Source organism: Mesocricetus auratus, unplaced genomic scaffold (genome assembly GCF_017639785.1).
Source record: "Mesocricetus auratus isolate SY011 unplaced genomic scaffold, BCM_Maur_2.0 Super-Scaffold_100676, whole genome shotgun sequence".
NCBI lineage: Eukaryota > Metazoa > Chordata > Mammalia > Rodentia > Cricetidae > Mesocricetus > Mesocricetus auratus.
Genome location: NW_024429266.1, coordinates 58,255,371 through 58,327,459, shown reverse-complemented (window position 1 = coordinate 58,327,459; position 72,089 = coordinate 58,255,371). Strand labels below are relative to the sequence as shown.

General features: G+C 47.6%; 1 protein-coding gene across 1 annotated transcript; it reads right to left on the bottom strand.

Moving 5' to 3' along the window:
- Nucleotides 1-17,803: 17,803 nt before the first annotated feature.
- Mapkapk2 (MAPK activated protein kinase 2) lies at nucleotides 17,804-62,185 on the bottom strand. The gene is made up of 10 exons (XM_005079859.4): nucleotides 61,634-62,185; nucleotides 22,875-23,014; nucleotides 22,628-22,692; nucleotides 22,307-22,386; nucleotides 21,750-21,876; nucleotides 21,153-21,228; nucleotides 20,675-20,799; nucleotides 20,077-20,162; nucleotides 19,884-19,964; nucleotides 17,804-19,345 (listed from the first exon to the last, which is right to left on the bottom strand). The coding sequence occupies exons 1-10, from the start codon at nucleotides 61,868-61,870 to the stop codon at nucleotides 19,202-19,204; spliced, it is 1,161 nt and encodes a 386-aa protein (XP_005079916.1). The 5' UTR covers nucleotides 61,871-62,185; the 3' UTR covers nucleotides 17,804-19,201.
- Nucleotides 62,186-72,089: the final 9,904 nt, after the last annotated feature.

Here is a 72,089-nt window from a genome sequence, read left to right as displayed (position 1 = left end):
AGCTTTAATTCTGTGCCTATACTGAGCACACACAGCAGGCCCCTCCTATGGTATAACAATCGAGATCTGAGACAGCACCCGCGGGCTCGTGTGTTGAATGGTTGGTCCCCAGCTTTTGACATTTTGAATGCTGTGGCGCGTTTACCAGGTAGGCCTGGCTGGTGACGCAGGTCACTAGGGGTAGACCTTTAAAGACTGTTTCTTAACCCAGCTGTCTCTGCTTCCCAGTTACTGCGATTCGAGAAGCCCGTGTCACATGCTCCCACTGCCATGATGAGCAGCAACCTCTCTAACATCAGGAGCCGAATAAACCCCTTCTCCTCCGAGTTGTTTCTGTCGTATGTGTCTGTCACAGCAAAGAGTTACAAATGCACATGACGACTGCACTTCTCCTGCTCAGTCACTAGTTGGGGGAGGGGCTGTGCTACCACTTAGCCAGTGAGACAGAGCGTGATCTGCTTTTCTCTAGAAGTGAAAGCCTGCAAGAAAATATTAATTTCTTACTCTAGAACACTAGGCTGGAAGGGTGACACTGGCCTGGAGTCCCAGCACTTGGGAGGTAGAAGCGAAAGGATCAAGGTCACCCTCAGCTGTGTAACAAGTCTGATGCTAGTCTGCCTCAAAGAAAGCAAATAAGACATCCCGGTAAGCAAGTTCTGGACTCTAATTAAAGGAAGCAGGACTAGGGTTGCTGAGCCGTGGTGCCAGGCTACTCCACTAGCCGGTGGGCCTGCACTTGTGCTACACGCCAAGCTTCTCCCGTGAATGAACTGGGTATCTGCCTCCAAGACCAATGCCACTGCTGGTGCAATAACTGGAGTCACAGCTGCCACAGCCACCATGTAGATGAGCTTTGGTTACCCCTGTTAAGAAACTGCCAGAAGGAGCACCACCAGTGGATTTCTACCATAAAAGGGTCCCCAGCAACCACCAGCACCCACGCTGCCACTATGCCACCACAGCATGACTTCCAGCATTGCCACAGCGACCGTTCCTGTGAGCAGGCCCACACCCAACTCAGCCACCCCACGGCATTAGCGGCAGTTGTGGTACAAGGACTCTCAGAGAGAAAAGCCCAACTTGTGAAAAGAAAACATGGAGAGGAGACCAGAGCAAGACAATCATGAGGGCTCAAGAAGGTAAAGCGAGGCCTTGGACCCCTACACGTGACCACTGCCAAGTGGAGCTGCAAAGGAAGGGAGGACAGCACAGTACAATAGCACTTTGCTATACCCAAGGGTCTTCCACGGACCTTCAGAGTGGCCATCACAGACAGCCTGTCTGTGGAAAGTTTCATTCCCTAATTCAAAAGAGGCTTGAGGTTAGCAGGCATGTCCAGCCTTTCACCATTGTGATACAATAGTGTCATCTACAAAGTTCATACTTTGAGAACCACATAATGGAGTTACAAAAGCACAATCTCGGTGTTTTCCATTCCTTTACCACTTTGTGTTAGCTGCACTCGTGGCTATTCTGGGGCACATGTGGCTACAAGTCACAGGTTGGACACTCCAACTTGCTAGAGAAGAAAGAGGGACCCAGGCCAGGGAACTCTGTCAGAAAGGCAAAGCTAGGGCTTCTGGGAAATTAATAGGAGGTTCTACAGCCATGTGACACCTTGTTCGTGGCTTCCATTTGTTTGGTGGATTGGTTTCCATCCTTTGACCTTTGACATTCATTTTTTTATGTCTTTTGCTAGTAAACTGCATATTTTAAAAGGGAACATTTAATCAGGAAAATATAACAATTGAAAACATTCATGTACCCAATTAGGGCAATTCACCCAATTTTATAAAACAAACACTAAAGGTTTTAAAGGGTGCAGATCTTGACACAATGATAGTAAGAGACTTCTATAAGCCACTCTCATTTTCAGATATGTCTTCCAAACTAAGAATACCAGCAAGGAAATTTCATAGGGAAATGATAACACGGATCACCTTCATTTAACAGATATGGACAGCCACATTCTACCATCTATATCTACAGCCTATACCATCCATATCCTATCTGACAGGGAACACACACTCCTCAGAAGCATACAGAAAGACACTTGAGAAACCACACAAATACTTAGAGGCTGACAACTTTTGAATGACAATGGGTGGTTGAAGGTAGTAGGGAAGAAATATAGTTTTCTAGAAAGAAATGAAAATATTAACACCAACATAACAGATCCTCTAGAAGTTCTAAGAGGAAAGCTACAAGTGTTCACACTTAAAAATCAGACACGTCTCAAATAAATGACCTAATGACACAGCTCAAGGCTCTAGAAAAACAAGAAGTCAAATGAAAATGCAGCCAATGGCAAGAAATAATAAAGATCGGGACAGATGTCAATGAAATATAAAATAAAAAGGCAATTAATGAAATGAAACAAAGAATTGTTTGAAAAGACTGAAAACTTTGTAGCTAGAGTAACCTAAGGAGGGGAGGGTACAAAAGAGGAGGGGTACAGAGAAGAAGGGTAGGAAGGTCAATGACAACAACAAAACTGTTTGAAAAATGCCATGATGAAGCCTATTTGTATGCTAATTTAATATATTTTGAGATAGGGTCTCACCCTGTTAATCTGCTGGCTTAGAACTCTCTATATAGACCAGGTTGGCCTTGAATTGACTGAGACCCATCTGCCTTTGCCTCACACATGCTGGGCTTAAGGGAGTGTGCCACCCCATCGGGATATTTTAGTTCAGTTTTTCAAAAGCAAGGACACTGAGTTGGTTTGCTTGCTTGTTTCCTATATTTGGATGTTGAACATATTTGAAGCAAAACTCAGCGAAGACTTTGGGCAACTGGGAAAAAACTAAGCACGAGAATAAAAGAGCACAAAACAACAAACCAAAACTGTAGTTATGACTGTTGAACTCATGACTTCACCAATCCTAAATCAGAACCACGTCCCTATTTCCATTAGGTGTGAAGCAATGATTTTCCTCCTGATTGAGTCATTGTTAATTGGGTTTCTGGTTACTTGTAACCAGAAATATGTACAAAAGAGCTTTATGAACTCTTGGGTATCAACAGCACAGGACTTAATTCAGGGGCATCCCCTCTTCCCTTCCTCCTTCTCAGCAGCTGAGTCACCTCTTACTCACCCACAAGCCCCAAATACTTGAAGGAGTTTAGGAGACATGGAGTCCCTTTGCTTTTACCACAAGACATGGTGGAAACCAAACCTTAGTAAATTCTCAGGCCATCATCCCTCCTGCCATCCTCAGTGGTTTCAGCTAAAGGAAAAAAAAAAACCAACTACACAGATAACTGTAGACTTGGGGTGTGAGGGAAAGCTATGGTAAGCACCAGCTTGCGAGCCTGCCTTGCTGATGCTCTCATAGGCTCCCCTGCCAGCCTTCTTGACTAACTGCTGCCCACAAGGGCCCGACAGGTGGCCATCTGGTTTACACTTCAGTGTTTGCAATGAAACAGTCCTCCTCACTCGATGCACCACCTGCCTCATTTCCAGACAACTCTCATTATGCAACTTTCTTTCAGTTTTACTATCAGGCCCCAATCTGCTTCCTTACAGCTTGTCTGCTGTAGTTTTACTTACCTTCCCAAGACGAAATAGAAGACAAAGTGGTCCACACACCCCACGCGCTCACATGATAGCGCTCCACATCACATCAGCTATTACTGCAAAGCTTCTTTTCTCCAAGTTACTTTCTACTACATTGTTCATAAAGTGTGTAGCTTCTATATTTTCCATATTTTTTGCATCTCAATTAGCTATTTCCCTCTGTGCTGGGTAGTTCTTTGTCAGCTTGTCACAAACTAGGGTCATCTTAGAAGAGAGAACCTCAGTGGGGAAAAAAATGCACCTGCCAAATTGCCTATAGATAGTATGTGGGCTTTAATTATTGATTGATGTGGGAAGGCTCAGCCCACTGTGGGCCCAGGGCAGGTGGTTCTGTGTTGTATAAGAAAGCATGTTGAATTTGAAAAGCTATATGGAAACATACTACTGTAGAAGCATCCTATAATATATACAGATACGAAAGGAATCTAAATAGAGACACCAAATAATAGGGAGACAATGCCTCAAATAGACATCCGATGCTACTCAATAAAACCTCCAATGCCAAGAATGGGTTATATCTTGTTAAGCTGTTGACCAAAAGAAACCCATTGAAAAAATAAAACCCAAACATTATAGGCTGTTGCCAAGGCTATTAATTTATTGCTCTCCAATACCAGATGGCAAGGCTTTATTGCTGAAGACGTTTACTTATGTTTGTGGGATACAGAGAAGTTGAGCTGGTGTCTGACTAGAAGCTTCACCACTACTGACTAGCTAGCATTCGTGGTACTGGAAGATTCTCTGCACATACAGAAGGAGAAAGGTTATCATCGACATCACCCAGCTACAACCCTGAGGCCTACAACAGCAAGATATGCCAGCATAACAGTGACCCAAATGTATGGGAGTGACCAGCCACTTTTTGACTAGATTTAAGGCCTCACACCTGACAATGCTGAAGTGGCCAAGAACCTGAAACGAGATGGGTCATGGGGCAAGGGGAAAGCCTACTACTATTATTCTGCTAAAGGAACAGTAATAGGATGACTCGTAATGACATTTGCTGTACTTATAGATGAGTTCCTTACTCAGCCCTCATCAGAGAAGCTTCTTACAGGAGATGGGAATTAACACAGACACCCACAACTGGGCACTGCGCGGGGTGAGAGGCCTCAGAGCACTCAGCCCTACATGGAATGTCTTCATCTAGCCCCTCCCCTCAAGGCTCAGAGAGATATGAGGAAGAGGAGGTAGAAATATGAAGAGCCAGAGGGGATAGACGATGACGAGGAAACAGTGTCTCTCAGACACAACCGGAGTGACACACACATGAACTCACAGTGACTGACAGCACACTGTACCTGCAAAGGTTCAAGTCAGATGAGCATGAACATGAGGGGGAGAAGAGAAAAGGGAGGGTCACAGCACACCACAGACAAAAGGCTATCTGCAACCGATACCCACAGGCAAAGGGAAAAATGGTTTTCTCCAGTGGAGGGTCATTGGTATATTCACCACATTCCAGGGCAGGCCCCGTGTCCAGGAATAGTTCGCCAACACAAAACAAACAGTGGTGTTTCTGTGGACTTTTTGTTTCATTTTGCTTTGTTTTGGCTTTTGTGTGTGTGTGTGTGTGTGTGTGTGTGTGTGTGTGTGTGTGTGTTATTGGTCTTTTGTTTTTATTTTCATTTTTGTGGAGACTTCTTATTTTTGTTTTGTTTTAGAGAGAGGGAGAAGTGTGTGTGAGAGAGAGAGAGAGAACAGGGTTGGGGTAAGTAGGGAGGTAGGGAAGGGCTGGGAGAAGTTGGGGCAGGGAGAGGGAAAAACATGATCAAAAACATATTACATGAAAACAACTTAAGAGAGGAAGAGAAAGGAAGGAAGGACGGAGGGAGGGAGGGAGGGAGGGAGGGAGGGAGGGAGGGAGGGAGGGAGGGAGGGAGGGAGGGAGGGAGGGAGGGAGAGAGGGAGGGAGGGAGGGAGGATGCTGGGGAGAGAGGCTCCTTCTTGGCTTCTGCCTCTGTTCCTGCTTCCAGGTGGGGCTTAGGAAAATGATCACTAGGATGTGACCTCATTAATGAATCCATTGGTGTATTCAGATTTAAGAAGACCACCAGCAATGGGCAGGACTTGGAGGAACGTTAGTGGGGATGTACTTTTAAAGGTTACACCTTGTCTCTGGTTATCCCTCTCCCTGTCCGCCTCCCCCTTGCTGCCTTGAGGTAAGCAGCTCTGATCCACTATGTGCTTCTCTGTGATGTCCAGCCTCATCTTCCACCCAAATCGCTTTGGGTGAAACAACTACAGACTAAAACCCTTTCGAGTCTGGATGATTCCTCAGACGCACGACATGGAGCTGCAGGCCTTGGGTTTCCCTGCTGGCTTGTGGGCTTTGGTCTGATCTTTTCTAGTTATACTCTCATTCTTTCCTTTTTGAATAGGAATGTTCACTCCATGCCATTCTGGGCTGAGGCAGGACTAGACCTCTTGATTTGATAGGAACTCACAGCTAAAGGATTGCCTTGAGTCTCCAGAGAAGCTGGACTTTTGGAGTGTTGGGACTGTTGAAGTCTATGGGTACTTTGTTTAAAGTGATGTCACAACTTGACAGGCGCTAGAATAGAGCCTCGGGGCATGTCTGTGGAGCACGCAGGTTGGGTTAACTCACAGATATGGGCAGCACAATTAATGGGCCAAGGTTACGGAATGAACTTCCGAAAGCAAGCTGCAGTCTTTCATCTCTCTGCTTCATGAGAATGTTAGACAATAGACCAGTAGTTGCCTCACATTCTTGCTGCTGGACCTTCGCCCCCAGGATAGACTGTACCCTCCAGCTGAGGCACAATAAACCCTTCCTTAGGCGGGTATTTTCATAGCAATGAGGACACAGCTGCCAAGTTCCCATGTGGTCCTTTCAAGGCTCTGAAATTCATGGAGTATTAGCTTCCAGGTGGTGGTCTCTGGCTGTACTCTACCAGGAAGAATTCTAGAGAGAAACTTTCATGTCCACAGAGGAGCAATCAAAAAGGTGTGCTTTATGATATAGTCTGAGAACTTTTTCCTGGGAGGGAGTAAACCTTTGGATTGGCTACTTCAGCTATAGAGTTTACAGAAGTCCACACCATGACAGCAATTGCAACATGTTGGGAAAAAAAGCTACACATTGCTGTCTGTTCCTTAGTGGCAACAGATAAAAAACTTTACCTTTTGGCAAGCTCAACATCTAAAGAAATTGCATCCCCTTCATTTTGGCTCTAAAGGAGTCATCCAGAGGTGGGTGGGAGGACTTCTGTGAGTAAAAGGCCTGCAGAGGAGAAGCTTAACTGTTATTACCTATTGGCCGTGTGACTTCCTGAGATACCCCAGTAGTCTTTTGTGGGCCTCCAGCTCTAAGTCTAAGTGCCCAGCATGCCCACCTTCTGGAGCAGAGAGCAGTGCTTCGGTCTCTTTCTGTTCCAAAAGGCCCCCCTGAGTAAGAGCTTCTGGTACACACATGCCTCTCCTTACAGTCTCATTTGCATTTTCTTATTTCCTTGAGTCTCGCTATTCATGCTTGTAACATACAGAACGCAAGTCTGTAAGCTTCCACACAGGAGAAAGAGGAATACTGAAAACCAACGCACAGGAAAGCAGCCATACTTGTTCGATGACACCGCTGCCGTGTCTAGATGAGGCCAGGTGAGCTAACCCTCAGCTTGACTCATGCGCCCAGCCAGTCATGCAGGCAGGACTTCCTGGGTTTGTGCTAACTCCACTCTTGTGTGGGCCTCATTCAGGCTCCAGAGCCTGAGGGCCTTCTGTCTGCAGCAGCCACGCCTGGCAAACCAGGAGTGAACATAGGCTTGCAAAATGGGCAGATGGGTGCAGATGGATGGTGACATCACTGCCGTCACTGCCGCAGCACCCCCCCCCCAGGGCAAATCAAGAGGCTTTGAACAGCAGACAGAGACATTAGAATTTGACAGAAAAGCTTTCTCCTCAGGAAGGAGCTGTCTCAGGTTACAGAGGCACTAAAATAATCCTCCAGAGGATTGTGTTGACCTCTAGGGTCTGGGGACCTGCCGCTGGCTCTTAGCACGCCCTGCTGCCCCTACCACACAGCGGTACTTACTAACAGAGTGCCTTGTGTTCTCACACATCAGCATGCTCTGCAGACTGCCTGATGTCTTTATCAGAGAGTCTGCACTGCTGGGCACTGGGCACATGGGAATAAAGGTGGCACAAAGTCCTACCTGAGGAGCCAACACCCCAGCCTCACGTATTTTGAGAGTCACCAGGTCTACGGAGAGGGAGGGAGAGTTTAAGCAGGGTGATAGGGTAATCTGTTTTTTGTATCCATGTTGTAACTCATAAAAATAGCTTTTAAAATCGAGCCACAGAGGTATAGGGTGGGTGGCAGTGTGGAGCTAGGGAAGTATGTTGATTGCCTTTCTGATATTGTGATAAATAAGGGTTATTTTGAAGTTGCAGTTCACTGTCACTTGGATTCATTGCTTTGGTCCTGTGACAAGGCTGAATGTCACAGCAAGGAGGACACAGTATAGCAAGCTGTTACTTTCTAACAACCAGGAAACAAAAGAATCATGAGGTGCTGGGGTCCCAATATCCCCCTGCAAGGCCATGCCCAAGAATCTAATTTCTCTCTACTAGACCTCACCTCCTGAAGGTAGCACCATAGACTGGGGAAGAGTCTCTCAGCACACAGCCTTCAGGGATACTGCAGACCCTAACCTCAGCGGAAAGCAAGGGACGAGTCCAGTTTTAAATTAGACAAGAAGGGTGGAAAAGTGACACAGACAAGCAAAGCAAGCAAGTTGTTTCCTTCTCTGAAAGAACTTTCCATCTTAGGGACTAGGAGTGGACAACGTGGCTCACACCAGGGCCTTCAGTCCATGAACACTGTAAGCACCAAACTGGCTTCTCAGAGCTCTCAGCTGCCTCTTCTTCGTGTGCACAGTATTCCAAGCATGTTGCAAACCTCTCCCAGATCTCCAAGTCTGGTACTATGAAGGCTTCCTAGGTAAGAACCTGGCTAAACCGAGCCTCTGTTTACAAATCCACAGAGTAAATCCAAAAGGAAGTCTCTAAAACAAGCTTGCGGTCTATTCACTGGGTATGAAGTGTCTGGAATTGGGCCGAGGGTTGATGCCAGCAGGCTACTTTGTTCTCACACACCATAGCAAAATGTCCCCAGTTTTTAGAGGTTCCTGGCTCCGAGCTAACAAGTGGCAGAGTCTAAATGGGAGCCCAGGTTTGCCATGAACCCACCGCCTCATCCTGCATGCTTCTCTCCGCTCGGGGGCCACATCTCCTTTGATGTAATAATCTGAAAGAACCAGGTTCAGAAGCTCAAACCAGACACAGCTCCTCATACACACTCGCTCCAGATCTGTGCTAACGTCTATGCCCTCCTTTGCCAGGATATAGCCTAGATTTCTCTGTCAAATTCTTGTAAGAAAACAGTGAGTTCTTCCCAAGCCTGATTCATTTTGTCAACTGTGGGAGGGCTGGGAGGGACGATGCTGAGAACTGGGCTGTGGAGCTCAGTCAGCACATTCTAGAGACCACGGGATGGGAGTTCTGAGGGGAAACCACGTCACTCACCTTTAACCCCAGATCTATCATCCCCAAAGCCCACTCTTCCCAGTATTTGCCCTGGTCCCCCACCACCAACTCTCACTACTCCCCTGAGACTCCACAGTGACCACCTACCAAGCTGTCCCCCAGAAAGTTCACACATAAGCATGGCCAAGATTCCTCTCCACTGGGCTCAAGTCACAAGTCCCACAGCGGACCCCTGCACAGGATAAAGCCAGCCAGAATTCTGACACAGATGGGGTCAATGGTCTCCAGACCCCACCCCGTACTGGGGAGCTACCTGAAGCTGATAGTCTTTGGGGGAGGGAGAATCATTGTTTTTGGAGGATGTGACCACTCTCTGGTAAGAGTCCCATGCTTCAGGGTTTGGCCCCATGCCCATGCACATGTGGGCAGTATTAACTAGATTTAGTGGGTTATCAAAAGACATGAAATTGGAAGGAAGACATGTTAGATAGTTGGAGGGGGCACAGATAATATTTTTTTATCATATACCTAATATGAAATTCCTAATAAAGATTTTTTAAAGAAATAATAAAGACTGCTTCTACAGTGTATGGCCATAGAATAGCAAGTGTCATATGCCAGGCTGAATCATCTACATGGTATTCTAATGGTTTAACTATGCTAATAGGGCTTTCACAAAGCTTTTAAGCCTAGGAAGTAAGAAATGTTAGCCTGTATTTGCCAAGAAACAAATGCCAAATGCAAGGTTTTCAAAGTAAATGTATTTATTTATATAAGAAAATCAGGAGCCAAAGAGATGGCTTATCAGTGACGAGACTCTTAATGGGACCTCTTAACCCCATTCAATTCCCAGTACCCACATGACAGCTCACAACTGTCTATAACTCCAGTTCCAGGGGGTTCTAACATAGACATACATACATACAGGCAAAACACCAATGCACATAAAATAAAAATAAATTATATATATTTTAAAAAAAGAAAATCAGGAGTGTGGAGTGAAACTAGATAAGCCACCAGACCACATCTAACCCTCTGAGAGAAGAGCAGGATCCACGTGACCTGACTATTACATAGTCTAGAAGCCTCCACAAGCTTCAGGACTCTGACAGGTAATGCCAGCCTGTGGTGGAGTCAGGATTCCTCCAGGGAAGCATGCCTTGCTCAATGGCTGGGAGCAAGGTAGACGTTCTCCACACAGATGCAGCCACAGACCTAAGCACGCAAGGTACCCTGCGGACAGTTAAGTTCCCTGTACAAGTCTCATGGTTCCCTTAATTGTCTCCACTTCGTAGGCTGATAAATGGAAGCTCATGAAGGTCACATCGCCTACTCACAGCCCTGAGCTTTCTCCTGTATCTGAACTATTTACCTAATTACAATCCTGACTCCACACTAGTCAGAGGACCAGGGCATGATCAATGTCCTACCAGGGTTCCTCGTGGGCAAGGTGCCTGAACTCCTATGCCCCAAGTCTCCTAACACATAATGCTCTGAGCAAGGGCCAACTCCTCTACCGCATGCCTTTCCTCAATATCCCTAACCTGCCCCAAAGTCTCCCATAGCACTCCGGACATCCTTTACAATCCTCTCTGCGAACGCCTGCCTGGTAACTTCACACTTGCTACCTTCCTCCATGAATCATGGTCTGAGATGCAAGCCAGGTGGCCTAGTTGAGACGAATTCTAGTAGGAGCTGAACAAGACCAAAACTAAAACTTGGTCTGAGTATTCTGCCTGCATGCCCCAAATATATGCAAATGGCCACTATTGACCAAGCAAAAGCCTCTGGTGCAGGGAGATGCTCACGGAATCCCCTTGCCCTGATTTTTCCAGTCACCCACAACTGCCAAGGGTATGCATCTACGAATTTGGGGAAGTGCCTCAAATGTCCTCTTATTCTCAGATGACTTATTCTATGTCCAGATTGCTCCACTGCTGACAGTCCTTTCACAGCTCTCTGTCTCATAAAGCAACATGCAAACTATGTTCACCCCTGAACGGTCCATACTGCCTTTCTGGCAGTGCCTACCCATCCAAGTGTATACACCCTCACTTCTCCACTTTCAGGAATGGATTCTACAGAAATCTTACAGGTGTACTCAAAAACACTGCCCAAGACATTCAAAACAGCTATGATTATTAAAGCTGGGAGGGAGACTGGCTTGATGGCTCAGCGAGTGAAGGCACTTGCTCCCAAGTCTGATGACCTTAGTTCAATTCCTGATATCCACATGGTGGAAGGAGGGAAATGAGCCTGCCTCTTAAGAGGTTCTCTTACCTCCACACATGCACAAAATACACACGCTTGTGCAGGCACAAGCAAATAATAAAAATGCTAAAGGGGGTTGGCATGAAAACAAATGCACATTAACATGCAAGCTAAATAATTATGGACATCCACACTATGAAATTACAACTATGTTTGTCTGTTTGTTTAAAGATTTCAAAAAAGAGACTAGGAAGATGGCTCAGCGGATGAGGGACTAAAGTTCTGATCTCAGAGCCTACATAAAAGTCAAGTATGTATGGCAGCCTGCTGTCATGCCAGGACTCGGGAAGCAGAGGCAAAGAGGTTCCACAACAACCGGCTAGCTAGGCTACTCAGAATCCACAAGCTCCAGGTTCAAAGGCTCTTACTCAATAATTAGAGTGGTTGGGGAGGATACTCAGTATTAACTTCAAGCCTACATACACCTGCATGCTCACACACATGTAAACATGCATACACACACAAATGCATACTACACATTCACATGCAAAAATAAAAAGATTGAGAGTCAGGATATAGGCCAGTGGTAAAGCATTTACACTAAAAAATAAATGTATAATAGATAATAATAACTATGACAGAACTAAGAGTTTAACACAGAAATTCATAAGATATGCTAAGAAGTCAGTTGGGACTATAGCTTTAAAACTAAGTTGCATATTATTGAATGAGCAGGAGAAAGGTCTGAAGGCTGGTTATGTATACAGCACCAAAAATGAACTATTGAATAGCACATATAAAAATGGTGAGGATGAATGGGGTGTGGCCTTTGATTCCAGCTCCCCAGAGGCCCAGGAACCCAACTCCCTTAGGATGAGTGAGACTAAGACAAGTTTTTATTTGACCACATAGGGCCTCAGAGGTGCCAAAGGGGGAAATTAGTCTGCATATTTCTACCTCCCACAGGTAGGTCTCTGTGATTTGAAGGCCAGCCTGAGCTCCTAGCTAGCATAGGCTACATAGTAAGAAAACTGTCCCAAAAAAAAAAAAAAAAGTGAAGATGGAGCTGAAGAGATGTGTGTCTGAGTTGAGAGTGCTTGCTGTGGAACCCTGGGGACTAGTTCAGAGTCTAGCACAGACACAGCAAACTGGACACCCAGCAAACACCTGAAAATCCAGCTCCTAGTGGGTGCAGAAACAGGAGGATCCCTGGCGCTTGCTGGCTTCCAGTACAGCTGAGAAATTATGGCTCCCAGCTTCAAGGAGAGACCATGCCTGAAAGGACTAAAAGAGTGACAGTGAATGCCCAACACCCTCTTCTGGCCTCCATGTGAGCACACACATCTATTCATGCACACTGCATACACAAAGATACATACACATATAAATACATCCATCTTTTAAATTTCTGTGAATGGTGGAGATGCCAAGTTCTGTGTTGTCACAACTTTTAAAGGCAAATTGCAGAAACAATATGTCTCATGACACCCTGAAAGCAGTTTGCCCACTGTGTTTACAAGCTTATGGATAATAAACTCTTTGAATACAAACCAAAGTGTAAAACCAAGCTGGAGAAGGAACTGGTATGTCATGGGACAAAGGATCTGAGGGTCGCTGTCACTTCACTCTGCATGGACAAACAACCCCATATCGTCTGTGCCATGCTTCAGCTGCTGCTACTTGTGTTTGGCTTTGCTAGATGGGTATCTGTGCAACAGAAACCAACCACCCCTCTTTTTTGGAGCCTTGAATAAGCAGGTCAGACTGGCTTTCTCACCTACAGCCTCTTCCTTGCAGACTGAGGGCTCAGCCTATCCTGTTGTGGGTGGTAGGAGGTAGGGTTCCGGTCTCACTTTGAGGACTGTCTTTAGAACAGTTTATGACCAGAAAAGGAGGCAACTGAGTGCCAGAAACCCAGAGGCCCCCCTTATTGCAAAAGCAAGCACTCCGCACCACAGACTCTGGCTAACCAAAGTCTAGGCCTCAAGCCCAGAAGAGGTCATGGTTTCTTTGAAAAGTAAACCTTTGACTGGTGAAATCGGAACCACAGGTTTACAAATCAGAGGATGAGGCTACGAGAACTCATCTCCCTCTGAGACTTGAGGCCTGGTTCCCTCAAGAGATGTAAGCTATTTGAGGAACCAGAGACCCACAGCTGCAGGCTCTAAGCAACAAGCAAGATCACATTGCCCAGGGACCAGAGTGACCCGCCTTGGGCTTCGGCCACAGCCCTGCCAGGGCCTCTCTCTCACAACCTTAGTGGATACTCTGAAGCCCCAGGAACCCGACTCCCTTAGGATGAGTGAGACAAGTTTTTATTTGGCCACATAGGGCCTCAGGGGTGGCAAAGGGGAAAATTAGTTCAGATATTTCACTTGCAAATCCTAGCAGGGGTATGAGTTGAGAGCAAGAAACTCTACTGCCCCTGAGATCATGAAAGTCAGGCAAATGAAGGTATTTGCATGACAGCCCTGGTCTCTAACGCTAATTGACCATACACAGGTTCTACTGCCCTAGGACCCCATCTGAAACCCTACAGGTCAAAGGGTTGGGATGGTAACTTACCTTCATAGCAATAATTCTCCCCAGAGCATGTGTGAATGCCAAGGTAAGCTCAACTGTCAGACGATAGTATTAAAAATACAAAAGGTGGATGCTTGCACGCATTGATTTTACTGCTCATTCCAAGGAGGCTCCCAAATGCTTAGTATTTCCTGACAAGGGGATTCCCACATCAAGGGATGAGGAAAACTTCCTAGATCCACGGCAGTTAAGGCCCTCGGGACTGCTCTTCCCCATCTTCTAAAGTGGCTCAATCTCATGCAAAGCCAGCTTGTCTAATGATTCACAAAATGTCTGTCTAACTAAAGTGATCTCCGATGAAGGTGCCGCTAATGCAGCTCTTTACTATTAATGAATTGAAAAACTACTGGGGAAGTCCCCATCAGAGCATGTTCCCACACTAGAGAACGAAGAATACAGGCTGGAGGGGTAGGAAAGAAATGCGGAAGCCTCCCCACTGAAGGCGGCAAGCTCTTCCGTGGGCAGAGTCCACAGGGCCAGCCATCAGGCAAAAACGCTGAGTGAAAAGCAACTGAGAAAAAAAACAGGAGGGTTGTGCCTGCCCTTGAGGGGAAAAGGGAGGGCCTGGCTCAGGAGAGAGACAGGAGGCCAGTGAGAATTCGCCACCATCCCACCCCATTTCTACCCAGGCACCCTACGAAGGTCAACCCCCAGGGCCACAGGGAAGCCTTCTCTGAAGGCAGCATGGTTCTCCCTCTGCCTTGGTGACACCCGCCCACTCCTCAGAACCCACTGCCACAGGGGCAGGCCGTTCATCTGCATCTTTCGGCTGGGCTGACACACACGAGGTATTGGCAGCAAGGGGGGGCCCGAAGGTGGCATCTTCACTCCAGGGTGGCTGAAAAGTCTTCACCAGGCCACTGATCGGCCTGTGGCCTAAAGCAGGAGAAAGGGCACTAGGCTCCGCACGGAAGACCGTTCCCTATCCTCAAAGCTCTCCCTTAACTTCGCCAAAGCAGGGATACAAAGGCTTTCACCGGGGAATGGAGGGCCGGTGCGGCTTCCTTCCACTTGCTCAGCGCCCGTCTTAATGTCTCGGGCTCTGAGAGGCGGGGGGAAGCGGGGGGGGAAGCGGGGGGACACGGGGGACAGACGACACGGGACATGTAGAAGTGGACAGCACAGCCTCACCCACAGCAACGGTTTCCAAGTGTCCAGGCCCGTGAGAGCGGCACACACGCTTAGCGCTGCACGGCTCCCCCAGGGCAGAGTCTGGCTTCACCCTCCCTTCTCCCTTGGCACACTGAAGTACAGTGGTACAGTAGGGAACTTCTCCACGCCGGCCTGACTCTGCAGGGAGAGGGAGAGATGCCATGCCAACAATGCCCCCGCCCTTCCCCCAACCCTCCACCCCCCAACCCCGCGCTTAAGCCTGGTGCTCCCCGTAAAGAGCAGCTGTTCCTAAACTCAGCCAGGCTCGCACAAGGCAACCAGGGGCCTAAGTGTCGGCTTTCTGAGGCAGACTCAGGAAGGGGCTGAGGGAGGCTGCTCCCCAAAAGTCTGTGTTCACTCAACCCCACACATAACAGGATCCAGTGGTTTGTTTACACTCACAGAGGTGCGGCCACTTTCCCTAGCCTCCTCCCTGACTGAATCTTCACACCCTGCAAAGTCTCCACCTACGGCTAACCCACTCAGGCCCACACACCTGCTCTCATGTCATTCACAGCCCTCTGTCTTCCTGCCTCCAACCCAGCCAAAGGAAAAGCCTAGTTAACTAGCTAACTAAGTCTGGCATGGGTTTCCAAGCCAAACCCATGCCAGACTTAATCCTCAGCAGGGACCAGAGGAGCGGGCCACAGGCCCAACCTAGACCCCTGGCCCTGCTAAGCCCAGCAGTCCCTAGAAGGAGCAGCTGTGGCTGTGCGAAGCCACCCCGGAGGGGCACTACAGGAGACATTACATCTGTGGTTTCCTGAACCCCCTGAAACACCCCGGGGCTAGTGTTATCCTCAGGGGACAGGTTCCAGTCTGCTTCTCCCTCACAGCCAGAAGACTTACTTCCTGTGAATTTTGAAGATTTCCTGTGCATTTTGAAAGAGTCCTAACAGTAAAAGTAGAAAACCTGACCTAGTGTCACCCGATCAGCTGTGTGATCTTGGACAAGAGTCCATCTCTGAGCCTAAATCTCTTCACAGACAAAGGAAAACCCAATTGTTACCGTCAGAGGGCTTAACCCGGGGGTTAGTGAGGGCTAACCCAGCATCTACACTTCACTCAGTAAGCACCCAAGAATGCCAAGACTCCCCCTTGCTATCTTCAAGACGTATATCCAGCCCATTCACCCCCACAACCTCACACCCAGGAGAGCTAACATCTGTCCTTAAAGACAAGTTTCCAATGCCTTTTGACCCAGCTCATCGGGGTTAGCTCATCAGGGTAGCTGAGTTACAGAAAGGGGGTGCTACAGAGCGGGCACCGGGCCAAGAGCCGTCTCCTGCTATTCCAGAGGGCCACCTGAAGCGGCTCACAATCACCTGTCACTCCAGCTTCCAGGGGTCCCATGCCCTCCCTCCTCCAGCAATCATGGGCGTCTGGACATATGTGGTATACATTAACCAAGTCACACAGAAATATAAAAAAATGTTAATCTTTTCTTCCCCCAAATTAGTGATAGGGAATCTGAAGACCATGGCAGTGAGTTGGGGTAATAGTGGCATGGTCAGACCTCTAGTCTTTTTGTAATCATCTTTCTGGGAAGTCAGTAGTAAACCTTGTAGGCTGGACTGAGAGAAAAGAGTAAACCAGGGGCAAGTAGTACTGGCGCCCTGAGATGAGAAAACGTTTAAGATTCTTCTGGAGCACAGCAGTGGCCCCCAAAGAAACACACTCTATTCCTGGTTCCGTGGCTATAAAGAACTTTGCGGGTGGGAACAAGGCTAAGGTTTTAGGAGTGGGCTCCCCAGACTGCCCAATCTCATATACTGTCTTCAGGGAAATCCTTCAGGCGTTGTCAGAGATGGCAACACAAGGCCAGGAGAGATACAACATGGCTGGCTTTAAAGACAGAGCAAGGGGCCCCAAGCCGAGGAATGCAGAAGCCTCTGGGAAAGGGAAAATAAAATGTGATTCTACAGAGACCCTGCGAGCAGAGTGAGGCTCTACCAGGCTTCTCACTCACAGCCACCAAGTAACAGCCACATCCTGTGTGACTCCATTTATCCCAGCTACACGAGGCACCTTCTCAAGCCTGCAACGCATTCGGCAGGCTCCCTTCTGAAACCCTTGTTAAGTGCACACAAGGAGTTCTTTACAGCAAGAGGGCCTGTTGCATGATTCTCAACAGTGCTCGAGGGTGATGCGAGCCCTCTCAGGAGGGCGGAGGAGACGTGATCCCATTGACAGCTAGCGTAGCAGGCCAAGTGGGTGGGTAGAGCACAGAAACACTCCAGGCCCTGAGATCCTGAGGCTTTAGTTCTAGCTCAAACCAACAGATGCATGAGCAGCGAAACTCACAAAGTAGAGCCGGCCAACGACACTGCCACTGTCCTCCTCCCTGACTGGAACAGAGGTCGTGGAGTCAGCAGACAAACTTCTGCTCTAGGCTCTGCCAAGGACACTCAGTTCACCACAGGGTTTCAAAGGAGGCTGGGTCACACAAGGCCTAGCCTGTACTGCTCCCTCCTGGAACTCTAAGGTATTGCAACCCTGCTTCCCTGCTTTTAAGATCAGAACCCTTCATCTGTGGGACCCACCTCAGTGATTCCTGCCACCCACCTGCCCTGGCTCCAAAAAGAAATCAGCTCTGATTGTCACAGGCCCTCAACTAAGAGGGGTTATTCCCATGCTGATCCATCCAGGAGGCCCTCTTCTCCCTCCAGAGCACAGGGCTCTGCCACCCACCACAAAACGCCCTCTCCCCACGGACTGTAAGGGCAGCGGACAAGGGCCTGAGCCCCAGGAAGGAAGAGAAGGAAAACTTTCAACTATTAAATTTGTTTAGTAAAGACAATTTTGCTCATACAAAACAACAGTTTACAACAGTCTGAGTGCTGAACACACCTTCAAAGACGAGGAAGGAGCTGCAGACATCTGGGCCCTGCTCCCAGGCCCAGAGATGCCCAGGAGCCCCTCCTCCACCAACCCCTGAGGGAGCCACCCCTCCTCCAGCAAGAGGGGCATGGGGGACCATGGCACAAAGACTCTTCCCCACCTGCTCCTCCTCAATCCTGGGGAGCCCCCACCCAGGCTGAGTTGTTAGAGGGTAAGGTGGCTAGTGGGCAGAGACAGAGTCAAGACATCTTTGGTGCGAAGACTGTTCCGCCCACCAAGCCATATAGTGGAAATCCAGGAAGACCACACGTGGTCCTGCCCTTGCCAAAAAAGGGAGGTTGGCAGGTACCCCAGAGCTCGGGGGAGATGCATGAAATACAAACACCTTGTAGTATAACCTTCCCAGGCTCACCCATGGGAACAGAGAGACAGCCCATTGAGAAATGGCTAAAAATTTCAGAGAACTCAACAAGAGTGGGTTAATAATGGCAAGAAGGGCAAGCAGAGGCTACTCAGTAGTCAGTGCCTCAGGGACCTAGGGCCAGCACTACTTTTGGACAGGGCACCCGACAAGGGCCCAGTCCTCCTGATGGCTGCCAGTGCCCACTCGCCACTCACTGCCTCCCCTGCCAGCTAACACACAGGCCATGACTACCTGGCTCTGGATCTAGACAAGCTACCTAGGAATCTAGGCAGGCTCAGTTTAAGCAGGAGTCCCTGCAGCCCTGCCGTCCCTAACCCCTCCAATGCCCAGTCACTGGCACAGACCTGGGCATACACACGTGCACACACGTACTCCTGTTGTGCACACAGGTGATGTCTGAGGGCTTCGGCATGAGGCAGAGTGGCACCTACTGCTACTCCTTGCCCCTCTCCCTGGAGCTCCCAGATTCTAGAGCCAGTGGGGACCCCAGGTTACAGTAGGAGGCCAGGGAGGCCAGATGGGACAACCCAGGGACATGCCCTGTAACAACTTCCACAACACCCTTGGGTAAACCCCAGCCTTTGAAGATGGGAATGGACTTGTGGAAAGGACGAGGAGTGGGGGAAAGGACAATAAAAGAGGTTCCATAAAAATTCTACGTCAAATTACAGATAAAATGCAAAAGGAGCCGGGGCTCAAGAGCACCTCACCCCTCCTCACACATCCTCCAACACCCCCCTCTCCAGGGAGGCCAGAGCCAAGGGTAGAATCAGCCAGAGGCATATCTGGGCTCCACATAGCCCAGGAGGACAGGAGGCAGCAGTGGGCAACTTGTGTCTCTTTGTTTAAAAAATATATTCATGTAGAGTTATTGCTTGTCCTCCGGTGGGGTGGGAAACAGCCGCTCAGTGGGCAAGGGCCGCGGCCTCCACGGCACGAGCTTTCTTCCGCCTCTTCAGAAGCAGAGGGTTGGATGCATCTTCTATCTTCTTTATCTTGATCTGCTCATAGTCAACACGCATCGTGGCCAAGGCACTGGTCATCTCCTCCTGGGAGCGGGGTCAGGATTGTGCAGTGGAGAAAGAAGACAGAGATACAATTAGTGAGACATCCACAGGCAGGGCAGGAAAAGGGTGGGCACGGACCGGCTGTGGGCCCACACGGCGACAGCAGCACCCCAACACTGGGTCAGCACAAACCGGCCACTGCAGCTATTCTCTCAGGAGCCCTCTGACAAGCCCTCGGAAGGGCAAAAGAGCCCTGGGCCAGCCATCAGGAGCTCTGGAACTGATCCTGCAGGACCTGTGACAGGCCACTCCCTGCCTGGGGACTTCAGGGCCCTCATGTGAAAACTGAGGAGATAGTATCTGATGCCCTTTCAGGTTCCATTAGAGCCCTAGGTAGAGAAAAGCTCATGGGAAACAGAACCTCTGCCACAAGCCAGTGCAGCGAAAGCAATGGTTCCCAGTCACCTTTTTGTTGCTGCTACACTGGGACAAAGAACGCAGACCCAACTGCCCTTGGCGGGGGCCAGCACTCGTGCTGGGGATTTCCTCTAAACAGCCCCTTACCCAGCGGTACCCTCACCTTGACATCCTCCCACCGTTCCTTGTCCTCCTTCAGGACACGGCTGGTGTGCAGTGGAGTCTGAGGGACCTTCGTAGATTGCTGAGAGAGAATGAGATCAAGTGACAGTGTGGAGCAAGAATCTGCTGCCGAAGGCGCCACACTGAGCAACAACGGTCCCTGCGCCCAGGTCTCCCCAGCCCATAAAGCTTACCATGATCCAGGGGTGGTTCATGAATTCCGTGATGGTCATCCTCTGGGTGGGCTCTGTTTTCAGCAGATTCCGGATAAGCATCTTCACTATGGGGCGAGGCAGAGGACACAGCAGCTCAGGGGGCAGGACAGCTCAGGGATCAGGGATGAACAGTTCGTTGGACAAATAGTTCAGGGGGCAGGACAGCTCAGGGGACGGGACAGCTTATGGGTTGGGACAGTTTAGGGGACATAGATGAGCAACTCAGGGGACAGGACAGCTCAGGGGATGGGATGGCTCGGGATATGGGACAGCCCAGGAGTTGTACCTTGCCCTGCATTAACTTTCCTGCATTAACCAGTCTCAGAAGCAGAGTATATGGAGGCAGCTACCCAAGGATCAGTGGCTGTAAGGACCGTCATGCTAAAACACTGGATAAGCCTACACAGACCCATGGCTCTGACCCCTCCTCAGGCACTTCATAGGCAAGACACACCTAGAAGGCATGGGAGCAGGTGCAAGCGCCGGTTCCCAGCACCCATGTGACACAAGCACCTACACCCACATGTGCATACACTGGCACACACCCTTTCCTTTATTCCAAAAGGCTGGCTCTCACCTTCTTCTGATACTTCTGACCATTCTGGGTTAGGAAATTCATACTGGCCCATTCGGATACGAGTCTTCATACCCGGTGAGATGGCAAGGCCATGATTGGAATAGAAGGGGGGATACCCACATAGCCTAAGGAAGAGAAGGGAAGAGTAGTGTTATTTAGGAACCCTGCACTAAGAATAGGGTGAGAAACAGTCTCTTCTTGAAATAGCCACAGAGAAATAGGAAACTTGATACCGACACAGCAGGAACCCAGGATGTCAACTAAACGGTCTAGCCGTCAGCTAGTTTCTACCACCACTTAGCAACCAGAACCCACTAAGCACCAAGTGAAGCAGGGATGCAGGGGATTCGCAGGGAATCCCCCACTCAAAAGGGAAATGCTAATGTCCGTCTCTTCCTCTTGCCCTGCAGAGGCACAAGCTTCCCCAGCTCCTACTACATTGCAGCCTAGCATCCAGCCCATACCCCAGCCCACTTACAGAATATACATGATGACACCCAAGGACCACATGTCACAGGATTTGTCATACTTCTCTGGGCCCAGCACTTCCGGAGCTGTAAAGCAAAGATCACTGTGTGCTGTCCTGGCTTTTTGAACGCTGAGACCTACCCTGTTTCCAAGTCCTTCATCCCATCAGAATGGAAGAGCCGCTGGGGTGGGAGACGGAAAGAGAGGCCCTTCCCCAGAAGGAACTCTGCAGCTAGAATCTTAGGGTGAAAACATTCCCAAACTGCTGAAGACTTGCAAACATGTGGTGCCCGCTTCATAAACATGTTTTGGGAGCTTATTCTATGAATAAGTTGGGATTTTAAAATGAAATCTGAATCCCTACGGCTCTTCAGAGAGTACAGAGACACTAAATTCTGCCCTAAGCCCAGCAGGCTATTTTCATAACACTCAGTCTCGGCTTCACTTTGGCAGTCCACTTGTGATGGAGTCTTGTCAGGGCCAGCACCACATAAGGACATAAAGACCCCAGCACTCCTAGGAACTATGGTCTCCGGAGACCAGCAAAACAGGGGACTGGGACACAGCCTGCATAATGACTCAGTCCTTGGGTTTCCCTTGAACTCACCTACATAGTACGGTGTATAACACGGAGTGGTCAGAGAGTTGTGACTGGTGGTTTCCTTGGCAAAGCCAAAATCAGTGAGTTTCAGAATGGCATTGGGCCTTTTGGAAGTATATAAGAGGTTCTCAGGCTGTAGAAAGAGGGACCATTAAGTAACAACCCTGTGGAAATAATATGAGAAACCCAAGGGGAAGGACTGTACCTTCCCTTCATCTGCTCAACCAACCATGCATCCGTCCAGTCTCTCTGCAACTGCACACTGTAAGGACATCAATCAGTTCCCTGCTACAGAGGGCCAGGAACCCAGAGACCAGTGTGTGGAACTGTGGGGAACATTGCTGGGTCGGAGAGCTATGTGTGGGACAGTGAGGTGCTAATGAGACCCACAGGGCCGAGTGCAACCGAGAGGGCTTCACTACTAAGTTTGTCGTCCCCTGTCCCAAGTCCACAGGCCATAGACTGGCCTACAGACCATCCTTCCCCGGGGAACCAGGCAGTCAGAGTGCAAGGGGACTCCACTGTCCCATTCTTACAGCTCCTGGGGCATATATAGGCGGTACCTTGACATCCCGATGAGCAATGTTGATTGAGTGCAAATACTGGATGGCCTCTCCAATGCTCTTCATGATTTCTGATGCTTCTGCAGAGAAGAGAGAGAAACACACGATAGAGGTCTAAAAGCTCTAAACACCAGCCTGCCAATGAATGCAGCCTCAGTCTCCCACACCCACCAGCTCATCAAAGACAAAAAGAAGCTGGGAGCTGGTCCACAGCTGAGGGAGGGCCACACTCCTAACAGACAGCACCCCCAGGCTCTCCCGTGAGCACACCCTGAAAAGGCCCCACCCAAAACTACCCCACAGCAGACCTTCCCTCTCTACCTCTTTCTGTGAACGCCTGGTCTCCTCGGTCCTGGATTCGACTAAAGAGCTCTCCACCATCGAGACTGAAAAGAAGGCACAGTGAAAGAGACGAGCAAATCACACCACCCCCACCACACCCCACTACCCACAAAGGAAGTCAAGCGCTGATATTCCAAGCGTCAAGGTCCACAGTGGGCTGTCCCAGAGGGGAAGGCACCTCAGTGTAGCATGAGATAAGCCAGACAGAACACAGCAGGCTGCTCACCACTCCATGACAATCAGCAGGCACTTCCTCCCGGCATACAGGTTCTCATAGACGTCCACGATGTGCACAATGTGTGGACACTGGGACGCCCTCCAGTGCAGCTCCACCTCTCTGCGCGCCTTCGGACAGTCCTGGAGCATCTGCAAAACCAGCACCTGAGTGACACGAGTCTACAGGGCACAGCTTGTGCCCCGCTTGCTGGAAGCCGTGCCCGTTCATTGCCAGCTTTCCCACAACACCACAAATGCTCTCTCTCAAGTCTCTCCCCCTGGGGATCTCTCTGCTGTAACTTTAACCACTCTACACAAAACTTCAACTTGACCCTCCAGAGCTTGACAGGCAACCCTCATTCCAACAGCCACCAAAGCCTTCCTCAGCTAAGAGTGTGAAGTCTATGGAAGACTGCAGTCAAGTATTGCAGGACCCATGGAGACAGACTGAAAAGAACCACTACAGAAAAAAGCACAGGGCCTAGACTGTCTCTCCTGCACCTGAAGGCTAGGAGCATGCTGTCACCATGGTATACCAGTAAGGGAACTGGCCTAAGACCACAGAGCCGTGTGCTGAGGGAAGCAAGTGAAACAGAGGGCAGTTCCCCAAATCCTTGTGACATCACCAAGCATCCCAAATCCTGCCAGGCATCCCTGCAGTGCCAGCAACTGGGAGACTAGACAAGACAGCAAGACTTCAAGGCTGATCTTGGCTCCATAAGGAATCTAAGCCAAGTCTGGGCTATGTGAGGCCCTATCTCCAAAACAAAACAAAAAACCAAGAATAAGTTCCTGCCTGCTTAAACTGTCTTAGTAGAACTCTACTGTTTGGAGTCAAAGGCATCCTAACACACCTCTGCTTTGTAAAATGGAACAACAGCTTGTGCTCAGCAGTAGAAGCTATCATTGCTTCTAGAATGCCTGCTAAGCGTAGGGTACAGACCCACCCAGATTTACCAACACATCTCACACTCCAACAGCTCTGGACATTGTGCAGGCCAAGCTGTCAGGCAAACAGTCAGGCCAGAGAGGACAGCCAAACGGGCAGGAAGGCAGTGGAGGCATCCAGACATGTGATAAGGTGAGGAATGGGCACTGAATACAGTGAAGTCATCTGGCTGAGAAGATAAGCAGGGAGGCCTGAGAGGAGAGCTGAAGTCCATGAAGCTAGCGCCTGGTAAATCGAATCAGACAGCTAAGGTGCAGCCAACGGAATCTCCAACAAGAAAACGTAAGTGCTTTTATGCTGTGGTTCATGCTGTACTGTTTCTAACTGCCAGGATACAGATAAGCAGCCTGCCCAAGGAAAAGCCCACAAAGAACCAACTAGATCACTATCTCCCAAGTGTGCTGGCATGGGCAGCCATGATGCAAGCTCCCCATTGTGTCACACTGCCACCTGGTGGCCCAGTGAAGGCATGGCACAAGCTCTGTATGTGTATTTTTATTTTCCCATGCTGCAAGAGGAGCAGAAAGAGACACGGGCCAATCGCATGTGCTTGTAAGTCAAGTCAACAAATGCTGACTGAATGACCACAGGCCACACAAGGTACTGAACGTCACAACCAAGCAGACTGACAGCAATCTGAATGCTCAGGGTAGTGGAGAAGGGAGGAGAGATACATGAGGTGGGCACTGGAAATACTTGTAATTCAGTTCTCTCTTGGATTCTCCATCACACTGTAGAATGAAAGTGAGAAGAACCCATGGGGGAACTCACACCCTCACGCTCTGCTCCCCATCTTGGGGCAGGAGATATCAGGGGTGAACAGCCAGGTAACAGAGCAGGCTCCTGGCCACACTCCTGTGCCTTCCCGAGCCAGATGAACCACCAGATCCGCTTGTGTCAGCCTCTGCACAGGCCGCAAGGCAGAGCCGACAAGATCCTGAAGAGGGCAGAGAGTGCTGAGCAAAGCCAGCCTCAGTCTGGACACTTGGTTTGGGATCCAGGAGCACAAATGTCTGAGATCAAACACGGCCTAAGCACTGACATCCACAGCCTGACTGACACATGGCCCTGAGGGAGTGAGGGGGCTGCAGGCAGGTCTCTCCTCCTCACAGCAGCCGGGAGTGAGGGGACGTCAACTGGAACAGGGTTAGGAGAATTCTCAATACTTAGAGAAACGTAAACTTTCCCAAGAAGACATGTACCCAAAATGAAATTAGGTTTTATCCTCTAGAAAACTGGTTTAGGGTGAGGAGATGAGGTTTTTCATAACTATGAAAAGTGTTAATTTTTAGAATATGTAGTTTTTAGTGAAGTTTCATTTTTGTTTTGTTTCATTTGAGATAGGGTCTCCCTATATATCCCAGTCACATGCTTATCAGACCCTCACTAAATATGAAAATTAATTGAAGCTATGAATGACCTTCACATCTGCCGGGCACACTGATGTCACAGGGCAGGGCCATGAGGTGCCAGAGACGCTCAGAGACGCTGGAGAGAGAATCCCAAAGGGCAAATCTGAAGCACATGGCTAAGAAAGGCGAGAGAGGCTGCTTGAGCCCCGCCCACGCCCAGGCAGACAGGGGACAAGAAGCTGCCAGAGGACCCTGGCAAGAGTAAGCTGGAGCCACAGGTACGACAGAAGCCAGGAGAGTCAATGGAGAACAAAGGGCCCAGGACCTTAACTCTGGGGACCAGAAAATGGACTTTTCCACTAAAGAAACACAGCCCCGAGAGAAGGCGTGACCGGGAGGAACTCTGAAATCCATGATACCCAATTCTGTACCTAGACTCATGGTGTGCCTGAAATTGTCTTGCAGGAAAGGTCAAAAGACGTTATGTTCTAAACTAAGGTGCAGCAGCCGAGGCTGCCTGCCAAGTGTGGCAGAGGTGAGGACCAGGTCAGGGAGCCCACAGCCAGGAAGGAAGTTCTGAGATAGCGGCATGAGGGAAGTGTAGGAAGTGCCCTGAGTGTTGAATACCTCTGACCCCCTTCCCTCCCATCATGGGCTCTCCTGAATCAAACCAAATGCCAAATGGGAAAGAAACAGAGGAGCCTGGGCCTGCGGCACTCCTCACCAACAGCAGGCAAGGACAATTGGAGTGACAGATAAGCTGCCATACGAACTCCACACCTCAAAAGGCCTCTGTGAACTCCAGGGAGAGGGGGGCTCCTAACACCTCTGTGCCCCCATTTTACTATCTGCTGCACATCAGATGGCACGCCTATGGTTGTCATACTAAAAGTCTAACATGAGAACAGCGCACACCCTGCCAAGAACGGTTCTTGGCGCACGATGAGCATCGCATCAATGCTCTGCTATTATTATTCTGCCCCATATAGTAGTACATTAGTTCCCCTGAAGTGGGCAGCTGGGATCCCAATCACACCCAGTTCACTTGGGGTTATTCATAGCTCTAGGCATCAGACAGTGGGGACCCAGGATACAGGGCAGCTTTAGTTTTCCTCCACATACCACTTAAAGGGACAGCTGGAGCAGGGACAGGCTGATTCCAACTTGGTGCCAAGAGTGATGCCAAAGTCCATTTTAGGCACAAGTGTGCTGTCATATAGTGTGTTGCTAAACAAGACCTCTGCATTCCCAGGAGACACTGGGTCAGATGAAAGCCCTGTGTCAGGCAACATCTCACCAGTCCCCGAGGTCAGGGCCATTGTCTCTTCATTCTGGACCACAGATGTTCCTTTGTACCACCTGGTTGTCACAGATGCTTCACAGGGTAAAAGGAAAGAGGGACCTGAGATGCCACTGTGGGACTGCTCAGCTTGTGTGAGCACTGAAGGGAGCAGCAGGCACAGCTGGGGGAGAGGGGAGGGTGTCTCCAAGTAAACCTTCTCCAAGTACTTCCAATGTGTCATCTCACCTGCCTCATGCCCTCTCTGGGAGGGAACATCCTATTTTAAAAATGAGGTCATCACTATAGACAAATCCCTCCATAGGACCTTTCAGCCAGCTGAGGTGGGACTGGAATGTCCCTTTAGAGGATCTTCACCCAGGCAACTAGACACCCACATCTGCAGGCTAGGTTACCTCCTAAGCTCTCAGTCTCCAGCAGGAAAGCAGCTCGTGCACAAGGGCGCAGGCTCAGTCTCCCTCAGCTGACCCCCACCCCGCCCCACCCCACCCCACCCTACCCCACCCTAGGAGGGAACAAAGTAGACTGAGTCTGCTCAGCCACTCTCTGGCCCACTCCAGCTCTATTTATTCTATGTGAGCACCACATGCAGCCCTTCCCAGGGGAAAGAGGGTGTCATGTCTCCTCAAAAATGTCTAGGCCTCTCCTTCCAAAATGAAGCCTGGAGAGTGGAGCCTCCACACACAACATGAGAAGTCACAGAGCTTTGAGACCAGGACACACTGTCCTTACGTCATCTGTTATCTCAGCCAGGTCCTTCAAGAGTCCACAACCCTAGCTTCAAGTCCAGAGAGGGACACACACAGAATAACCTCACTCTGCAAAACCTAGAGTGCTCACACTGGCTCAGGGAGGAGGACACAACGGGAAGCGTTAACAAATATAGCATGAGATCCCAAGCCATGGGACTTAGTTATGGGAGACGCATAAGCTTCAGGCTCTGTCCCCCTAATTTATCATACATTGAACTTGCTCTGCAATTGAAATAGGTGTGATGCTGCCATGGAAGCAGCACAGTGGTGAGAGAGTCTCAGCTCCCAAAACCACTGACATCTACCAACAGGCCTGACAGACACACCACACTTCTCTCTGTGTTCATCTGTCCCTGCTCCAAAGCACCAGAGGTGACAGCGGCCACATGTCCATCTAATTACTGACAAAAAGATAAAGGAGCATGTCTGCCTGCGAGAGCCTCTGCAAAGCTCAGTGAGGACGGCAGATATGCTTCCCTGGAAACTGATCTAAACAACCCGAGCTCGGGAAGCAGACAAATGAGGTACACGGACGGACTGTGCCGGGACCCTGTGCCGGTGCATGCATCCCCACACTTGTGGTCAGGAAATAAAAATCAATTCTCTACTTGTTACTGAATGTTATAACTGTGATGAGGGAAAGTCTCTACCCAAAGTTTAGCTGACATGAGTAATCCTAGTGCCAAAAGTCATAAACACCTTTGCCATGCTGCCCAGAAGTGATCTCTACTGAGGTGACTCCCTGCTGTAACCCTTAATGCTCCAGAACCACCAGAAAGACAGTTGCAAAGGACTGAGGCTCAATAAAGGTCACACTGTAAATGACAAACTTTCCAAACAGTTGCAACAATGCCTGACGGATAAATGCTAACTGAACTCTAGCAAAGACCACCAATCCAACATAAAAATGGCTAACGGAGAAGAAAGGCAGTTCAAAGAAGAACCGCGATGGCCAAGTGAAAACGCCCATTGCAACCATAAAGAGGAATGCTTATTAAAGGGCCAGAATCTGCACTGGGCTGGCAAAACCTAACATGTGAACAAATCCTAGTCTGGCAAAGATTCAGGAAACAGACTCTCACTCAGGACTGAAAGATTTCTAATTTGGAGAAATCTGTCACACCTATGAAAACTGTGTTTAAATCTTGGATCCAATCATGCCCTACACACACTTTTCCTGCAGCACTGAATGGCAGGAAGCCACTAGCACCCAATGTCTACAGAGCTGATCATGACGTGTGAGCAGAGATGCAGACCACAGAACATGGTGCCCTCGGTGAGAGAATGAAGAGGCTTCTCGGCCATCACTACCGGGAGGACAGGTGACTGGAAAGCACACACAGTCAGGTGATGATGCTCTCTCTAGCTGTGTTTAATGTCCTGACTTTAAATGGAACTGCACTCGCATTTCATAAGTAACTTTCAAAGCACAGTCCTCAAGACAAGATGAAAACACACCAACAGGTTAATTTGGGTTTAATGTACATGGGAAGGATTGCTGGCAACATTTTTCTTCTGTTGTGTAGTTCTTAAATTTCTTTTTAAAAAAAGAAAGAAAGGATACTAAACAGAATGTGTAACTCCCCTTGTGTGTTTTTGTTGTTGTTTTGTTTCTTAAGACAATGGAAAGAGAGGCTTGAGTCTACTCCATGGGTAAAAGCACATATTCACAAGCCTGATGATCTGAGTTCAAGCCCTAGGACCCCTGGGGTGGAAGGAGAGAACAGATGGGGGGGGCACAGAGACACAGAGAGACAGAGACAGACAGCATGGATGCCTAAGGTTTTCTTGGAGAAAGGTTTTTTGTTTCTTTGTTTTGTTAAGTTAACAATGCTGGGCCAGGAAGATGGTTCAATGGTTAAGACGACTATCCTTAAGGCCACAGGACTTGGATTCAATACCCATCAGCCACATGGTGCTCACAGTCATTGGTAATTCCAATCATGGGGATTCAACATCTTCTTCCTCTAGTCCCTACAGGCACTGCCCACACATGGTGCACAAACACAGAGTCAAACAAAACACTCATTTACATAAAATAAAAATAAAATCTCCAAGCCGGGCGGTGGTGGCGCACGCCTTTAATCCCAGCACTCGGGAGGCAGAGGCAGGCGGATCTCTGTGAGTTCGAGGCCGGGCTGGACCGACAGCCTCCAAAACAATACAGAGAAACCCTGTCTTGTAAAACCAAAAAAAATAAATAAATAAAATCTCCAAAGGAGAGTAACAGTGCTGATCACCAGTAAGCAGATCCTATAGAGAAGCACATATTCTATACACACACACCTTTTCTACTTTTTATGTTTATCTGATTCTTAACATTTGCATGAATGCCTTTAAAAATGACTCAGAGGACAGCATGCTTTAGGTCTTGCATTTGAAGTAGGTGGAGCTCTGTGCACTCCACAGGCCAGCTGTCCTTCACCCCAGGTGAGAGCAGCAGGGTTGAGGGCTATCACAGCAACAGGAGGATGCCCTTGTACACCAGAGGGGAGGAAGGCAACACAGCTTCTTGGAAAATGGGACGAAATATGACAGAAGGCAAACTAGGTCCAAACCACACCACTGCTCACAAGTTCTGACCTGTGTGGAAGCGAACCCTGTGGGTGGTGGGTCTTGAGTAGCATGGTGGTTAGAATGGCCCTTGGAGGGCTCAGGGAATGTGAACACTTGGAGAGTTTGGAACCCTTAGGATATTCAGCCTTGTTGGAGGAAGTACATCATAGGAGGTGGGCTCTGGAGGTTTTACAGACTTCCCCATTTCCTTCCCTCTGCTTCCTGTGCAACAGAAATGTGATCAGCCAGTTTACTACTCCTGAACACGTCATGCCTTCCTCACCATTATGGACTATAGCCCTCTGGAATCATAAGCAAAATTAGCTTTTAAAAAATTATTTATTATCTATACAGTGTTCTGCCTGCATGTATCCCTTTACAGATGGTTGTGAGCCACCATGTGGGTGCTGAGAATTTAACTCAGGACCTCTGAAAGAGCAACCAGTACTCTTAACCTCTGAGCCATCTCTTCAGCCCCCAAAATTAACTCTTAAGCTGCTTTTGATCAAATGCTTTTGATCCCGGTGTGATGGGAGATATCATTCTGTACATCTGTCTCTCTTATTGGTTGTTGAATAAAGCACTGTTGGCCAATAGGAAAGCAAAATAGGTGGGACTAGGAGTCGAGGAGGATTCTGGAAAACAGAGGCATGGGCAGTCACAATGTAGGACTCAGGAGAAGCAACATGTGGACCCTTCCTCCTGTAAGCAAAGACCACGTGGAAATTCTCAGATTAGCAATTATGGGTTAAATACTTAAGTCAGAGATAGCCAATAAGAAACAAAGCAAATGGCCAACAGCTTATAATTAATATAGCGTCCTGTGTGTTATTTGGGGGTTCAGACAGCTCAGTAGGGCCCAGGCGGCTGGCAGGAAGACAACACATTACACTGGTATTTTACCACAGCAACAGAAAAGTGACTAATGTGGGTAAGAGGATGAAAGACTAGGTGACAGGGACATTTCTTTCTGTTCCAATGGATGAACTATGACAAAAAGAGGAATTTTCATTTATATTGAAACTATCTTGCTCCAGTCACACTTCATACAAGACAATATTGCTACATTTAAGCCTAAGAGCCCTACAGGATACAGTCTACTGCTAACTCCACTATACAAAGATAGCAACTGAAGCAACTTGCCCAAAGTTTATTGGCTAGTAAATGATAAACCTAAGATTCACACTCCAACTTCCAAGTTTTGGTGTGTTTTTTATATGGTTTAATAGTTTGGTTTTTTCATAAATGAGTTTTTAAGGAGTGTGACCAGCAAATATATGCTGCTAAACTATCTCATTCACCCTAGATATCTCTCACTGTGCTGGCTAATTTTACACCAACTTGACACAACCTATAGTCATCTTAGAGGAGGGAACCAAAATTGAGAAAATGCCTTTGTAAGACTGGGCTGTAGGCAGGCAAGGCAGAAGGGTATTTTCTGAATCAGTAATTGGTAGGGGAGGGCCCAATCCACTGTGGGTGGTGCCATCCCTGGGCTAGTTGTCCTGGGTTCTATAAGAAAGGTTGAGCAAGTCATGAGGAGCAAACCAGTAAGCAGCAACCCCCATGGCCTCTGTATCAGCTCCTACCTCCAGGTTCCTGCCTGCTTAGGTTCCTGTCCTGACTTCCTTCAATGATGAACAGTGATGTGGAAGTGTGAGCTAAATAAAACCCTTTCTTCAGCTTGCTTTTGATCATGGTTTCATCACAGCAATAAAAAAAAAAAAAACTAAGACACCAGGCAGTGGTGGCACACACCTTTAATGCCAGCACTTGGGAAGCAGAGGCAGGTGGATCTCTTGTGAGTTTGAGGCCAGCCTGGTCTACAAGAGCTAGTTCCAGGACAGCCTCCAAAGTCACAGAGAAACCCTGTCTTGAAAAACCTAAATAAAACAAAACAAACCCTAAGACACCCATCCCTGCTGTGTTCCCAGGCCTTTGCAGTTCTTCTCCCCCCCCTCTCTCTCTCACACACACACACACACACACACACACACACACACACACACACACACAGCTACTCTTTCCTGAGACCCAGTGTAAAGTTTGACATAAAGAATCTCAATGAGCACTAAGTAATTACACAGACAGACTGTATCAGTCACAAGCCATGGCTTCCAACAAATCACATCTTTCTGGGAAATGAAGACAAAGTCAGGTGAGGTGTAGATGAAAGTTTCTGTCCCAGCTGGTTTAGTCACAAATAAACTCAAAGAGGCTTATACTAATTATAAACGGTTTGGCCTATTGCTCAGGCTTCTTATTGGCTAGCTCTCTCTTAATTACTAAACCATTTCTATTAATCTGTGTATCTCCATGTGGTCTTGACTTACTGGTGATGCCTGGACCTCTTGCTTCCTCAGCAGTTACAGGAGTCTCCTTGACTCCACCTACTACCTTTTCTCTATCCCTATTGGTTTTCCTCCCTAGCTAAATCATGTCTGTCCATTGGCCAAAACAGCTTTATTCATCAACCAATAAGAGAAACACATATTCTTAGCATACAGAAGTGATGGGGGAAGTCCTGTGTATATGTCAATAAAGCACTGTTGGCCAATAGGAAACCAAGATAGGTGGGACTAGGAGTCCAGGAGGACTCTGGGAAGGAGAAACACAGGAAGTCAAGATGTAGCTACCATAGGGGTCAGAAGTCCAGACCCCTTTCTTCAGTAAGAGAAATATTTAGACAGGTTAAATACTTAAGTCAGAGCTAGCCAGTAAGAAAAAGCAAGGCCAACAGCTTCATAATTAACATAGCCTCCTGTGTGTTTATTTGGGACTTATGCGGCTCTGGAACCAGGCTGGCGGGAAGGCTTCTCTTTACACAGAAAGTTCTCCCCCATCAAGGAGACATACCAAACTCTTTAACTTTGTCCTAGGCTAAAGTTAAAGTGACACAAGGAAAAACAACATATTCATTGTAGTATTTAGTAGGTGAAACGTGTAAGAATCAGCAGAGATCTTTTTCATTATGGAGGAAGGAGGTCAAGAGCTCAGTCAATTTGCCCTCTCACAGCAAGTGCCAAGTTTTAATTCAAATGGTAAAATGCAATGCAATGTCATCTTCTGGACACCATTTCAGCTGACTGAGGTTCCTAAACAGCTCTGATGGGAAGGATCAGGGAGGGGAAGGGAAGGATGAAGGCAAAGTAAAACTCCTATATTCAGGGGTATGTGAGCGTGCAAATGCACACACCTCTAACGCTGGTGAACGACTGGGTTAACCAAGACCGGAAGACCAAGGGGTATGCATAACATATGGGAGAATGGTTGAGAAGGAGGAGCCACTCCTTCCCACTTCATTAATAAAAATGGCCCAGAGAGGGCCCAGTCCCCTAACACAAGAACACACATGACAGAGACGTTACCTTCTGTACTGCTAAGAACAAGGTAATGTCTCATCTTACTTAAGACACCATCCCTCACCCAGTTGAAGACATAAACAAAGGCACTGTCACTCTGAACTGATTTACCAGAGAGAATTCCATGATGCTTAAACACAGATACCCCTAAGCAAAAGCAAGAACAAATCCACCAACCACGCGGGGAGAAAGGAACCCTGCTCAAATTCAAAGAGGGGAGAAAGAAGGGGGACGGAGACCTGCAGTTTAGATGAGACCAACATCTGGATGTTGAGAAAAACCAGCAATGGGAAGACCTCAAAGGGACTCCGCTTGAAAAGGTACAGCAAGTCTCACGCAAGTGAATTCTAACACAATCACCCAGGAAGGAGGAGGCCCCGCCACAGAGGGTCAAGAACGCAACACAGGGAAAGTGAGGTACTAAAGGATGTGACCCAAGATGCAAAAACTGCTAGCAAGTCAGGGAGGGAGGAAGAGGTGTAGGCTCACAGAGAACCTGAAAATGCATGAGCTGCTGGCTGCAGTCCAAGTTAAAAAAGAAAAAAGGATCAGGGAGGACCCTGTAGGCAACAGAGGCAGAAAATGGGGGGCTGTCTATGTTTACCATGCCCGTCTTTTCTAGCAGGAGGGTTGTTCTTCAGACTAGAAACTAAATATCTAAAACCACACATACATGGCTCCTAAGGAAACATGGACTCTAAGATAGACTGAGAAGCAATTTACATCCCCGGCCTTAGAAGAATCGCAGCCTGGGGTGCAGTGAGAGTGGGAGCCACAGATGCTGTGACGACTCAACCTCTGAGGGAAGGGTTAGGCGACTGTCACACATGCCCCTCATGCCCCTCCTCGGTGCCCACTGTCCTGACACCAGACTGAGGGAAAAGAAACATATGTAAACCAGAGTGCTCACACAGTGTGACAACTAAGAGGGTATGGAATTTCACTGCTTCTCTAAAGGAAAGAGACTGACCATATGGACTGCTTTGCATGCACCAGCTCTGGCAAAGCTCTGGGATAGATCATCAGCTAGACCTCCACCACCCAGAGGCTCCCTGAGAAACCACGGCCAGTGACTCTCGTTTCCTCTCTCAGTTACTAAACTACACACCAAAGGAATGCCAGACACGAGGAGCCTTGACTCGAGGGGCACAGGCAGTCTCCTGCCAGACCACTGGAATATTGTTTAATGGATCAGGACAGGCTGCTAAAGACCAAACTAAAACCACTCTGCCCTCTGGTTTAGAGACCTCAGTAAACCTGCCACCATCTAGTGCAGATATAAACTGTGAGGTCATCAACCTCAGCCTCCCACCCTCCCTGATGGAAGCAATTCAACAGCATGTCTGAGGAGATCGCCAAAACCCATCTTCCCTGCCCAGCCTTTCCGCCACTTCCTTTAGACACATTCTAACCACTTTCTAGACGTAGCCATCCTCAGCTCTAATAAGCCTGGATTACCTTCTATTCCAGCTTCTCTGAGTCGTAGACAGCAGCTCAGTGGAGGCAATGTAGGAAAACAACTTAGGAGAGGGAAGGGTTTACTCTTATAATTCCAGGCCACATGGTCACTGAGGGAGGACAGGGCAGCAGCTAGAAGCAGAGACCATGGAGGAATGCTACTTGCTGGCTCACTGTTTTAGCTGGCTTTTTGATTTGTTTGGTTTTGTTTTTCAAAATAGGGTTTCTCTGGTTGTTGTGGAACTCACTTTGTAAACCAGGCTGGCTTCGAACTCACAGAGATCCACCTGCCTCTGCCTAGGACTAAAGGATGCACCATCACCATCACTGCCCAGCTAGCTAGCTTTCCTATACAGGCCAGGACCACTGCATAGACATGGTGATGCCTCACAGTGGGCTGGCCCTCCTGTATTAATTAATACTCATGACAATTCACACACAGAGAGACCAATCTGATGTAGGCAGTTCCTCAATGGACGCTTTCCTCTCAATTTGACGCTAGGTTGTATCACACTGACAATTAACACTAACTAGGACACCTTCTGAAACACCCATCTGAGTGGGGCCTTCTTTTCTATAAGTCCCTAGATAACAATACAGAATCCAAATTCGGAATTTGATCCTTCCATATCTGTTCTCACTTCCCAACATTCCAGATACTTAAGCGACATTACATGTAATGACTGCCTGTCTTTGTACCCTTCAAAAATCATTGTAGTGTCCTCCGTGAAACTTTTCTAGCCACTCTGAGGCAGAGTCATCCCCTCTTTCTTCCTCATTCCCATAAACTTTTAAGTCAGCACTTAATGGTTATGATTTGAGTATAAGATGACCCCATCCCCGCCCAGTTAAAGTTGTTAATGCTGTTTAAGAAAGGTCACCAGACATAGTAGTCCTTACATGTATCCTATCACTGGCTCCTCCGTCTTGCTCTGCCCTGTCTGCCACAGGTGCACAGCTCTCCTCTGCCTCACTCTTCTGAGCACATGGGAAACAGAAAAACAAATGCATACATGTTCACCTACACTTTTGAAAACAGGCAGAAGCCAGAAAGAGATGACAGCTGTTCCATGACCTTCTAAAATTTTCAAAACATTAAAACTTCCTTCAAGTTATAAATGAATACAGAAATTTTAAAACAAAACTTATATTAGTTAAAACATTAGAGATATTAAGAATACGTGTTTTCAAAGAGGGATGCTCTCTCAGCCTGGACTCTTAGGGGAGTGCCTGGACCCTGCCCTGAGTGAAATGGCAGACTCTAGATGTCCCCTATGTGGAAGGAAGTGGCAATAGTGTGGGAGGCTGGGGGGGTGGGGGGTTCGGGAGGAGGGGAGGGAGAGGGAACTGGGATTGACATGTAAAACAAGCTATTTAAAATTAAAATAATAAATAAATAAATAAAAATGCATGTTTCACATTCTTGCAACCAAAACCATGCTAGTAGTCTCCCAAGTTATGTGCATACACTGTGGAATGAACACATTTTCTAGTCTTCATGCTCTGTGCACACGCTGTGGAGTCAACATGTTTTCTAGTCTTCATGCTCTGTGCACACGCTGTGGAGTCAACATGTTTTCTAGTCTTCATGCTCTGTGCACACGCTGCGGAGTGAGCATATTTTCTAGGTTCATACACTGTCTCTTCCTTTCTGGGTTGGGACTAATTTTTACTCCACCCTCTGCAGTGCAGCACCATGAAGCATCCAAGAGTGAAGGTTTCCCAGTGCAGAGACTTCCTTATCTTTCAACCAAACTCCTTCCCACAGTAATGTCCAGAGGCTACGTTCTGAGTCCCTGTCTGCACACGCAGAACCCTGGGCAGCAACACCTGTCTTCTCACTTTTAGGTATCAGCCCTATGATTCTACTTACATTGGGCTCAAACTTCCTTTCCAGAATTACTACTTTTCATTTCTTGTCAGAAATTCCATCTCTGCTACTGTCTATCAACTATCTGTTTTTACAAAATAGGCTATGAGTAGCTCACTAGGATACAATGATGAAACACAATTGCAAACTTCCCAAATGGCCAGCTGACCAATAACAAAACAAATCTTTTACAAGAAAGAAGATTTGTCACTAACCCCATATACATAGTGACCTGTGGGCTGAAGCTCACAGTGAAGTTTATGCTCTACGCCATGACTCAATGGTGTTGGGGAAGTCTTTTGTCAATAAAGCACTGTTGAGCCAATAGGAATCTAGATAGGTGGGACTAGGAGTCCAGGAGGATTCTGGGAAGGAGAAACACAAGAGAGTCGACATGTGACGCCATGGGGTAGGAAGCCCGGAACTATTCTCCGGTAAGAGACATACTTAGATTAACAATTATGGGGTAATTACTTAAGTCAGAGCTAGCCAGTAAGAAACAAGCAAGGCCAACAGCTTCATAATTAATACAGTGTCTTGTGTGTTATTTGGGGACTACAAAGCGGCAGAGCCCAGGCGACTGGCTGGGGATAAGCCAAAGCGGCTGGCAAGGAAAAGCTGCCCTTTACATAATGGCGATCCACCACACAGTTAAACTCTGAGCTGTGATGCCAGGGTGTATCCTTTACAGGCTATTTACTCTGCAGTAAGTTAAATTCATGAGCAATTGAAAACGAAGACTACAAAAACATGTTTCTTGGAAGAATGCACACTAAAGATCTATAATGATTGGCTTTAAGAAAAGCTACATCTTAGGCCTGGTTTTCAAACTAGGTTGATCCTCCCACCCACCCACCCCACACACACACACACACACAGATCAAGATCACCCTACTCTACAGCCTGATGGGCAAGAACAAATGATTTCAATTCTGGCTCTACATGACGATCTGCAAGAGGAATAGGCCCCACATTCTGAACACACACCCATCCTCCAGAAAGAGGAGGAGGAAGAACGAGACTGAAAACACTGACGGCCTCACGAATGTACACGTCACATGCAGGTGCCACACTGCTCTTCTCTGCAGAGTTCCAATTTCAGTGAATGTGCAGCCACCAAACTAGACTGATGTTTGTCCCCAAGGCACACTTGGCAGTATCTGGCAAAAATTCTGATCATCGCTGCTTTGCAGAACACACTGCTATTGCATCTATTGAGGCGAGGCCATAACGCTGACTCCTACATAGCGCGGGTCAGAGTCACCCTCTCCCCACCCCAACCTCCACCCCCACTCTCCGCAGCCCCACCACGAAGACTCATCTAGTCAATAATAACAAGAAAGGCCAAGGAAGGCTGCTTTAAACCAAAGAGTCTGGATTAAGGTAATTTTAACAGCAGCCTTTTCATCAGACGGAAGCAAGGATTGAAAGACACAATGGCAAGCAGAGTGCATGCAGCTCAAACCATTAGTATCAAAGGTTGACATGCCGTCACACTGAGTATCTTAACAGCTCTCTTAGATCCACAGCACTTTGACAAGCGCTAACTCTTCTGATGTCACAACTCCACCCTCTTTCTGCACTGCACACACACAAGAATCACATCCTGACCCTGCTCAGGTCTAGGCCACGCAGTGAAAGCAGTGTTGGTTCCTTCTCAAAAGTGGATAACCAGGCTGTAGCAGATCTGAGAACCATGACACAAGAGAAACAGCCCAATAAACCAGAGCAACAGGCCTGAAAAAGAGAACCAACCTTCAAGAGGCAGTCAAGTGGTAAAACAGTAACAGTCCTAAAATTCCACAGGGGTGCCACCAAAAAAAGGACTGAATTCTACTTTCCTCATTGGCAGCAAACAAGTCAACAGTGGTAAAGTCTTGTGAGATAGCCACTTCCTCTCCCTGAAAGAGCTGGGTGGGCTCCCAGAACCCACCATCTCTGTAAGAGTAGCTCTCTGAGAAATAGGTTCTCCCTAATCTCAGACAGTGAGAAAACAAGGCAGTTGGCCAGAAACAAGAAGCAACAAACAGCCTCCAGTCACCAAGCAATCACACGCCAGCTACTCACCCAAGAGAAATGAAAACATTAGGTTCACAAGAAAAACACCTGCACAAGAAGGCACTTGGAGCTTATTCATCAGTTCTCAAAACTGGGAACAACCCAAACCCCAGCCCCAGGAGACCAGATAAGCAAACTATCAAATATACAATGGAACAGGACTCAGAGCAAGAAGTAACAAAGTAACGGACTGCCAAAACAAGCAACCATGTGGATGACCCTCACCTCACACAGGAGTTCATGCACACAGACATACGACATGTGCACACACACACACGTGGAAGGGTGTGTGTGTGTGCGGGTGTGTGTGTGTGCACGCATGTGTGCATGTATGTGTGTATCTCCATCTTGTAATGGGGTTTGGGAGGGGTATGGGAGGGATTTACTAGAGGAAATTTCCTTTACCTTTTTGTTGTAAGTTGCTATAGATTTACCTTTTTGATATAGATTTGTTATAGGGTAAATTCCCTTTATCCTAACGTTATATAGATTTGGGTTGTATATGGAACCTCTGTCAAGCTTCATCAAATTAAGAGATATATATAGACAGGCGGGCAGGCAGCAGGCAGACATAAATTTTACGCCCCCCCACACACTAGCAAATGCTAGACTTGAATGCGTATACTGAGAGAATGGGGTGAGACGCACTGACATCTACACCAACAAGAAATGTATCCTCCAAGCACAGCGAGCTGTATGAATGGATAGGTGAGCTGAAAGAGGGAAAGACTGACAGACAATGCAGAACATGGCTAACGAGGGAAAGACTGGCAGACAATGCAAAACATGGCTAACGGTAGAACCTCGGCGGCTGGACAGATGGGTGCAACTGCACATCTGAAATGGCTCACGGTAAGAAGCTATGGAGAGGAGAAGGAATAGCCAGTCCCCAGCACCACAGGGACCGGAGGGTAGCTGAGAGGTCATGGGAGGAAAGTGTAGTAAGGCAATGTTACTTTCAGTCCACAGAAAGGCCTCTCAAGGCAAGAACTGTGAAAGGTCAGGCTGACCTGGTGATAAGCAATGCTGGCCAGCACAGAGTAAATGTAAGGTTGGTGCTTAGACCTTGGACGTCAACTCCTGCTCCTATGGGACCAGCTACATCATGATGTGACTGTGGTCAGAAGCAAGTCCCACCCACTCTAGCCTTGGCTGAAGGAACCCAGCTCCCAGTGAGGGGACAAGAGCACATGTGCTGTCCAGTTTTGACAACCCACTATTTATAACACCTCTAAAAGTCACTTTTCTAGAGACCAAATACTCAGATGCCAATCTGAGCCTTACTGATCTCCAGCAGTTCCACACAGGCCAAAAGCAGGGAGTCTGCTGTTTCACCAACTGCTCCCCAAAGAAACAGCCTACGGCCCAAGCAGCCCTCAACCATCTGCACATGAATGCTGCAGATGAGCCACAGCAAAATCCAAATCAATAAGCAGAAGGCCCATCCCATAGCCCCAGTCTGTGTGTGTGTGTGTGTGTGTGTGTGTGTGTGTGTGTGTGTGTGTTTGTGTGTGAGAGAGAGAGACACACACACACACACATATTCTGGAACAAACATTATAGAAGCCAAAGTGAATTAAAGGAATACATTTTTCTGGATGAAAAAAATCACTCACATTTTTGAAAGCACAGTTTCAATAATTTTAAGATTACAGTTTCCATCCCCACCCCCCACTCCAGTGATATAGATCATCCAAAATCTGGCTGCATAAGACAACATGTGATAGACTGTCATGTGTTCAAAGAAGGTGGTGGAAAATAGTGCAAGCAGGTTCTAAGCACTACAATTAGTTTACTGACAAGTCATTTTCACTGTTTCCCTCCCTGTTTGTCCCCAGAAAAGAACAGGACCCCAGAGACCCTCTCCTGGCTATCGGTGCCTACAACTAGCCTGCTCTTTCTCAACCTCGACTTTTTGGCTTCCAAGGAACTTGAATCATCTGGAGCATCTGAACTCAAGACCTTAAAGGAGGGACTATACATTTCAAATAAAACCATCTCACAAACCAAAACAACTTGCAGGCTGGGGTAGGGGTGAAGACGGGAGGATGTGTGGCAGCATGGAGACTGTGATCTAAATGAGAAATGCCCCTACAGGCTCAAGCATTTCAACACCTGGTCGCCAGATGGCGCTGTTTCCGAGAGATTATGGGTGGGGAAGCCTAGCTGCAATAGCAGTCACTGGGAGTCTTTGAGAGTTTAAAAGCCCCACTTGGAGTTCCTCCTGCATTTCAAGACTTACTCTTTTAGTTCCTGCCCCTGCTGCTGACTGCCATGCCTCTGGCTTCCCATGATGGACTCTCATCCCTCTGAAACTGTAAGCCAAAACCAGCTCTCTTCATTAAACTGCCTTTGTTTGGTCAAGGCACTTTATCATAGCAACAGCAAAGTAACCCCCAAAAGGAGCCTGAAGAGCTTAGAGGAAGTCCCTGCAGTACCTGGGGAGGGGGAATTCTACTCTTACTCAGGAATCACTTTGCCAGTCACCAAGGAGAAACCTAAAATGATGAGGATCACACAAAACATCAGGATAGCAGCTAGATCCGGATGGACCTACAAGCAGGACCATGGCAAGACCAGGGCACTGACATAAGTCTAGGTCTAAAAGAGGCAACGATGACGCAATGTTAACTCTTCCCCAACTACAATCTCACTGCTTTCTGGCTAGAACCCTAAGTCAGTTAGAGGCACTGCCCAAAAGATGGACAGGCAGCAACCACAGCATTAGACTCAGCCCCCACCCTGCTTCCAAGCCTTCAGGGACAGTGGGTAATAGCTGACACTACCACAACCTGGAAAAAATTAAGATTTCTGAAGAAATAAAGCTCCCCCAGGGGGGTAAGTTTCCATCATGACCAACTCGTCTGGAAGCCGTCTAAAGGCCTTCCTTCCCGTCAGCAGTGATGCATGCCCAGCTGATGGAGAGTCATCCACACTCCTCTCGTGTATTCCGGCCTTCTCCACCCCTCAGCACACCTCTACCTCAGCGAGCAGAGGTTCCTTCCCCACAGAGAACTATGCTAGTCTTGGGGAGTCACAGCTGCTGGTCCCTGTGGATGCCTTAGAGGCTAGGAGTCTGCAAGCCCAGCCCCAGTTGGCTGCAGTAGCTAATACTGCAGCTTCCCATCCTAAGCTGGCCTTCTCAAACTGGAACAAGTAATCAGGACAAGTGTGGGCCTTTTCTCCACCTTTGCCCCTCCCCCATTTCAGTAACTGGGGCTCTAGTTATATATGAGACCAGAGAATATGCCAAAGAGCTGAAAAATGAAGACACCCCACCTAGTTCTTGTCAAGGACACACTAACTGCTCTGTATAAGCTCAAAGGGGAGAAAGTGGTTTAAAAACAATGAAATCAGTAAAACAGACAGGAAACCTGGCTAAGCCTGAATCACACTGAGACCTCCCAGCAGTGCCCAGAATGCTTTCCACAGGAAGGACTGATTCCTATTTGTCCCAGGTATGGATTTTCTTGGAAATAACCAAACTCAGCTGGGCAGTGGTGGAGCATGCCTTTAATACCAGCACTCAGGAGGTAGAAGCAGTCGGTTCTCTGTGAGTTCGAGACCAGCCTGGTCTACAAGAGCTAGTTCCAGGAGAGCCTCCAAAGTCACAGAGAAACCCTATCTTGAAAAAGAAAAGAAAAGAAATAACCAGACTCCCTGCAAGTTGCCCCAGAAGAGCACTGAGGCCATCAACGGACTCTGGAAACCCCTCTAACCTAGGTTTGCTCTGGGTAAAGAATCCAGTGAGGCCTTCCAGAAATTTCTCAGGGGGCCTGACATCAAGGGACCATTCATTCACCTTCAACCAATGCCACCAATGCTCTAAAAACAATTCCAAGCAAGTCTTTGAAAAATACAAGAAAGGGCTGGAGAGTTGGCTTAGTAGTTAAGAGCACTGGCTAGTCTTCCAGAGGATCTGGGTTCAAGGCCCAGCACACACATGGTGGCTCACAACAGTCGATAATTCCAGTCCCAAGAGGTCTTACACCCTCTTCTGGCCCCCACAGCAATAAATATGCATGTGGTGCTCAGACACTCACAGGTAAAACACCCATTTACATAAAATGAAAACGTTTATTTTAAGTACAGTATTTTTAAATCTCCACAAGCCTCGGTCAATCTATTCAATTTACTTTACAATTCTGAATTTCACTATGGATAATGAACAGTAAAGTGAGTGCCTTTATCTTCTGGTCTGCTGTCCAAATTCCTTGGGCCAGTGAGATGCAGAGAAAACCTTCAAGTCACCTGCTTCTTCCTAGCTGTTCCCTCAAGGGTCAGGCAGGCAGGCCCCTAGCATTGTAGTCAGAAAAAAATGCAGGGAGATGAAAGCAGTCTGAACCTTACTCCTCCCATGGCCAGGATTAGCAAGCAGCTGCCTAAGGATCCCCAGCCCCTCCTTTCCCTAATACCAAGAAGCTCCGGGCAGCCTGAGCCTCCAGCAGTGTGCCTGCCAACTGCTCTTCCCACGGCACTTCCCAGGCTTGACAGATGTAGCTGCTATTCATTGCTTCCAAGACAGGACAAAGCTGCCCCAGAAACAAAGCAAAAAGGCTTCTGGCAGGGCCACCTTTAACAGAAGCCACCTGCCGATCCCTCTTCCATCATGCCCCCCTCCCAGAGAGCGCATGCGCACACACATACAAGCATACACACACATACATGCATGCACACACAAACACACTGCCTTTCAAACCTCTCTAACAGGTGCTGGCTCAGGTCAGGTGACGTTCTCTGAATCACTGGACAGTTTTCTCAGAAAAGGAATTATTTTATTGTTACTGCTCAGCTAGTATTGCCATAGGATGCTAATCACTAGTCATACATTAGAGACAGGAGAAAGCGCACATGAGAAAGGGTCCTTGATGTCTGAATCACACAGTGTAAGAGCTTCTGTTGGTGAGAACTTCTCAGGTCCTTTCATGTGGTATAACACATTTTCAGGATGTCCCCCACCTATGTGATGTCACAGAACACGTCAGGGTTGGCTTCAGATTTTGGAGAAATGAACAGCCCCTTCTTTCAAGGTCACCCAACCCCCAGATTAGCTCTTGCATCACCTGGCATAGAGAAGAACCACCTTATTTGCATGTTTCTGCTATGAGCTTCAGCAAGAACAAAGGAAGAGGTGGGTGAATGCGCGCGCACACACACACACACACACACACACACACACACACACACACACACTCTGCTACTCAGGTCCAGTGGCGATGGAGCTTCTACCGGGACCATTAGAAACTAGTAAGAGAGACAGAACTTATACATCACTCAAGCCAACTCTGGCTATGAATCATCTGTGCACACGCCATAGAAAATAAGGGCATGCCTCCCATTAGCCAGCTAGCTTTTTGTGTTTTTTAAAATATCTATTTATTTTCATTTCATTTGCATTGGTGTTTTTCCTGCATGTTATATCTGTATGAGGGCATTGGATCCCCTGGAACTGGAGTTACAGATAATTGTGAGTTGCTATGTAGATGCTGGGACTTGAACGTGGGATCCTTTGGAAGAACAGTCAGTGCTCCTAACCACAGAGCCATCTCTCCAGTCCCAAACCAGATAGTTTTATTCCCTTAAGGAGTCTTCCCTGCTCCTGCCTTCACCAACTATCTTACAATGTCTGTCAGAGTACCTGGGTGGCTATTCTCAAAGTACACACCTATGTTGGAAAGCCGTCAACACCATAACCATCACACATGATCTAGGTGAACTCTGCCACCAACACCCCTAATTCCAGAAGAAAAACCTGAATAGCAGGAGGAAGACCCACAAACCTTGACAGCAAGGGATTACTGGGTATGCTCGCCCAACCTTCCTATCAAGAGCCAGATAAATAATGGCACACAGACAGTGACACACATTCTGACATCACACAGATCCTCACATTCGCTCAGAAATTTCATATTCCAATTACACATCTCACCTTACTCCCCAAGGAAAACTATTTGTTAAATAGATCTCAACACAGTACCTGTACCTTGGGATGAACTTACAGAAAATAAGCCTCTAGACGTCTCTGTGCCTTCTTAGGTTATCAACTTTCTACTCTGTTGACAATGAAGCTGACCTCAAAAGGTATCTCCATTGATCTGCATAGTTGAGCACAAATAGGTGCAAACATGAGCATGCACGCACGCGCACGCACACACACACACACACACACACACACACACACACGAGCAGAGCTCTCTCAAACACTACTCAACACACAGGAAGCCTCTCACAGCTAGCTGCTCTTCTCTGAAAGTTCAGACTATTCCTGGCACACGCGTTTCTCAGAACACCTTTGACAGAGTTGTTGGTTGTGGTTAATGTCTGGGTACCATCAAGAGGCCGGGGAATTCCTCTGGCTCTGTGCATCCTGGAAGGGAGGAAGCCCTATATTAGTCCTCCCTCCCGTCATCTCAGTGGTATCACACACACACACACACACACACACACACACACACACACACACACACACACACAAAAAGCTCAACTCATGAGGGATCACCAAGCAGTACTGAAGGAGCACTATTTAAAAATAAAAATAGTAATAAAAATAGGGTGCTAGAAAGATGGCTCAGCAGTTAAGAGTACTGGCTGCTCTTCCAGACGACCCAGGTTCAATTCCCAGCACCCACATGACAGCTCAGAACCAGCTGTAACTCCAGTTCTAGGGGATCCAACACCCTCTTCCACAGGCACCAGGCCTGCACCTGCATAAAGGTAGGCACACAAAATAATAATAATAAAACAATATATAATAATAATAATACAACATAATAGAAAATACTTGCATGTGCTTTATACATTGGAGAGATGCCTGTGTTTATTTTCACCCTACTGCTCCAATTTCTCTTTTTGCCCACTCAGTAAAATTAGTACAGCCTGGGAGACCCTGGACTTGAGGGAATACTGACAGTCTTTCTCTGAAACACTTCCCCACTTCCCAAGCAGCCTCAGCCCAGACAGCAAAATCAAGGTCCCTGCCAGCTCCCTCTAGCACCCACCCAGACAGACCCCTTCCCCTGTACTCTTCTCAAGGCTATAGAAAATTCTTTGGCTCGCTCAATCCTATTGGCACTGTAGTGGCTATGTTAGTAGTAGTTACTGCTGAAGGCAATGCTAAAACACTTGATTTAAAACACTTTATTGCTTAAATACCAGTTTTGCCTCTGAGGCAGACAAGCATCAAATGCTGCTTGCTAATTATCAGCTCTAAACAGCACTTTTCTCATTGAAGCTGATGCTGAAGCTGAGGGTGCTGGGCAGAGCAAAGGGGTCCAGCTCTCCTGAGAGCCCCCTCAAAATTCCCAAAAGAACCAAGAGGCAAAAATACAGGTCCATTCGTGCCATCCGCTGCACCTTGAAGAGTTCTGGGCGCTGCACCTGCATGTGGGAATACCAAACAACATGCCACACTACTTGTCGTCTAGGAGCTGAGCTAGCTGAGGAGGTGGAGGTAACTAATTAGGGTGTGCACCCATGCAGGTGGGATCAGCTGCCACTGGTCCATCTACAGCTGGTTTTCCCTGGAGTGGTAGAATGTGGGCAGGTAAACTCTTATATGGATCTCAGAGGATGAACAAAACCCCAGCAAAATGGAGAGGGATGAGCATATGGGAGGTGTCAAGAGAAAATACAGGGGCATCTACATGTGCAGCAGGGAGAAGGGAGTAAATGCCTGGAGGTGGGTGAAGAGACCAAACCCAGTTTGCTTGCTTACATTTAGGGGTATATGCTTAGGAAGCAGGGGAGTCTACTGAAGATCGCTAAACAGAAGTTATATGGATGGCTGAGTTCCTCGAGGTCTCCGAAGGAAGGACATGGGCATCCTTGAGAGCACATTGAACTATACAGGCCAGCAGCAGCAGGAGAGGACACAGCGAGGCAAAAGGTACCTGCAGTCATCCCAGCAGGATCCTTCCAGGGATCCAGACCTCTGCTCAGTCTCTGAACCAGGCCTAATAGCCAAAAGCTCCTGGGAATGGCACTGCTTCTCCGCATCTCCCCAGAGCCCCTGGCTACTAAGGCTCCCCGAAAATGTGCCTGTCTGGGTTCACACTACAGCATGCTTGACTGACTGCTGAGACTAAACACAAGGTATGAAGGGACCAGTTTTGCCATGGTCTGAAGAAGATAAGGCACACCAAAGGATTTTTACCCAATAAACAGAGTAATATGTAAGATTTCCTTGAGGAAGAATAAAGCTCCCACCACTAAAGAATTTAAAAATAGGCCAGACAGATAGATAAGGATGCCAGACTCAGGCAATTCTGACTTGGAAGTAAAAATACACATTCCTGGTCAGGGAGGGGAGATGATGTAGAACAATATACGATGACAAATCTTACGTAAATGCTCAGCACATAAAGGCACTTGCTGTGCAGCCTGACGACTGATGATCCCAGGAGTCCACACCAAGATGGAAAACGATATTCCACAAGGATATCCTCTGACCCTGTGTGCACCGTGGAAAATGTGTACAAAGACATACATAGATACAGTAAAAATTAACTAAAGTTTAAAAAAAAAGAAACTGATAGAATGAAACTCATCTCTGCAAGCTAAGTTTAGATTTTTACTTTTTTAAAAAAGATACACACTTCTGAATACTTCCACTGCAACGTCTAGGGCTCCATAAAACACAGGACAATTACCCAGAAAGTTACACGTTCACATGCTACCAACACATGACTCTGATGGTCAGTTTGGGTTAGGGGCCACAGGCTACATGCGCATCTCTAAGATGGGATGTTGCCTGAAACAGACAAACTAAATGCTTTGAAAAGATCTTTTTCTAAGTGATTGACTTCTAGCTGCCCTTCCACAAGCCCCCTCCGAGTTTAGATGAATCTGGACCAGACTGACTATCTCTATTCAGAAAATGTTCTGTGGTGACAGAATGTCCTCTGCTTGTGCTGCCTAACACGGTGGCCACCAGCCCACTACTGAGCACTGGAGATGTAGGTAGGGCTTACTTAATTTCAATCTAAATAACTACATGTGAGAACATGAGAGCTGTTCTCACATTGGCTAGAGATAGTTCTTAGAATAGAGCTTATGCTCTCAATTATGGAATCTGGGGGTAAAAATCCTGACCCCATTCCTTCTACTCCTCTCCAGCCTGAAGACATAACCATTAACTCCAAAGAAACAGCAAGACTGCAGAAGCCTTGTGTTGCTAGGACCTGAAGCATTGACAGAGGACAGGGCCTGAACAAAGACTCTCACCCCGGCGAGCTTTACCTTCTTCCTGGGACACAATTAGCACAGGCAGCTTACCCCTGCCCTGGGCAATCCAACATCCTACCAGCAAGGAGCGCTCCTTCCCAAGGATGACCACAACGCCCTAGAGGACTAAAGCTGGAAAAGCTGGGGTGTACTGGAATGTTGGGTCCATGTTGAAGTACAGAAAGTCAAGACAAAGAAAATTAATCTGACCAAAGAAATACAGGAAGTCAGTTAGGTTCCATGACTTTCCGAAACCTCACAGAGTTTTCATCATGAAAATATATCATCTCTACATTTCCAAATACAACTGGATTCCTTCCCAGCTCCAGTTCAGAGGCCGAAACCAAGCATGGCCAAAACTCCACATTAACATGAGTGAGTGTTTAAGTTTTGATCTCTGCCTCTCACCCACTGCTTCTGCCTAAATACACAGTCCAAATCTACAAAGAGGACAGTTATCTGAGTTGAGAAACCAAAGCTGCTTCAACCTTACGCAATACCACATGAACACAGACCGGGGCCGGGAAAAGTGCTAGGTGGGTATCGGGACCCACTTGTTCTATTCAAACAGCCCTCAACACCCGAGGAGCGACAGAACCTTCCAAGAGTGTGTCAGCAGAACGGACATGTGGAGACCTGAGGACAGGCGCCTTCTCAAGATCCTCTGTCCAAACTTCCCTCTCTAGAGACACAGCTAGCCTGCTCCAAGGACAGCCTCCTGGAGAAGGACAGACAGTGTAGGTGGGAAACACAGTCCTAAAGACTACAGAAGAAAAGGATGGGATGGTGGGGCAGGCGGACAATAAACCATCCAAGACTACACTTTTTTTTTTCTCCGAAGTTTACTGGAAGATGGGTTTCCCCCCCTCCTTCTTACTCTATAAAAAGAAAAAAAATGTTGCAACTTCCTTTGTCACAGCACATGCTTAGGGGAAAAAAAAGGAGACCTAACCCATTGCTTCACTTTGTCAACTGCATTAACGGACAGACCTTCCTTTCCCAGCCCTGCCCTCTCATCGACAGGAAGCCAGAAGCGAGGTGACCAGGGCTGGGCACTGCTGTCTGTGTCTAATTGCAATTAACGATGGTGTGGAGTACTCTGAGGCTCAGGGAGGAGAAAATACATTGCTGCAACTTCAGCCCCACACTCCTTACTAGCTTCTACTCCTCTCCAGCTCTTTAGAACAAGTCAATGAACACAAATTATTTTCTCCTTAGTCAACAAAAGTGAGCGGCCTTCAGGCCCACCCACTTCCTACAGTCCAGCTGTTGGCTACAGATTGTCTCAGGTGTGTGTCCATGCAGGGTCCTGGCCGCACTAGGCAGCGATCCCGCCTCTTCCCGTCCTGTCTTGGGGAGCCCACCCATGTGTCTCTGTGTGCTTTACTGGCCACCTGTGGCCCTTTCTTTGCTACTCACATAGCAGCAGTTCCCTAAGCCTGTCCACTGATAAAATAAAACTGTCAGACCAAAGGAGGATCTAGATTAGAGTGCAGACTAGAGGAGCCAAGCCTGTTTCCATTCATTTTATACTCGCTGTATAAAACAGTAAGCTCGAGCTGGGCGTTGGTGGCACATGTTGGATCTCTGTGAGTTTGGGGTCAGCCTGATCTACAGAGTGAGTTCCAGGACAGCCTCCAAAGCAGTACAGAGAAACCCTGTCTTGAAAAAAAAAGTGTATGCTCCCAGGTGGGGCCATGGTGGCCCATGCCTTTAATCCCAGCACCCAGAAGGCAGAAGCTGAAGGTCAGCCTGGTATACAGAGCGAGTTCCAGGATGGCCAGGGCTACACAGAGAAACCCTGTGCCAAAAAAATAAATAAATAACAAAAATAGCACACACACACAAAAAAAAACCCTGTAACTTCCTAAAGACAAGGTCTACTAACTATTTTTGCCATTGTAGTGATTTGTACAAAAAAAGCATTTCGTAAATAATAAAATAAAAATTAGTTTCTAGGTCACCTATGTTCTGATTTATAATGGGACCATGGAAGTACTACTTGGAGACAATATGGTGAACTACAAAAAGACCAGGCTTTAGAGTTAGGCATTCTCAAAGCCCAGCAGGGTAGCCCACCCTCCGTAGAAGAGGGTGTACCAGACAGAAGAAATAGTCAAGGCCAGAAGCTACAGATGACGAAAGGTCAGCTGGAGCTATATAGTGAAACCCTGTCTCCAAAAAGAAAAGAAAAGAAAAGAAAAGAGAAGAAAAGAAAAGAAAAGAAAAGAAAAGAAAAGAAAAGAAAAGAAAAGAAAAGAAAAGAAAAGAGAAGAAGCTTAGAGTCAGGCATTTTCATCATCTACAGCATCTGGCCTTGACTACTTCTGCCTGAAATACCTCTTCTACCAAGTGTGTCTGAGGTTTCCCCATGAGTCACCACTCCTAACCTGCCAAGGAAAACTAAACACACACACACACACACACACACACACACACACACACACACACACACACAGAGGGGACAGGGGACACACCAGACAGAGACTGACTCCTGGCATTTCAGAGCCTCTTCCCTTCTTAGTTTCTTCTTTGTACCTATTCCTATCTGACAAACTGTATCATTTAATTACTGTGTTCTGTCTTCCCCTACAGGAACATAAGCCCTCTACAGATGACACTGGGTTTTGTCTGTTTTATAAGCTGATATGTCCCCAGAACCTAAAATAATGCTTGGCACTCAGTGTTCAATAACTGCTAATGAAATGATTATTCTGAACATGTTTCCTCTTCTGTAGAAAGCAGACTTTTACTTCGCAGTACCACCGCAAGGACTCTCAAGGGTGCAGCAGCAGCTGAGCTTCCAACAGAGGACTGAAGGGCAGAGGATGCTGTATGAATCAAAGCCAGCCTGTGGCTTTACAACACTCATTCTTGGCACTGCTGATTTTTTTTACTGCTTACATCGTATAGAGGTGGGAGTAAGACACTCATATGCCACAACACCCATGTGGGTCCTGAGGACTGAACTCAGGTCAAGGTTGGCAGTTGGGTACCCAGTGAGCCATCTTACCAAACCTAATTAATTTCCTTGAGTAGCAAGTCATTCTGGATCTGGGGGTTAGGGGACAGAAGATACCCTAAGGTAAACCCTGCTTAGAAATGCAGGGTCTAGCCCATACTGCTAAAACAACAAGAATAAATAAATAGCTACTCAAGCCTCCAACTTCCTCTCATCTCACCCAGCAGAGACACTGAAAGGGAGTATAAACCCCAGGGGATAACAACTACTACTTTCCCATTCCAGGCTAATCTCAGCCATCTGGGCGCCCTGATGGCCAGTCAGCAGGGAAGACAGGAGGCATCGTGGGGGAAAACAAACATTTACAAACATTGGGCAAGTGAATAAAAATCCTGCAGCCAAGAAGAGGATAAAATAAAACTGGCCTACAAGGAAAAAAGAAAAAGATGGCTCCTGTATAGCTCTCCCCTGGACCCAGGTGACCATGTCCTTCCCAGCATCAAGTCATCTTCGCCCAAGGGAAAGCTGAAGGAAAACCATTCAGTGCACATGTCTTGCTAATCAAGTCTGACCCTTCTGATTTACAAACAGAGAAACCGAGGGAAATTCAAACAAGGCCTGGGGCTTGCTCGGGGCCTCAATGGTAGGGCTGGAAACCAGGTTGCTCGGGTTCTCTTTCCTAAGCAAGCTGCTGGACACGGGAGATAAGCGACCCCATGAGACCCGAGAGCTCTGACCTCAGACCCAGCAATCTGACGCTCAACGCTGGTCTGTCTTGCAACACATAGGCACAAGGCCAGCAGACAGAAACGCCAGCCTGCATCTATGTCTGCTGTGGGTCTAGAGCTGGCCAAGAACTGGAGGAGAATTGGCACATTTCACAAGCATGACAGGAGGGTCTCCTTCGCAGAGAGGAAAGTGGGGGCCCTGGAGCAGGGAAGACAGGGAGAAAGGAAAGTGGGGGCCCTGGAGCAGGGAGAGGAAAGGGAGACACATTAATTCTTGTAATTCTCACATTAAAACTGAGAATTCCATTAACAGAAACGCACAGTGCCTCCAGTCAGAAGATTTGAGTGGATGGAGGAAAATGGCCCAGAAGATTCCTCTGGAGCAGCTGGCAGGAGGCAGGACAGGAACAAGCACTATGCCCCTAGGTAAAGCTCAGAGTCCAGCCAGCACTGTCGCACTGAGTGCTACGATACATCCAGTCCTGAATGCTGTTTTTAATGAGAGCATCAAGTCACTATGTGACATAAGAGGGTATGATTGGGGGGGGGGGTCTATAGGGAAAGATACTTGCTGGCAAACCTGATGATTTGAGTTCAACCCAAAGAGCCCACAAGGCAGGAGGAGAGAACCGCCATACACACACCTGCATGAACATACACAAAATACATAATACGTAAATCATGCATTTTATAAAACTTTTAAAAAGTAAAAAGATGATACAAGAAAAAAAGGTTTCCAAGTCATTAACCATCTAGTCTAATATTGAACCAAGTATCTTGCACATGGAGAAATGCACTTAAGATGTGTGGTAACAGGGCAGGGAAAGGTTGCTTCAGTTTGACAGGTACATTTTTTCCTACTTCCTTTTTGGGGGAGAAAGGGGCAAGAAAGAATTCTAGAGATTAAACCAGGGTCCTTGGCATACATGCTAAGCTACTGATCTATGCCTAAGCTTCAGGACTCATTGGGCCTGAAGACAGCCTTTGTGGGGACAGAAAAAGTTGGTATAGTTAAAAAGGGAACGAGGGGGACAAAGAAGACAGAGAGATCTATGCAAAGGAATGGGAATGGGGCTAAAAAAATTATAAACATTCCAATATGGGGGGAGGGGTGGCCACAACCAGACCTGAGAGACATCTGGCTAAATCACTATAATTAGCAGGCAGAAGAGACCAAATAGGGAAGCTACAGGATCAGAGTTGCGCTTAAGGCAAACTGATCCTCAGAGCAAACTAAGGAGCTGAAAGACCTCCATTCCACTGCCAACTGTCTAGTTACTGTTCCCCATACTCCTCCTCATCTCTCTACTGCTTCCTTTTCTAACTACACCTCAACTCCATCTCATTTTCTTTCAAAGAATCTGAGCCATGGTAATCAGGTCCATGATGTGAAGGGAGTGTGGAACCCAGGAGAGCTGCTGTACTCCTAACAGCACGGAGGGAGGAGGGAGGAGGAGAGGAGATGGGATGAAGCCTCTGAGCATCCCTGACCAGCTCAGCAAGACAGCATGGATGCTCATGAGCCTGGCAGTCTGAGAAGAGGACAACACAGAAATTCCATAGGAAGAAGCATTAGCAAAAAGGCTGCGATACAGTCTGTTCCCTCACTGTGGCCTTTGGCTTGCCAGTGGCCTAGATGCCAGTAGTGAGGAGGAAAATGGCATGAGATAGCCCCTTGCTAGCCTAACCTCTCCAACAGGGCATGAGTGGTCTCCAACAGTCTGCCCACATTCCTAGGATGCTCTGAGTTCCTTCCACTCATGGCCATGGCCATCCTCCACTCCCCCACAGTACACTCTGAGCTCCACAGAAGCCAAGCGTGGCAAGCAATGGGCAGGCTCCTCCTTCAGTGTCTTCCCTCCCCAGCTCCTGCAGAGTCTACCCCTTAAGTTCACCAGCTTTCTCCGAAGAACTAGAGGCCAAGGAAGAAGGCCTCCATGGGAAAGAGAGAAGGCATGCTATTCTGAGGACAGGGGCCCCTTCTGTCACAGTTAAAAATAAACTCTTAGCAACTATATCCAGCTCCTCCCATGTAGAGGCCAATGGGCCATGGTTGATAAACTGTTCCCTGCAGAAGAAATGAGGGGACAGTCAGTGAAACATGGTCCAGGTAGTTAACTCCATGGAGGCAGAGGACCCCAAAAGTCCTACCTCTTGGCTCCTATCATTCATCCCACATACCCCTGCCCCCCCTCCCAAATACACCTTAATTCCAGGATACAGACATAGAACATGGACCGGAGCCATGAGTTGTATCAACACCTGTCCAGGGTCTGGAACACTCAGACAGATGTGAAGGAGCTATCCTGTGTGGTGTCTCCAGGTAAGAAGCATTTGACCTGCACAGCTTCCTCATCTTGCCCCCACAGTACCCCAGCAGTAGAGACAGGGTACAGTCGATGCCTTTGCCACTGCAGTGAGAGGGTAAAAGGCCTTCTGTTCTCTGTTCCCTTCCTAGGTGGCTGAGCTGGGAGGCCCCGAAGGGCCTTGGCCCAACTCAGCAAGGAGGTTTTCAGAAAGCCAGGGCCCAGTTACTCCTGGAAGTCAATATAATGAGGTCATACTTCAGGATGTGGTAACATGAAGCCCACACTGTGGGGTGGAGAGCGTAACTTAGGAATAGCGCAAGAGGACAAAGAGGCAGCCCGCTCAGTCCCAGGCCAGGGTAGGCACTGGGGACAGATTCATGTCCACTGGCAAGAGCTAAAAAGCAGCAGAGCCAGAGCAAGCATAGCAGAAGGTCTAACCATCTAAAAACTTGCTCCCCTTCCTCTGTATGGCCCTCTCCTGCCTGGGGAATGAGCAGGGCAGCGCCTTAGAGCCGCCGCCCAAGTGAATCAAGACGCCTGGAGAAGCCAAAGCCGGGGCTCATCACTTAGCACTCGAGACAGAGATTTGACCCACCACTCTCGGGCTGGAAGGGAAAAGGGCACAGAAGGAGGCCACCAGTGAAAAATTACACATTTCAGTGTATGGCGAGAAGACCTGGGCAAATACCAGGCCTGGCTCTGAAAAGTGCAGCAGTGGCGAGTTTATTTTTAGACACTAGGACAGAGGGGCTGTGTATCAGTCCTGGGCCCAAGGCAGGAGGCCAGGCTGTAAATGGCCAGTATGGTCTCGGATGTTCTTAATAACACGGATAATCACAATGCCAGTGAAGGGACCAACTCAATCACCTGCCACAAAGAAAAGAAGCAGGAGTCAGTGCAAGCATAGCCGGTAAGACTCCTCTGTGTTCCCTCTCTTCCCTTTGCTTCAGAGTCAGAGGAAGACTCATCTTGGAGCTGAACAAGAAGGAAGGCATCAAAGGCACAGCTCCCTCCTGTCTGCTCAGGCAGAAGCATCTTATAGGGATGGCCACAGAGCTGCCACCTGCAGTCACCACTCTCGCCTCCAAATGAGTTCAACTGGCACTAGTCGGGAGACACCTGAAGACATCCCTCAAGAGTAAGATGCCCTTTCAAATGACCCTTCTGGAGAGCTCAAGTTCCCAGTGGAATAAACACGTAGCTTTTCTCATCTTGAAGGAGAACATCCCATACAAACAGAGGGTGACCTTGAGGCCACGTCCTAGGCTCCACCACCTCCAGCTGGCATGTGGAGATGTTTACTAGACCACAGATAAAGTCTCCAAGAACATGGCAAAGCCCAACCTCATGGTCACTCCTCTTCCAGAGAAAGTCAGGTCAGCCTAGTACACACCATGCATGCTGAACCACTGGTCTTGCTTGGCACAGACAGGAAAGGCAATCTCCTCCAGATGTGCACCCTCCACTGGCATCCTTGAATCGCGGCCCTCTCTGAGGGTCAGTGGACCCTCACAGAAAACCTAATGTCCTCATCAACTCTGGGAACCAGTCCCCATCTACGAGCTCAGAACAACCCTTGCCCATAACTGAGACCGGAAGGATTAAAAGGCACTCCTTCGAGTGAATGAAAGTCTCATGCCAAGGCAATGGCTAGTTAGCACTAACATTGTGGCTACAATTCAGCCATACTAACCCCCAACTTAGATGCCCCAGTGTAGGGCACAGCCTTCACAGCCAGTCACAGTGGCCTCCAAATGCCCGGCCGACTTCAAATGGCAAAGAGTCTGGGGAAAGGAAAACAACCCCCATCTCTACCTTGTACTGTCACTCACTAAGATTCTTCTAATTTCAAGGCAAGAGCAGACGAAGCCCATCCTCTCTGCTGAGCAGTGAGCTGAAATACTTTCTAAGCCTTCACATGGGTGAGAGCAGCTGTCAGTAAAGACTGTTAATTGGCTGCACACATTACACCCATCGAATGGGCATCCACATCGGCTGAGGTACTTCTGGTCATTCAACACATAGCTAGTCAGCAAGGATCTCTCTTGCCCTTGGCCTCCAGCCTCCTGCCTGGCCTCCAGCATTTGCCTAGTGATGGCTAGAGGCAAACTCTCAGATATAGGCAGCTGGATACCAGAAGGTGACTGACCTACTCAAAGTCACACAACAAGTAAGGCATAAAACCTTACTGAGAGTTTAGGGTTGTTTTTGTTGCTGTTATTGTCCAGTTTTGATTTTTTAACTTTCTGAAAACAGGCTCATCTCTATTTATATTTGAACTTATGTGTGAACTTATATAGCTCAAAACATAAGCTGTCAATCTTAAAGATCCTAAGGGATATCTGTCCCAACGATTAGAAAAGACCGCCTTGCTGGTACACGTGGTCTCTAGCTCTTCTGGCATGGTCCTCTGCTTACCAAGGCCCTCATGTACAAGGGGAGCCATATGAAAAGCTACTTGTGAGGGGACCAGGAACCTGAGTTTGAGGATGGCAGGTTCTTTGGTATCAGCACCACTCCCTGCTGGTCACCTGGTCTAAGAAACCCACACCAGGAGCAGGTTCCACTGCATATGGAAACGCTGGGACACACACCACTGAACTTTTCGCAGCAGCCCAGCCTCTTTCTCAATGGAATGTAGAAGGTGACAAAGATAACCAAAGACAGTCCATTATCACTCAACTATCAAGAGGAGTTGTAGTTTCTACAAATAATTCTGCCTTGTCCACTCACCTCCATCCAAGGCACAGAACCATACAAAAGGCAGGGGTGGAGTCGGTGGGGGGAGGATGAAACCTCAACATGATCCTTCAGAGGGTATGAAGCACAGAGGAGGCCAGCCAGATGTGGGCTGCTGTGCCAAAACAGCGACCAGGGAGAGCCTACTCAGGCCTAGGTGCTGACACCTGCCCACCTAGCTGGCATGCCCTCTGACATAGACCCTCACACCTTGGTTCCTATAGGCAACAGGGGCTTGACTCCGCCTCAGACCCAGGGTTTGGTACCTGCTGCCACTCTCACATCTACACCACTGACAACACCCCAAGTCTTTGGCTTTCCAACCAGAGGTACCCATGCCTTCATCCTCCTCCAGGAACAGCGCTTTGTTCCCCAGACACCCGCCAATATGTGGCACTGGGGCCTACAACAGTTTTCCTTCTCCTTCCTCTTAGCTACCCCACCATATTTTATTTTTAAGTATTTGATTTTACTTTATATGCATACATGTTTGGCCTGCATATGTATGTATATAATATGTCAGAACTCCCTGGAGCTGGAGTTACAGACAGTGGTGAGCTACCATGTGGGTACTGGGAACTGACCCCGAGTCTCTCTGGAGGAGTAGACAGTGCTCCTAACTACCGAGCCATCTCTCCAGCCTCCACAACCATATTTTAACCGAAGAGTTTTCAAATTCTGTGGAAGTCCAGAACTCCCAAATGAAAAAGGACCATGAAGTAACCCACTTCCATATTTTAACTGGAGAGTTTTCAAGTTCTGTGGAAGTCCAGAACTCACAAATGAAAAAGTACCATGAAGTAACCCACTTCCATATTTTAACTGGAGAGTTTTCAAGTTCTGTGGAAGTCCAGAACTCACAAATGAAAAAGGACCATGAAGTAACTTCCAATCCTGCACCACAGCTGCCCAGAGTCCTGCTTCGGTAGCAAGCGGTCACGACCACACCAAGACGGCACGCCTGGAGTCTTCCTCCAGAAGGGGGAAGTGTCCTCTGAAGGCAGAAATCTGACCCTTCTGTCCAAAAGCCCACAAACCCCAACTTCAATCTTTATAACATCCACAAGCCACGCTCCCCCAAAAAAGAAAACCCACTTTAAAGCTGACTTGCCCCAAAGACAGGTAAGTTCAGTTCCGATCTTCTGGCCCCGCTGCTCCTGACCTACTTGGTTTCCTGCTCTTCCCCTCAGCTCTGGCTGCAGTCAGCTTCACAACTGCCAGCAGACCCACTCGTTCCTCAGAGGCCAGCAAGGTCCCACTGTCACAGCCAAATCTTCCCTTGGTGTCATCAATCCTCACAGATGTCCCTCTTTCAGAACCCTCTATTCCTGGTCACACTATTTAGCCCCCAGGCCAGCAAAGTCCAGGAGACATCTCTGCAAGGATGGCAGAGATGGATCTTCTTGGCATTCAAACTGTAGCTGCCAGCTGCACTTTTCATTTGGTTTGAGGCCTTCATGTTGGTGACATTTAATATTAACAGCCATATACTAATAGTGATTACCATATTTGACAATGCTGCCCTAGATCACATTTGTTAATCTTGCCTTCTCCAAATAGATTTCTTGACCCCTGATATTTTACAGGGCACTAATACCACTATCCTCTACGCTAATAAACACATGGTAAATGTTCCACAAACTGACAACTACCTGGAACCAAACTGGATGGCATGATTATGAGATTTTTCTCACCTCATGTTTCCATGCAGCAAACGTCAAACTGAGATACTGGCCCCTGCCAGCCACACTATCAGTCATCTCTCCAGTGAGGACACCGAGCGAGGGCATTGCCTGTACAGGGGGGCAGGGCGGGCGAAAGTGCTGGTGTTGCCCTTCAACAATGTCCAGGCCAACCGTGAGAGGTTCTAATCTCCTCATCATGATACCAAAAGCAGCTACATCCCCGTGGCACTTCAATGACCTAGTGAGGGAGGCGGGCTGCAGAAAGGAAGAACTGTGGTACCTTGCTTCCTCTAGTCTACGCCATGGAAAGATCAACAGAGATAAGTTATGACAACATTCCCTATTTTGTAAAGCAATAACACGCTTCACCTAATCAGCAATGAACAGCAGAGTGGGACAATAGTACCGGCTTTAATTAAATTTGTTCAGCTAATACCTCCGCGTCACCATGATACAGTGAAGCTGAATGCAGCCAAGTGACCCACGGGGAATACAGCCAACTCATACACAAATGGACTGAGGCTCCGTGTCCCTCCCAAAGAAATTACAGAATCTCCAAAGAATAATAAATAGGATCTCTACCACAAAATCCCTAAATGGGGGGGGCCCTCATTATCCAAAACTCATGGAGTGCTGGAATGGTTTGGAAACTGCCTCTCCAACTTTAGTAGCTGAGACTGGAAGGTGGCATATACCCACCAGTGTCCTCCGGCCAACGAATGGACCAATACGTCAGGCTCAAGGCACTCTGAAACAGCAACCAGCTGCATGCTTGTCAATGCCTCTACAGTTGCAAGTAGGGAGAGACCTGAGACTAGCAAACAGAAGAACTGAGCCCAGCTCCTGCCTCCCGAAAGTGAACGGCAAGAGTTACCACTTGCCTTGGACAAGTCATGCCTTCATTCTGGGCCTGGGCTTTCTCGTCTACAAAATGAACGTGTTGGATGGGGATGCCCTCTCAACCAGCTTCCAACTGACTGGAAGTGCATGCGTGACTCAGAGGCTAGCATGGGGGGATGATGAAGCAAGGTAGCAGCACCCACCAAAGGCATCCACATAAACGTCAGCTTTCCGGGGGGACCGAGAAAAGCAGCAGGACCAGTTGGTCCTTTATTTATTTGTTTTTACTTTATGTCTATGGGTGTTCGCTTGCATGTGTGTGTGTGCAGCAAACATATAAACATGAGCACAGAAGCCAGACAAGGTGTCTGAATCCCTGGAACTGGAGTTACAGATCTCTGTAAGAGCAGCAAACGCTCCTCCTAACTGCTAAGCCATCTCTGGATCATCCCTAAAGCTCTGGTTTTACAGACTAGAACAAAGAGCAGAACCTCTGAGCAGCCTTCATCTCCCAACATATCTCAGGGCTACAGGACTGCGGCCTTCCAAAACCCCATGACAGCCAGGCTGCCTGGCCACATTATGTCCTGAATACCCTGCCATGGGCTCAGAACACTCTACAGAGCACAGGTCTCATTTCATCAATCCAACGGGTCACCAACGCAGCCTGTCCCACTATCTCCCCTTTCCTCGCTGGGCCATGAAAAGGCTCCTTGTTTTGACATTGCTTCACTACTAGCACCTAAAGTTTTCAAAGTGTAAACTGTAGAAATCTCTGTGGTGCCTGTCACTGAAATGGGATTTCTTTTAACCAGATTCCCCAGGGCTGTGATTATGACTTAGCCAATATTTGGGTAGGAAAGTGCTGTTGACTGCTCTGCTGCCATTCTCCAAACATCTTGGCTCTCCTTCCTTCCTCTGTTATTAAATCCTAACACATAGATGTATGAGAAATCTGCAATTTAACAGTTGAGTCAGCTTCTAAGATCTAGAAGCAGGCTGCCTGTCAAAACAGACTGCGACTTCAGTCTTCACCCACTCCTGACTAGAGACGGATAAGCACAGGATTGTTTAACACACTGCTAGGGTTTTTCCTTTCAAAACAATTCAAAGGAGAAAAAAAAAACACACAAACTTCTCTTCTGTTAATTATACCAAAAATCTGAAGTGACAGCCTAGGATACGGTGTGTGTTTAAGCAGAACAGGAAGGGAGAAGGGTGTTTGGTGGTAAGTCTTTATGTTGTGTCCCAACGATCCAGGAGGATGAACAGCCAGAGTACCCCAGCCTGCTGATGGGTAAAGGCAGATGGCATCTCAGAGGAGGGAGACATCTTTTCGGGAAAGAACATCTGTCACTTCCTCAACAATACAGTTAGCTGTGGTCAAACTGTGCGCTCACCTCCAGCCCCCAAGGTCAGAGCCACATCAACCCAGTCAAGTCCTTTCCTCACTTAACTACTAATACGGGTGGAAAGGGAAGTGAAAAGTACAATTATTGCAGTATCAGAGGCAGGGGTAAGAGTCACTCCCCTACACGCAACAACCAAGATCCTTCATCAAGAACTTACAGTTTAAAAAAAAATCTGATGTTAAGGATGAAAATAGAAAAGGCATTCTCATAGAAACTAGACTTACTTGCCCCCTACAAAGTACCAGGTTTTAGTCCAGTTGACAGTATACAACAGTCTCACCCGCAACTCATGTGTAATATAGAATAACTGAAACAAAGCAAGCTGTGTGGGTTGGAGGGGAAGAGAAAAATATAACACAGGAAGTAGTTCGCTCCTCCAATCATTGAGACACCCCAGGGGAAAGAAACCTGACAAGTGACCTTTAGAGACATGGTGTAACTTGAAACCCTTGGGAGAAGGAAACTTTGTAGCGACCCTGAATGACAGACTAACACTTCACTGGGACCTTTTGAAATCCCCATTCTCCACTATCAAAGAAACAAGAGACACAAAGACACAGAAAGAAACAGATCGACCTAGAGAGATGAGTGGCTTTCCCAAACACAGGAACAGGGTTTCCTGCCTTGAGTTGCTAGCTACCAGGACCAAAGTAGGCTTGCAGAACCAGCACTGGGCCGAGTCTGGCTTACAGATGAGGTTTCCTACAGTGCACAGAGCGATGGAAACCGCGCGGCGCAGCCTGCGGGGCAGCGCAGGCCAGACGCCGGCGGTTCCAGACAATCGCGGGGCACGGAGGCGGGGTCCCCAGTCTCCAGCGCCGCGCCGACGCGCCCCACCGCTGCGCGCCGACCTCGCGAGGCCGGGGAGAGCGAAGTCACTTTCCGGCTCCCAAATAAGGAGCAGAGTTAAGTAAACCTCAGAGAGCGAACTTCTCCAAACCGACCGACCAACCAGCTCAATGAGTAAAGGGCCTTTTGTGCCCGCAGAAAGGAGGGAGGGAGGGAGGGAAGGGAGGGAGAGAGGATGGGGCCACCCTGTCCTCGGCGCCGGATGAAGCGAGAAGAGGCCGTCCCGGACCCAAGCGTGGCCACCGGCTGGATCCCACTCACACCCCAACATGGCAGTCCCCGTGAGTCCTCTCGGGTCCCGGCCACTCGCGGGGTGACCGGAAGCTGCCCCGGATCCCAGCGTGTTCCACGGCGGCCCAGACTTACCTTCAGGGCGAATTTTTGCTGGGTTCTCTTGTCGAAGATCCGCAGCACCTTCCCATTGATGCCCAGGCCCAGCACCTGGCTAGTGACCTTGTAGTCGTCGGTGATGGCGTTCTTTCGGATCTGCAGGCCCGACTTGACGTGGAACTGGGGGAACGGCGGCGGCGGCTGGGCCGGGGCGGGAGGCGGCGGGCTGGGGAACGGCGCCGGCGGAGTCTGGCCGGGAGAACCGGACAGCATGGTGCCCGGGGACTCGCGCGCAGAGGCGGGGGCCGCGGCCGCCCCCTCCTCCGGCTCGGGCCCGGGTCCCCGCCACGCCCCGCCCGGCGGCGAAGTTTGCTCCGGGCTGGAGCCGGCTGCCCCGCCCCGGCCCGGCTCCAGGCTCGGCGGGTCGCGGGGCCCCGTGGGTCCCGCTTTGCGCCGCGGGCGCCCACCAGCCCTGCTCCCTCCCCCCGGAGACGAACGCTCCGGGGAACGCGGGACAGCGGGGCCCGGCCCGGGGGGAATCGCCGCGCCGAGAAGTAGCAGCCCGGGGGCGGTGGCCGCGTCACAGGCTGCTCCGCGTCCTGGGCTAGTCCTTAAAGGGGAGGATCGAGGGTGGGGCTTGGAGGAGGCGTGGGCATGGGGGAGGGGTGGGTCTTAAAGGGGAGGATGTCCAGCGGCGGGAGAGCAAAGGGACCTGGTTGGCGAGGGACCGTGAACTGGCGGTCGGGGAGAGGGCACCGAGAAAACCTAGTTCTTAACCAGGGCCAGGCAAAGGGACCGGGGAGGGCGAAAGAAAAGCGGCTGGATAATTCAAACAGAATCTATAGTTCTCGAGTTGCTCGAATCTAGAAGAATTTGGAGAGGAGGTGTATTTTGAAAGAAACTGATGACTGATAAAAATCTGCATGCATGGACCTTGGAATGTGTGGGGCACTGGGGCAGTGATGGGGTTACCGAGGCTATTCACCAAGTGTCAGGCAATAGTAACGATTTCCTTAACATTCTTGTCCATTTTACATTTTTTTTCTCATGGATTTACCGTTTTTCATTAAAAATGTATCTCTGTGTAATCACGAACAATTTAGTTATTTGCTTTGGACATATTTTTAATGTAAATCCAAAATGACCCAAGATGGGAAAGGGATGGGGGGCACTGTGGACCCCTGCAATCCCTGTTATGCACAGGAAGCCGAAGCAGGAGGATAACAAGTCAGAGGGTCCGCCTGAGCAACAATGGCAGACTCTATATCAAAACACCCACAAACCACCATGCCTCTTCAATATATACCTTTTCGTTGGTTCTGAATTCATGGAGCTAACATAGTAAGGGAGAAGGACTAGGGAATGGTTCTAGAGTTGGGGGAATTCATCTCTGAGGCTACAAACAGAAGTATTTCTGAAGCAACCTAGTTCTAGTACAAGTCTCTGTGGACATGGGACCTCACTGGCCAATAGTGTAGCTGAGATCCACAAGGTTTTGACTGTTAGAGCAGTTGAGAAATGAGATGAAGGAACCAAATAGGTGCACGGGTCCAGTTTACTTACAGATACACACAAATTAGAGGTGAGGCCTGACCCATGGCCACAGATAGTCTCTAATATGTTCCAAGAAAACTCTTGGAGATGAGGCCTTGGAGACATAGCCCAGGAGAGTAAGACTCTTTTGCTAGTGTCTACTCCCTGTTTTCAGAAGATGCTTGTCCCAAGGAAGGCACAAATGAGAAGGTGAAGGACTCAAGTCACCCTCTCAGGATCCAGCAAAACTCACTATGACCAAGGAGACAACTGGTCCCCTTTCAAGCTGCGCTTTCTTCAGTACTATGTTCAATGCCCTGTGCTCAGCCCAGGTGGCGATAATCCTAGTCCGGCCAGGAAGACACAGTAGTTGGGTCAGCTGTGCGACAGAGGTGGGCCTGGGGATAGAAGGTGGCTTAACTCACTTCCATCTGCAGCTGAATAGCTTCCTTCTACCCTAAAGATGGAGCTCGGCGATTCTGGGTTTCCTGACTTTTTAAAGGCACTGCTTGGGGCCATGAAGACACAGGGACAGAGAAAGGAATACCAGGATAGGGAGAAGTCCTCGGTGGCTCGGGTAGAAGGGGTTCCCACCCTGACTGCCACTGCTCTGTGTTGCTCCGCACCCCCACAGGGCAGGCTGGGGTTGCCAGAACTTCTTGGTGGCATTCAGCCGTCACCTGGTTCTTTCCACAAGGCTGGGAAGAGAATGAGCTATTCAGAGGCAGCAAGGCACAGTGGGAAACTATGCAATAGAAATGAGCGGGGTCCAATTGTCCTAGTAAAGTACCTTAAGCACCTCTAACTGGAAAGATGAGAAAAATCCTGACATTTCCATTCATAACTGAGTAACAATTAAGTGAGATGGCATCTATGGCAACTCTTCGTAAGACACACAGCCTCGGTTCTCATGGGGAATTAAACACCACCATTCCTCAAGCTTTGCTTCCCGGCTCCTTGCTCTGCTCCCATTGCCTGGTGACCTGCTCCTGACATTGAGCTGCCTTCCCCATGTAAGGGGAATTCTGGGGAGATGCCTAAACCTGAGATCCTGGGAATAATGGATCACAGAAACCCGGTGGGGCGTTTCTTCCGCAGTTACAAAGGCCAGATGGACTTAGGGAACACACAGGACAACCAAAACACATATCCCACATCCACACCCCAAAAGTACACTCAGATGAACACAGCTCCAAAGGACAAGACATCTGGCATGGAGCAGTATAAATGAGTAACCGATGAATAGCTGGGTAGGAGGATGAGCCACAGGAAAAGGCACTCTACAAGAGACCTGGAGCCTTCGCTTCTGACACCCGGCTAGCCATGTGACCTCACAAAAGTCCCTTACCCTCAGTTCCTTCTTTCCTGTCAAAAAAAAAATAGTGGAAATAACATCTGCTTTACCCACATTGTAGAATATTCTAAGGACAAAGTCAACCACCAAGTTTTCAGCCATCTGTAGTGAGCTGCAAGAGTTGTTAAGGATGTATAAAAGCACTTCAAAAGTTGGAATTCAGGCTCGGGCTGTAGCTCAGTAACAGACTATATGCTTATCGTGTGCAAAGCCCTGGGTATGAGCCCCAACAAAGCATTACAAAAACAATGTTCTTGGCAATCTATTACAAAAAGTGTGATTTGTATTGACATGCAGATGAATATATCATGTAATATAATATACATGAAGGTAAAGTTTTATTTTATTTTTTAATTTAAATTAGAAACAATCTTATTTTACATATCAATCCCAGTTCCCTCTCCCTCCCATCCTCCCATGTCCCCCACCAACCCCCATCCCATCCCTCTTCTGCTCCCCAGAAAGGGTGAGGCCTTCCATGCAGGATCATCCATCTGTCACATCATTTGGGTCAGGGCCTAGGCCCTCCCCTGTGTGTCTAGGCTGAGAGAGTATGCCTCTATGGAGAATGGGCTCCCAAAGTCCATTCATATACTAGGGATAAATACTGTTCCACTACCAGAGGCTCCATAGACTGCCCTGGCCTCCTAACTGACCCCCACGTTCAGAGGGCCTGGTTTGATCCTATGCTGGTTTCTGAGTTGTGAGTCTGGGATTCGTGAGCTCCCCCTTATTCAGATCAGCTATTTCTGTGGGTTTCCCCAGCCTGGTCTTCACCTCTTTGCTCATCACTCCGCCCTCTCTACACCTGGATTCCAGGAATTTGTTTCAGCGCTTAGCTGTAGGTCTCTGCTTCTGCTTCCATCAGCTTCTGGATGAGGGCTCTAGGATGACATTTAAGGTAGTCATCAATCTCATTATAGGGTATTTAAGGTAGCCTCTCCACTTTAGCTTACATTCCTAGTTGGGGTTATCCTTGTAGATCTCTGGACATTTCCATAGTGCCAGATTTCTCTTTAAACCTATAATGGCTCCCTCTATTATAGTATCTCTTTTCTTGCTCTCCTTTATTCCTCCCCCAACTCAATCCTCCTGGTTCCTCATGTCCTCCTCCCCGCTCCTCTTTTCCCCTTCTCTTTCTCCTAACTCCCTCTCCCCCATCACCCATCCCCTCCCCCCCTCACAATTTGCTCAGAAGCTCTTGTCCCTTTCCCCTTCTCTGGGGCACCATGTAAGTCTCTCTCAGGGTCCTCCTTGTTTCTTTGCTTTGCTGGTGGAGTGGACTGTAGGCTGGCAATCCCTGACTCTATGTCTAAAGTCAATATACAAGTGAGTAATTACCATGTTCGTCTTTCTGTGACTGGGTTAGCTCACTCAGGGGGAAAGTAAAGACCAAAAGTATAGAGAACTGCATCGGTCGTAATTCCAGATTCACAGCACATGTTTGTTATTGGATCACTGGTCTGTGTGTTTTTGTTTTTATTTGGTTATAGTTATCTAATAATGCCATAGACACCTGTGGACTCACTACCCAAAACACAAAATAGGACTTGGACAATAACATGCATCTAAAGAGATGTTTCCAAGGGTACCCTCCAACCCATCCCTGTGTGTGTTACCCAAGACAGCCATTGCCTGTATGCTCTGTTCACCTTTCCCTTGCTTTCCTTCTTAGGCAGTTTTAGTTTATGAAGACATGTTTAAAGGTATCTTTAAAAGCTGGATGGAAGCTGGGCGTTGGTGGCGTACGCCTTTAATCCCAGCACTTGGGAGGCAGAGGCAGGTGGATCTCTGTGAGTTCGAGACCAGCCTGGACTACCAAGCGAGTTCCAGGACAGCCTCCAAAGCCACAGAGAAACCCTGTCTCGAAAAACCAAAAAAAAAAAAAAAAGCTGGATGGAATGGTTTAAACTTGGACTCTCAGCACTTTGGGGGATGATGCAGGAGGATTGATGCAAGTTTGAGGTCACTCTAGGCTACATCATCGGTTTCGTAGCCCGTGCTCCATAGCATGACTTTGTCTCAAACAAAACCAAACTTAAATGATATTTTTTAAAAAAGCTCCTAGTATCTTTTAAAAGAAGAAAAGCAGCTAGGTATTACTTTATCAGCAAGATGAATTTAAAATAAGGAAACACGCTGTCATAGTCTTGAAATATTCCCCACTATTTCATGGAGATGATGATGGCAATGGGGACAACAGGTGAGTGATGACTCTATACCCAGAAGTTGTTTGGGTTTCTCTCAACTTGGATTGTTGTGTTTAAATCTCACAAATGTCTGTAGCTAATCATCCTAACGAGTCAGTGCAATGCTATTTTATTCTCCCCCTCTTTGACAGTGACAGAGATCCGATATTTAACGCGTGCCTGTCTAAATACACCTCCTAATTCCTCCACTTCTGTTACAGCTGGTTCCTATGTAAGATTTAAGTTCTATCCATGAAAGTGATGTAAAGGGAAGTGAAAGGTCTTCTTCCTTCTCCTTGTGGAGGAGTTTCCTCTGGGGTTAAAACCTCCCACCTTGGAGGGGCTCCCCTTGAAACACAGGATGTTAAAATGAGTGTGAAACCATAGGGTGTTGTAAGGGGAAGTGAAACATTCCATCATGCAGGGAAGCTCTTTAAGACAGGAAGTAAACAATTCAAAGGCTCCAGGAAGTCCCTAAAACTTCCCTGATGCACTAGACCCCTCCCTCCCCAAGCGTGCATGGCTGTAAAGACTCCTGAAACCCACTGTCAGACAAGCTAATTTATCTAAATGAGGCTCAGACCAGACCAGCTACCTGGAAGGGGCTGAGAGCAACTGTACTACCTGAAAAGGATGCTCTGCAGCCTGTTGAGCTTCCCACAGGTTGATAAATGAACCCTTTCATGAGCTGCCACCATGCTGGGGTGGGCTTTGGTGACACAGCTGTCTCTGAGTCATTTCTGCTCTTACTTCAGTCTGTTATTGGTTCCCTGTTTGGGGTGAGTAGAGGTTTGTTATGTCTCTAGGATAGTGTCACAAAACATTCCCTCCTCTTTTCTCTTTCTTGCTAACTAGAATGAAAATCTCTGGGGTTTGGGCTGTAGTTTGAGAGTGACAGATAAAAATCGCAAAGAACCTGGGTCCTGATGAATACAGATCAGCCATTTCAGTCTTAAACCACTTTATATACAAGACAAATGAATGTCCTTACTGAAGAACCTAGAGTTCTAAGTTTTTCTATTACTGCCAGATCTACCCTATTACGCAGCCCTGTGTGGTATATGCTGTTATTCACAAGTATATGTTGCATAAATGAGAATGTTGCACTCTAGAGAAATAACTTCATTTGGGGCTGTTCTCCCAGCAAAGGGCAGAACCAAGTCCTTCTGACCCACAGTCCATGCTCATAGCTCCTACATAAATCCTGAATAGACATATCCCCACGTATCCTCCTGGAGAGCATTTGAAGCTTCCAACAGGAAAGCACGGCCACTTGTGCATCACTATGCAAAGAGTGGCCCTCCTCTATAGAAGACGCTGTCCTTTTTGATGGCGCATACAGCCCTAGAGAAACACACAGAGTGATGATGGAGGGAGAGGGCATCCTTTTAGCCATCTAGATCAACATAATCAGCCATAGTAATGAATATCAAGATGTCATAGCTAAATCGCCTTCACACCCATCCACTCACCCTTGATGTCTAAGACATGGTTCTCCCAAAATAAGTATTGCTTGTAACTCCACTTTTGGATCAACTTTAAATCTCACAGACTTCTTTTCATCTTGGCCTATTCTGTTTTTATAGCATAAGTTGATGTAAATTGCATGGCTGATACCACACAGGAACCAGTGACAGTATCTTTTCAACTGACTTCCCTAAACCCCAATTCAAACCACCAAGGAGTAAAAACTTCCTGTTTTATTCTGATGCGGTATGAAGAATGGATGATGCAGGGTGGAGATCTACAGAGACCAGTTTCTTAGAATGTTCAAAGAGCTTCTCCAGACAAGACGGATCCAGCCACTGGCTGACTGAAAATCAGCCGCACACAGAGGAAGCAGCTTTGTGTCATGGCTAGGATGACAAATCAGCCCTCTGTAGACTCACCCTTGTCATGACTTAATGACAAAAGGAGCCAAGACACCTTCGAACCGTAGGACTACATTTCATAGATAAAATGAGAAGTTCTCTAAAGCAAAACAATGACAAATATATAAGAATCGTTAGTAACAGAAATTTCTGACCCAGAAAATGACTTCAAAATAGTAGTCTCAAGTGGTTCCCATCCCCCCTTTCTGTCTCACAAAAAGAAACTCTACTCAAAACAAGTGTAGGCAGTGGCTTCCCTGAGAACCTGATGGGGAGGAAGTGTTATGCTCCCCCACAGGCACTCCCCTTATCTGCACCCCAGTCTTGGACAGTTGAAGCCACAACTAGGAGCAGCTGGAACAGCTGTGAAGAATGGGAATGGAAAGAGAAAGAGGAAGAACCCGAAGAGGAATAGAAACTTCACCTCTGCAAATCAACAGTGTAGCACGGTCCTGCCTGACGGCATTCAACTCTAAATCCCACCACTTAGGCTGGCAAGTGTCAGGAAGAGAGGGAAATATCTACCTGAATTCCAGCAGACCCAGTTCGGGTTCCTGTATCAAGGGTTCTGCCCTCTGTTTATCGTGTGTCTTGCGATCTATAGGTGAATATACAGCTGGGATAATGTGTTGGGAAAGAAACCAAAGAAAAAAGAACTCACTATCCAGGAATACAAGTAAGGTGGGTCAATAAAAAGGATGCATGGATCTTTGCTGGTGACCAGGTGATGCCTGGTACTTTGCCATTTGTAAACAGGAGGGGGGAGGGCAGAAAGGTTAGTGGTGACCTGTAAGAGTGTGTATGGGTAGAGGTTTCCCAAGGGTATAATGATGAGCAGCTTCACCACAGAACATGCTTCTGAAGTAGCCAAATATGATGGAATCAAATCCAGTGGTTCAAATCCCAGTCACACCTCAGCACTGCCTTGTATGACGAAGAGATACTATTCCCTTGATTCAGTACAAGAACGATAGTTTGAGCTGCTCTTGGCACATGGTAATTAGCTTCTATCACTGTGAACTGTTGTTATATGACAGGTATTTTCATAAGAACCATCTCATTCTGTTGGGGATATATCTTAGTGGCAGAGCGTGCACACACGCACGCGCGCCCGCGCGCACACATACACACACACACACACACACACAGCTTCAGAAACTGTGATTCATGCCTATAATTTCAGCACTCAGGGGTCCAAGGCAGGAGGATTACTACAAATTTGAAGTCATCCTGGGCTACATAATGAGTTCCAGGACAATATGGGATACAAGATAAGACCCTCTCAACAATAACAACAACAGAAAGAATCATCTGAGATGAGAATTTGCAAAAGGTATAATAACCAGTTTATTAAGGGTGGAATGAAATGGGACAGACTCACAGCTGCAGAGCAAGGCTGAAGCCATCGCTGATCCTGCACTGCCTCTCTGCATGCAGCTTGGGTCTCCCAACACACCAAGCAGAAACCAGAGCAAGAGAGAGGGAGCAAGCTCTCTTATCCAACCTTTCAGTCCTAACATAGCACCAGGCCGTGCCCTAAGGCTGGTACCCCAAAGCTAATGGCAGAAAGAATTCCCACAACACTTCCCTCTTTTGTCTAAAAAGAAGGTTCTAGACCTAATACAAAGCCATATACAATAAGAACATATATCAAGATGGTCTAGGAGAAAGGGCAACAATGTGCACAAAAATAGAACTACAACCAACAGGAACAGCATTAAGCAAGAAACACATACTAAATGTCCAGACTGTAGATATTTGGCAAATAACAGAGATCATTCCAATAGCTGTCCTCTCCTAAAGAGTTTACATCTTGTATGTAAAATGTCTTAACTAAGATATGAGAGTGTAGTAACTTCGACTGTCTAGTCTTCAACCCCATCAAAGACATGAGAAGGAGAATAATATGACCTGAGTAAGTAGGAAGCATAAGCAAGTGGCTTCCAAAAGATGCAAGAAATAACAGAAACAGCTGGACAGTCACCCAAAGTCTCTCTGCAACATTGGGGCAACCAACTTTGGCTACAGGCCTAGAATATCTAACAGGCCATTTTTCTGAAGCAGGAAAATTCAAAAGACTGACCTATCTTGTCTTGGCAAGGTTCAGCAGTCACTTTTCCTTGTATCCTGCTTGTCCAGTTTGGACGGCATGCTTACTATCAGCAGTTGAGGCGAGGGCAGTTCTTTGCCACTTCTGCCAAGAAGAAAACAAGCTCCATATGGAATATCTTCAATGCCCAACATCCTCTCGGGAATGCCAGGAGCAGATGTGTCTCACATCAACAGAATTCTAAGTTATTGAAGCATTTAAATGACATATTCTGTAGGTTTTTAAGTGCTTGAAGATTACCTGTCTATGCAGTGTACATCTTTGTGCATCTAGAGAACCTAACAAATATAACCATAAGTATGACAAATATGGGTGACTATTAACCTGTAATACTTAATAATTTATATAACCTAAAGACTAAAGCTTTACATTATAAAAATAAAAAATCTTTAAACAGTTGTGCAGCATGAGGACAATGACCTCAAAATTGTAACAATATATACAAATATCTTGATCAGAGGTGGAAATATATAGAGCAATATGAGAAAAATATCCCTAATTTGTATCAATATACAAAATATATTATCAGAAGTAGAAACATATATACAGTATGACAAAAATAATTTTACATTTGTATAAAAATATTGTAAACACAAATAGGAATATACACAATATAATAAATATAATTTTGAATTTGTATCAAAAAAACAAATTATCTTATACAGGAATACAAAGACAATTTTACATATTATCAATATACAAGAGCCTATACCAATGTAAATTGTCTATAACTAATAGTTGCTAAAATATTTTGCAAGTAGATACACTATTATACCTTATTATTCTATCTTATCTATTCCTTTTTTTAAAATACCAAATAAGATTCCTGAGTCTAATTATTATTATTATTCTGCCCCCAACCTTATAACTTAAAACCAACCCTGAGAAAAAACAAAAGCCATCTCAACTGTTGGGGAAGGGGGCATCATTACTTCCAGCTGTCTTTGTGGGGGATGATATCTCTATGGAATCCTGGGGGGGGGACTAAAACAGTGGTTAAGTCTCAAGAGGATAAGCTGTAATATTTGTAGCCATTCTCTGAGTACCCAGTAAGGCTTTCTGAAATTCTTATCTGCAATTTTGACTAGAATGTTGTAAGAAGGTGGACCATCTCATCTAGACAATATTGATGTGGAATGTCCTTCTGTATGCTGTGATTATGTGTTGTTTTTATTAATTGATAAATAAAGCTGTTTTGGCCAATGGACTGGCAAAAAAAAGGTAGGTGGAAATTCCAAACAAAGATACAGAAAGGGAAACTGAGTCACAGAGATACCACATAGCCACCAGGGAAGCAAGATGCCAGGACATCACTGGTAAGCCACAGCCATGTGGTAATACACAGATCAGCAGGAACTGGTGAATTTATAAGAGACAGAGCTAGCTAGTAATAAGCCTAAGCTATTGGCCAAACATATAAATATATATTAAGCCT

Coding starts and splice junctions, on each gene's coding strand:
- Mapkapk2 (XM_005079859.4), bottom strand. CDS start 61,870: ATGCTGTCCGGTTCTCCCGGCCAGACTCCGCCGGCGCCGTTCCCCAGC. Junction 20,800..21,152: donor GGTGTCATCATGTATATTCT/GTAAGTGGGCTG, acceptor TCTCTTCCTTAG/GCTATGTGGGTATCCCCCCT. Junction 20,163..20,674: donor GTCAGAAGTATCAGAAGAAG/GTGAGAGCCAGC, acceptor CTCGCCCCATAG/TGAAGATGCTTATCCGGAAT.